The sequence below is a fragment of the Mauremys reevesii genome, linkage group 7 (assembly GCF_016161935.1).
Source record: "Mauremys reevesii isolate NIE-2019 linkage group 7, ASM1616193v1, whole genome shotgun sequence".
Taxonomy (NCBI): domain Eukaryota; kingdom Metazoa; phylum Chordata; order Testudines; family Geoemydidae; genus Mauremys; species Mauremys reevesii.
Genome location: NC_052629.1, coordinates 25,289,374 through 25,361,462, shown reverse-complemented (window position 1 = coordinate 25,361,462; position 72,089 = coordinate 25,289,374). Strand labels below are relative to the sequence as shown.

Below are 72,089 nucleotides of genomic sequence, written 5' to 3'. Positions count from 1 at the left end.
CACAAGTGACCATTCATTCGTTGTGCATGACGATGTGATCCCACCATTCAGTGCTTGTTTCCCGAGCCCAAAAGAGGCATTTTGCTGTGGTCAGCACCTCCATGAATGCCACAAGCAATCTTCTGTCCTAGTTAGTATACATGGCGAGATCAACGTTGCACTGCTCTTGCCTTTGTAGTTTAAGGAATAGCTCCACTGCTACTTGTGATCTGTTGGTCCAAGCGAGCAGCATACTGGTCAACAGTTCAGGATCCATTCCTGCAGTCCGAAGAGGCAGGGCGTGCAATATACAAACTGTTGAAAGATGGTGCCAAATGCAGACAGAATCATAGGGATTTCTAGGATGTGAAGCAATGCATCATGGGGCAGGACCCGGATGCCGTGCGACCCCCATCTGCCTTCCCACAAGTCTTAGCAGCAGAAGAGAAAGAGGTGCTCTGTGGGATAGCTTCCCAGAGGGCACTGGTCCGAATACTGCTGCTAGTGCCACAAGTGTGAACACGCTATTGTGCAGGCAGCTGACAGTGTGAACACACAACTGCGGTTTCCCTTCAGCGATCTCTGAGGGGTCCTGTAACTTTGCCAGTGTAGACGTGCCCTTAGTAACAGAAAGCAGCAGCAGGTTGTCTTCTCCATGTGGAGCAGCACTAGAGGGGAATGGGACACTTGACCAGTGGATTTCACAGAGATTTACTGACAGCAGAGGAATCCTGAGACTCAGGACTCTTGGGTTCCATTGCAGATTCTAGAGGAGAGTATTCTCTAGTGTCACAGAATCTTTAGCCCAATCCCCCCACAAGCTTGACTCCTTCTGCTCTGTCCCCTTCAACCTGTCTCTGTCCCAGTTAGGGTGACCAGATAGCAAGTGTGAAAAATCAGGAGAGGGGGTGAGGGGTAATAGGTGTCTACATAGGAAAAAGCCCCAAATATCAGGACTGTCCCAATAAAATCGGGACATCTGGACACCCTAGTCCTAGTCCAGTCTCTAACCAACCCCTGGCTCCTCCTCCCAGCCCCATTCTCCTTGCCTACTAACTTCCAGCCTCTCATTCTCATGCTTCTCATCTCAATCCCCATCTCCTTGTCCAGTCAGTCCTAGTCTTTCTCTCCAGACTTGCTGTATGAGTGTCAATCTTTCCCCTGACCCCCAGTCTCAACTCCTCACACACAGTCCCAGTTCCCACTTCTCAGCTCCTTGTGGGATCTGCCTCTTCCTCCCTCTCTACTGCCTCCCTAGCTGCTTGCCCCAGTGTCTTCTGGTCACCCACTCCCAGTTCTGACCCCACGCTCCAGCTTCTTGTCAGAGCTGTGTCTCCTCTCCCACTGCCTCCAACCCCAGCTTCTCTGTTACTAATTCCAGTCCCTTGCCAGCTCCTTGTCCAGTCTTAGTGTCCCACATCCAGCTAGTTGGCTCCCAGCCACACCTCCCACATACAGTCTCTGGCTCCCAAGTCCCAGTCTACCCATCCAACCAGCCCCAACTATAATACAATACATAACAAAATATATGTACTAGATAGCTGTAAAACTAAATAGAATAGAACATGCAGACAAGTAGTAGTCAAGGAAATTCTTAGTAGTAGTGTAAGAATGTGGAATCACATTCAGATACAGGAAAATGTGCCATCTCATTGTTAACAGAAAACTGATTAGATTCCAATCCAGGGATTTTTACACAGAGCATAAATCAGTACATAGTCTATTCATTTTAAATTAACTGACATTAATCATTTGGCTCTACACCTGTCAAATCTAATAATCAGAAATTCAAACAAGCCACAGTTGAGAGAAGAAAAGAGGGAGATCTAGCCACAAACTGAACAATGGTGCATAAGTCACTTGCAACCACTCTATCACCAAGCTATATTCAGTGAGAGTTTAATCTGCTGTTTTGTGTTATGCCTAGTTCTGTGTCCACCTACTGAGTCTGCTACAGAGAGCAGCATATACTAACTACAAGGACACACCACTCATTTTTAGATCAACAGCAAGATGGGCTGCTCTCCATCTAAGCCAGTCCACGCTGCATCAGCAAGGATAATTTTAGTGCTGTAGGCTGCGTGGCCATCCCTCCCTGTCTCTCTCTGATGGAGGTCACGCCTCCTCACTAACACAGACCTGCATAGGTGAGCTCAAAGGGGGAAATTAGCTGCACCTAGCCCCGGCCCTGTGGCCGGGCAGAACAGTACAACAGTCTATGAGCCCCAAGCCCTCAGTCAGGGCAGAGTAGTACACAGTAGGTTCTGACCTGCAATCAGGGCAGAGCAGTTACATGGTCTATGAGTTTCAGGCCCTCAATCAGGGCAGGCAGCAAACAACTAGTAGGCACTGGCCTGCAATCAGGGTAGAGCGGTTAAGCAGTCTTTAAGCCTCAGGTAATGGGGAGCACCAGCAATGTCTAGGGGTTCAGGTAATGGGGCGGGGGGGTGCTGCCACCCCAGGGGTGCGGTGGCAGGAGGTAGGAGGACATGAGCCTGGCCTTCTCCACCGTGTCCCATCCCCTAGTATCAGGCCAATGCTCAACCAGATGATTGTGTAGTTCCCCTGGGCTACTTCCTACTTCCTCGGGGTTTGGTACCTCTATTCTGTGGGGCTTACCTGTCATCTTGGGGAGCTGTAGCCAGTCCTCAGGTGGCAGTCTCAGCAGCTCCTCGGGGTCTCTGTCAGCTGGCTGCCCTGGGAATACTGGCCAATCCTTGGAAGGCAGCCCTGGCAGTTCCTCTGCAGGCTCTAGCAGCAGGCAGGATGTGTCTGTCTGCCATGGCAGCTCCAGCTCAATTGAGCTGCAAGGCTCACCTTTTGTATTTCCGCTTCCTGTTCCGTCCTTCCGCTTCCGGTGGGGCAGATGTGGCTCTCCTAGTTCTGCCCACCAGGGGGCAGGTTGTGATCCCTTCCTGTCGCTCTCTGAGGGAGGCCACTCCTCCTCGCTACAAGTGCCAAATATGCATATGTATTTGGCACAGTTCCTCTTTTACCTTGAGTGGCTTCCTAACATAACAGCATGTCTGCTCCCTCCCCTCCCCATGTTTCCTTAAAAAGCAATTAAGAGATTTGCATTCCTGATAGCAAAGTGTCATTCTTCATTAATAACAATCAAGACCACTAATGCAAAATACCTCTCATTTGATTAGTCTTACCAGTTTCCAGTGGAAGTTCAAAAAATGCATGCGGGAATGTAAAGATCTGTAAAGTGTATGGGTCTGCCCACAGCCAGCATATGTGCTATTAAATAGAGAAGCTAAATAGGAAGGAAAGGAAAGTCATGCACATATTTATGTTTTGGAAAGTTTTTTGTTCTCACATTTAACATGACAAGTGTTTATCAGTTTGCCATTCAAGCGTTATAGCTGAGTTTGTCAATTACTGAAATATTACATGTTCACCCTCATGAACAAACAAACACTTGATTTAAATCAACTTCTGATTTCTCCAGTCATTCTCCATAAGATGTCACCACAGTCAATTTGTAAATGTCGGTATAATTTACAATAAATTACTGTACAAGTATAATTTACAATAAACTAATACAGCAATAGCCAGGTTATTCCCAGTCGCAAAGGACCAATCATTTACCCCGGTCAATTATACTTTAGATCTTACACCAAAGACACTTGTGGCCAAACTTAGAATAAACTAACTAAAGATTTATTAACTATGAAAAAGAAATAAAAGTTGTTTATAAGGTTAAACCTGGTAAACATACACATGCAAATGAGTTATTGTCTTTGGTTCCAAACAGGGGCGGCTCTAGACCCCAGCGCGCCAAGCAGGCGCTTGGGGCGGACGTTTCCCGGGGGGGCGGCATTTGGCTCCGGTGGAGCTCCCGCCGGCATGCCTGCGGCAGGTCCACCAGAGCCCGGGACTAGCGGACCTGCCGCAGGCATGACTGCGGCGGGTCCCCTCTTCCCGCGGCTCCGGTTGAGCTCCCGCAGGCATGACTGCGGCAGGTCCGCTCGTCCCGGGCTCCGGTGGACCTGCCGCAGGCATGCCGGCAGGACCTCAACCGGAGCCGCGGGAAGAGGGGACCCGCCGCGGGACCCGGGAAGGGCGGCGCAGCGCTCCGCGCTGCTTGGGGCAGCCTACTTTCTAGAGCCGCCCCTGGTTCCAAAGGTGATAGAAGCTGCTGTAATATGCAACTTCTATATGTACTTTAGGGCTAAACCAGGCCTGGAAAAACCTCCCTGCCCCCCGAGTCCAAGCAGCATAGAGGAAATCAGTTCCTTTTTAGGGGTTTTATTCCACTCCTGCCATGTGCTCTGAGCTGCAAGCTCAGCTGATGGGAGGAGTCCACTTGCATGACTTATCTTCATAGGGAGGAGGGGAGAACAGCAAAGTCTTTTGTCCTTTTTTTGATGTTACACAGGGAAATTCCAGTTGCATCATCCCACAATAGTCCATCTAGTATTGATGGACCTTCCTTTCCTTTTGGGAAGGGCATAACAGTTTCCGTTGAAGATTAACCCCTCACAAATATTAGTGGCTCTGTCCTCTCTGGTGATTTACACAGTCACAGAGTCCCACAATACAACTGTTCAAATATTACCTTACAATATGAGATACAGATGTATAAGTGAGATTAATGCATGCAGCAACTCAAAGCTTTCAATAAAGTTTAAACACTAAACACATTCTTACATGGTAATACTTATTTTAACAATACCAATGCATAGGTGAGCCAGACGAATTCCAGCTATGCATTTGTCAGTGTTCAGTTGAGACACAGAGATCTTGTTATGAGCTGGCACCTGGTCTACCAGAGTCAATTTACTCAATGTTTCATTTTTGGATCTTGAAGTTGATGCTTCATAAGATCTAGATTTAAAGATCGTATTGGAAAGGGAAAAAAATGAATCATATGAAAAATAAAAACTTCTGTTGAGAGCAAAACACATCATCTGGGTTTCTACAGGCAGAGTGAGTTTCATAAACTGATGAAGGCTGTGATGAAATATCTGCCAAAAGGCCAGAGCCACCTTTTGTTTTTAAATGTTGTTACTTAGAAAAGAAACAAAAATAAACAGAAGCCATACATCCAATCTGAAATGGTGCTTAGGTGCATTTAACACCAATTTTATCTAGCAAAGAAACCGGTCACAGGTATTTATCAGATAATTTGTTCACTAGGTGAAGTTGATGTTTTGTTGATCATTGTTGATGTGACTTAATCACTATTCTAAAACATGGTGAGTAAGGCCGAGTACTGCACAGTCAGTTTTATGTATATTATCTTTTTATCTTATTTACAGATTGGGCTGGTCACAATTTTTCTTTAAAAAAATGGAAAATTGGGTTTTAACAAAAAAAACCTTAATATAAAGTATCTGCACTGCATATGAAACTTTAAAGAAAGTTGCAGCAGAAACCTTTAAATAAACAGTTTCCTGTGAAAGTTGGACAATACAATAGACTTGTAAAGGACCAAATTATGCCTGTGTATTTTTATCTATTGTGTAGTTCAGCATTTGCTTTGTATTATCTGTTCTAACAGCAAGAGAAAAAATAGGGAATCCTGGTAGCTGGGGAAAGATTGCCAGCTGGTTTTAGGCTAGGAATTGTGATATTAATATTTGTATGAGAATGCAATTATGTTAATTAAAATTTAAATGCAATTACTGGCACCTTGTGCTCTGTAAGTGTTCACACTCTACCTACTTAGTGTAATTTAGAAGATACTAAATACCAAATGCTGCAGCTACAAACTGCTTCTCAAATTCTTCATAAGTCTTCTACTGCTAAGTTCTGTCTGATTAATATCTCCAGCCCCACAACAACCCATACCCACTACCTCTTGTACCATATTTAGTGATCAGTGGAGGCTGAGGGAGCATTTCAGGGGTCTGGAGAATCCAGAAAAAAGTGGATTCATAACATTCCTACCAGAACCATTAGTTAGCCTGTTCTGTACGATCAGTCATGAAAATATTGCCTTCAGGTGCAATGTCTAGCTTTGTGGTGATATTCTTGCTAATCAGCAGGTAAATGAGTCCCAATAATGCCTGTATTCAGGAGCAATAACTTTCCAGCACATCTGTAAAAGAAACCACCCTCCAGTAACTTTTTTTGATGTATGGTCTCATACTTGAAGTAATTTCCATTCTCACAACTTTGACATTTAAGACTCAATGTAGCTTGGAATTTTCTTGCTTCACTAAGCAACATGACCTGATTGTCTGTAGCATAATACGATTCCATGAAGACTCATCACTACATTGACTTTAATCTCAACCTCTCTACTAAAGAAATTGTTCACTTTTGCATATAAAACAAGTCCAAAGGAGCATGCATAAATAACAATGTTTCCAATATAAAGGAAGAAAAAGTCAATCCTAAAATAAAGCAAGCAGGCATTACTCATTTAAAACACCTCACCATTGTAACTGAAAAGCAGGCATAATAATGTGAATACTGATAGTTTGTTAACCATCATTTTGATTCTCCTATATTGTTTTGTAGTCTTATCATCTGAATCTTTTTACTGGTTTTCTTTACTTTGCTTTTTAAAAAATCTATCCTGCAGCTATTCTATAACATGAATTATTGTCTATCACATACATATGCCATTAAAATTCCTGTTTAAAATGTTAATGTAAATCTAGCTATGTTATTTGCTCAATATATAGCATTGGACCTCCTTGGTATTACTGTACACATATGTATATAGTCAAATATTTTGATAAAAATAGTCTGTGCAATAGGCAATTTTCAAATATGTTTGACTACTTTTAATTTAAATAAATAAGAAATGTATTTGGAGTGAGATTTTGAATATCAAAATGTAGTCTAGAGTGATTTTTTTATATCCAAGATATAAACCCTCACAACTAATAGATGAGTATCTGCCGACACAAACTTCACCTGTAACGATTTGAATAGCGCAGATGTATAGTAATTTTCAGCAACGTGGTTTTATTTGGGATTACAAAAATGTCCCTTAGGTGGTATCAGAAACAGGATGGTCTTTAAAATAAGAATATATAGAAATGTTTATAGCCTGGTATATAAAATTATTAATTTCAGCTCCAGTTCACCATTTGCTTAAACATAAACATGTTTAAACACTCCTTATTCGGAAAAGTACTGTAACACATGCTTAAATTCAATTGACTTCAAAGGGATTTTAGCATGTGCGTCAGTGTTTTCCTGAATCAGCGCCATAAAGATAGAAAGATAGAAACTACACAACACTGGGGAAAGAAAAAAAAAGCAGAAAAAAATAAGTGTCCCTCAATACAAGCATATACTTTCCAAGGTTTGAGTAAAGAGAATGTCTTTTATATGTGTATTTAATACAGGGATTAATAGATAAATAATTTAGACATTTTGTTACATACATGCCATAATTCCAGAATCCATTCTCCTCCCCCTAGACTTTGGCAAGTGCTGACATGTCTCCATGTTATATTATTATTATTACATGGCAAATCCTTATAATCTGACATGTTGGAACTGTGATGGGACCGATGCTGTACACCATGGATAGTTCAGCAGATTATTGAATATACTTCACTCTTGAGAACTATAGCCATCTGCCAAGTGTATCTGAATGATATTTGAGCCAATGAGATATGGAAGTCACAGAGAAGATTATATATAAACCTTATAAAGATCTGATTTTGACAAAATATCTTTGTTTATTACGGACATATTGCAGAAATATGTGTCAGAGATGTAATTTGTGTGACATCTGTCTCTGTACTAACATTCAGGAAGAGTAAGAGTCGTTTTGACAAGTAGTTACCTATAAAAAGGTGATATTTCTCCAATATGGCAAGGTACAGAAGAAATTTCAGAAACAGGATAAAACAAAACATGGCTGCCACTAATTTTCATGCTTGTTCAGACTACTTTTTAAATCTAACACTTCTCACAAACAAACAAGAGTAGCTGGTGGATAGAGTTTACCGAAGATAATATTACAAAATAGCTCTGATGGCTAGACAGAATCTATCATCTATTTATATTTGACTATTAATCTATTTGTTTTAGTTCTTTAGGTGAGATCCTCACCCCTGTTCCAGCCCCTTTACACCAAGTAGAAGGGCTAGGGCAGCATGAAATGGCTCTAAAAGCCCTGCTCCAAGCTAGAGGAGGATTCCCCTGGCACAGGCACTGCAGAAAACAGCCTCAGATTTACATTCTAAGTCTCTGCAGCAAGCCCTAGTGTGCGGGAGGTGGTGCATTCAAGGCTGGGCAGGAGGGATATATCAGGGCAAGTCTACATCATATAGTTCTGAAAAGATTTCGAGTAGCACGTGGGGCCATTGGGCAGTCCAAAGAGGCTGCCATAACTTAAACCTATCATCGGGGCTGCCTAAATTATACCCAGAGCTTCTCCAGCCCCTGAAGCAACCCAAGATAGTCACCTTTTCATGCTCTTAAAGCCACCATAGCATCTTTCCATCTGGGCTGTGAGTTCTCCTCTGTCTCTTTGTACATCTGTCCTGTAATTACAGGGTCTGATTGCAGCTCATGTAGACATACCTGAGCTAGCTTTAATCTAGTTAGCTGAAGTACCAAGGCCGTGAGGCAGTGACAGCATGTGCTTCTGGGTGGGCTGTACAAGCCCACCTGAAACCCTGCATGGGCCAGCCTGCACTAAAGCACATGCTCCTGCAGATTCATTGCTCCAGTACCCCAGATAGCTACATTAAAACTAGCTTGGTACTGCAGCATGGTGCAAAGTTCCTGGAGTGGGGACTGAAGAGGTAACCTCTTTTTTTTTTATCCCAAATTAAAACTGGAGCACAATATAGTATTCTTCAGAAGAAATGTACAAACTGGATGAATCACAAGCCTCTGATTAGAAGTAACCCTTTATTAATTTCAAGGTTTAATGGAATTTTTTTTTCAAGTTTGCCATAGCTGGTGAGGAATAAATTGACCTCAAGACTGGAATTCAAGTTCAGGCAGGGTCCCCTTTCAGTTAAGACTTCTGATACTGCTATAGAAAGTATCAAGCTGGAATGGTAAATTGTATTATGAGTATTTCATGGGACAGAAGGAAAAAAAGTGCATATACTACACTGGAAGAGGAATGCTCAATCAAGAAGGAAGCAGATGGCTAAAGCAATTTCTGAGTAAGTCAGTTAGATCAAATGCCTTCCTGTGGATGTGAGATAAGATGGGATTCTTCTGCATACTGTACCAGTTCAATAAGTACTAGACTTTTGTATCCAACATGGCTGAAGAAATATTTGCTTTCTACAGGAAAACCTAACCTATTCCAACAGCCATCAAGTTTTAAACATAACACTTTATTTATAGCACATCCATTGACTTTATAAAGGGGGGTGTGGGTGTTTTTAAAACAATCAACTATATAAAATAAATACATTATTCCAATCCTGTCATTCATCCACTAGACACTAAAACGGACTCTCTGACCATGGGGATGTCACTTATCCTCTGGTTTTTTTCAGTTTCTGCAGTAAGGGAATGTCTACCACTGTGATCATACAATGTGATTGCATGTCATGAAGCCAAAACAGCACTGGCTCAAGCATGGGCTACCCACCCAAGCAATTACTCAGGGTTCCAGGCAGGCTTGCACAGCTCGCACTGAAGCCCATCAGTATCCCACAATTGTATTGTAGACATACCCCATGAAAAGGACAGCAAATACTGTACTTAGCTACACAGTATGAGTGCAGTGAAGAATGGATTAATTAGTTAAAGTTTGTACACTGCTTTGAAGATATGAAGTTCTATATCAGTGCAAAGCTTTCTTATTACTAGACATACATTTTGTTGACATTTTAATAGCTCCACAGTCTTATTAAAATTGTAGACAAATAATGCTGTAGATAACAACCCAGAACTAGTAAAGTTATTTTGGATGAGAGATTTTTATTATTTATCCTTCTCCTAGCTGCTCTCAAGCACCAGTGGATAATGTATTTTTTGACGATCTATAGCTTTACTGGAGTGGTAAATGCAGAAATACTACCTATTCTATATGTCTCTGTACGTTTTTATACCACGCTTATCACTGTAGTATCTGAGCACCTTCCAACAGTGCATTAAGTAACATGACTAACATCTGTCACATGTTTGTTCTCTCATCCTCTCCGCAGGGGAAGAAGTGTGTGTAGTAGAATGTTTTTGTTGCTATGTTTATGTTAAAGAAGCCAAGAAGTGGGATCTGGGTGACATTTGTGATAGTATTTAGTTCCTGTGGGAATTCATTCCACAGTCTTAGGCTGTCCCCCAAGAAAGCTGTCTCCTGTATAGCAATATGCATATTAATCTACAACAATACCTAGCAGATTTCAGGGTCAATTGACTAAAGAAAATTTCAGTATATAATCTCATCTTCCTCAGGAAGCACTAAATATTCAGAGTTCCAGGGAATTTAAAATAGATCAGTCTCAATGTGTTTATGAACAAAGGTTAGTTATTATTAATAAAAAAAGTCTGGTATATTTTTATCTAAACACCCATGTCAGAGCTCTTTGGCTACCCATAAAATGTATAACTTTGACTGTCCCTTGCTTATGAGGCAGGAAGGTTTGAGTGTCACATGCATGGCAAGATTTTTTCCTTACTGTTATCAGTCTGAGAAGCAGACTCCTAGCTCCACCAAAACCGTACTATTTTTAATAGAATAACAATTTATTTAAATGTTGCTTACAACTCCAAAATATTGTCATGACATAAAATGCATAATTATTGATGTCCAGGCTGAATCTCCATGCTGTCACTTTGAGTGCAGAAGGTGGCGGCCCACAAGGATTCTAAAAATTAATACTGGCCACTCCAGGCTCGTATTAAACTCCCAAGGTTCCAGCTTTTTTCTGACCTTGGCTTGGTAAATGCTGCCACCATCCAAATGCACCTTAGACCCAGGAAGGAGCACCTGGGAATTCCTCCCTATGGGGTACCCTCAAGCCCTTTAACCCCCCACCCCCTCCAGGGAAGAGCTGAGAAAGAAAACAAAGGAAATTAGCTGTTGCCACCAGCTAATCAAACAGCATGTACACAAACCTCTTAGGACACCAAAATCCAATCCTGTTCTTAAAAAATTAAATTGTATTAAAACAAAATGGAAGAAAATACATCTGGAACTTAGGCTTTTGTTAGATTAAAAAAGAGCAATTCAAAAAAATTAATCACCCAAAATAGCTTTCTTGTGGGCCAGCTTAAAGGTTACAGGCAAACAAAAGCATCTGGGGTTAGCACAGATGAGTCCACAAGACTTAAAAAATAAACAGAAATAAACCTAATAGTCTTCCTAAACATTCCTAATTTACTTACATATTTGTGTTGTTAAAAGTAGTTCTAGATAGGATTTTCATATCTGGTTCAAACTTTACACAGCATTCCTGCTGCCCCGTCTCTTCAGCCCAGAGAGAACAACAGACAAAGGGAAAGAATCAGAGGGATAGCCATGTTAGTCTGGATCTGTAAAAAGCGACAAAGAGTTTATAAGGCGCCACAGGACTCTTTGTTGCTTTAGAAAAAAGGAAAGTTTCTTTTCCAATTTTAAAAAGTTCTAGCCTTCCCACTGGCTCGTTTGGTCAAGTGCCCACTTTTTTTTTTCTTTACCTGGAGGACTTTTTAACCCTTTCCAGGTAAAGCAAGTAGAGAACAGCTACCAAGAGGGATTTCACAGATAACTGGCTGGCTGGGGGTCCATCAAAGGGACCTACCCCCCCCCCCACACACACACACACTTTATTTATCACAATTGAGATGACTAATTCTAATGGAATCTGAAAAGCATTCCTGTAGAGCTTTGTCAGGTCCAGAGCCAATCACCCAAGGTTCTGAGCACCTCCTATGAGGCAAGGAGCCGTCTCAGCTCCAAAACTTCCTATGATTCATCCTGATTTTTGTCAAATTTCCTTTAAAATGCCCTTCTTTTACTAAGGGCTAGTCTACACTTACGAGCCGGGTCGACGCGGTGAGTTCGACTTCTCGGAGTTCGAACTATCGCGTCTAATCTGGACGCGATAGTTCGAACTCCGGAAGCGCCACGGTCGACTCTGGTACTCCACCACTGCAAAAGGCGGTGGCGGAGTCGACCTTGGAGCCGCGGACTTCGATTCCGCGGCGTCTGGACGGGTGAGTAGTTCGAACTAGGGTACTTCGAATTCAGCTACGCTATTCACGTAGCTGAATTTGCGTACCCTAGTTCGACCCCGCTTCTTAGTGTGGACCAGCCCTAAGAGTGTGATAGCTTGTAACAAGAGCAAGGATCTGCAGTCCAATACAAGGCCTGCAAACAGCACCTTTTGATTATTAATCTCCCCTTACTGTCTGACAAACACAACTAGTGAAAATGAGCAAAACCAAACTAAAAAAAATATTATTTTTTTTTTTCCCTTTCACCACCCCACTCCGTGGCTGACTAGCACAGCAACAGTTTCACCCAGCAGAGATAATTAATTCCCAATGAATTGATGACATTCATTATCTCACAAGAAGTGCTCAGCACTTTCCCTGGTGCACTTACTACCATGTCTTCCCATATGATAGAGACAAGCTTTCTCATCAAATTATTGGTAGTACGTCTAGCAGAGGTGATCAGCTGGGCACCTCTTTGATGCCTATGAGATCTCAAAAAATATTAACATCTGAAAAATTGAGGGAAATCCAGACAATGTTCTGTACATTTTACAAACTTTTACTCTGGTGTTTTCTTATCCATATCTGTAATTATGCCTAAGCATAGCCTTAAATACTTGTCAAATACTCTGTATTCTTCAGCAAAGTCTCTGTATTCTGCAGTCATGGAGCATATAAATGATACCGAAGAAAGTAGAATAAATTATTTTTAAAAATACCTTTAAATACATAAAACTTGCTAAGAAAAAGTCTGATCACCTTTCATATTTGAGTATCTAAATTGATTACAAGCAGGCTAGAACTGCAAAATACTTTGAGACAATTTGTTGGAATTCTTAAATGAATTTGTTTCAGGCATTTCCTATTTGTTTTTCCTTTAAATGCATATTTAAATCCTCATGCAAGGAGAATTTTAAGAAAAAGAAAGTGTGTGAAAAATGCTTGTATATTCCTCCAATCAAAGTACAGAAATAACACCATCTGACTAATTTGCAGCTAACCAACCACAGCTAGCCAAGGCAGTTCAAAGAGTGAATTGGCATAGATAACTGTTTGAAATCACCCCAGATCCCTAAATGGTCCCCTCAAGGATTGAACTCACAACCCTGGGTTTAGCAGGCAAATGCTCAATCAGTTCATAGTTTTAAAAAAGTATTGAATAATTGCAAACAAAATAAACTTGAGGAAATTGCAAGACTGTTCACATTGCAAGCAGAAAGAACACTAAATTCATCAGTTACCTTATTCTGCAAATTATTAACTCAGCTCTAGTAGCAAGACTGCAAACATCGATGTATCTAACATTATTTATTTAAAGTATTAGTAGCTCTGTTTTGTGAACAATTTATTCATTAAGCATTTATATCTGTATAATTAAGTAGGTAGTTATGAGTAAGTACCATATTTTAAAAAATTAATTATATTAACTTTATAATAATTACAACATATTCCTTCCAGTAACAGAAAAAAAGCAGAAGATATACTCTTGAATAAGAGTTACTTAATTAAAAGTATATCTTGGTATTCTTCACACAGATACTATGTACAAAAGCAGTTAATAGTCAGTGCTACAGTATATGAAAGAGTAGTTTATTCTCATGATATATACATTGATGCAATAATTCATTACAGAAATAAGCCCATTAAAGTACAAACAGAGAAAGCCTACCTTAGACTTTCGTGTATAATACTTCATCTGTGGCACCTAACCATGGATAAAAACTATCTTGAACTATTTTCTTATTCTGGTTGTGAATTATTCTGTAATTTCCTATTAGCCAGTTATGATGGGATGTGTTACTTATTGATGTGTAGATTTTTATAAATGAACCCTTGAAATTTTCCCCAGGCACATGTACATGAGATAATAAGAAACACAGTTTTATGTTATACAATATCAACTAAACTAGAAAATTTTCAGTTTCAAAATCAGCAGTAAAATCCAAATAACTAATTCTTGTATTCTCCATGCCATTTTCTCAACCCTTGTATGTCATCCTTTGCTGTAAAGAGTCAAGATGGGTGAGGTAATATCTTTTATTGAACCAACTTCTGTTGGTGAGAGAAATAAGTTTTCTGCACGCATCCTCTGCTGTACTAAGTGTAATCTAGATTGTATGATCCATGGGGCAATACTCTGTGATTTTTAGTTGTTTCTAAATTGCAGTACACAGGTAATACGCTGTAATATGCTGTAAAATCTAAAATACTGTAAACATTTGAGTAGATACACAGGATTTAACTTCGGCCTTACAGACCAACAAAGTTGAACTATGTTGGTTTAACATATTCAATTTGGAAGAAGCTAATCCTAACATTGTAAGAGTTTCACTGAAAACTCACTGCCCCAGTATAGAGACTGGCAGATCTACACATTGTTAATGAAAGCTCGTCTGCTCAGCTCCAGTGCTATGAGTGGACATAGGGAGAAAGGTGGACTGTAAGATAGCTAGAATCCAATCATGTATCATCACCTTCAATGTCCTTAGGAACAAGAAATCATTGGAATATTTAGAGCATTCATATAATATGATCTTGAAGGTATGGTTAGTGCATTCTGTATCAACTGCAGCTTCTGAATAGTCTTCAAGTGTAGTCTCCTGTAGAGCCATTTGTAGTATTCTATTCTAGAGCTGACAAGGGTGTAGTTAACTGTTGCAGAAGTCACACTGGTGTGGAATAATCATAATGTTCACACTAAGCCAGAGGTCCCCAAACTGTGTGGTGTGCCCCCCTTGGGGGGGAGCAGAGGGATGTTCAGGGGGACATGGCTGGGGCCCATGCCAGCCTCCATAGGAGGGCAGGGAGGGAGCACCATCCAGTTCTCCTCCTATCCCTGGCCCCAGCTGCTTGCCATGGCTGTCAGCCGCATGCCCTGGGATCCACTCCCACCTCCACTTGTGGCCCCAGCCTCGGCCCCCTTGCCCCTGTCAACATCCCCTGTCCACATCCCCTGCTCCTGGACCCTGGGGCGGGGGGGTGAAGACAGGTGTAAGGCAGGGAGTGCAAGCTAAAAAGTTTGGGGACCACTGCACTAAGCACAGATTTTAAAGTCTTCTAGCCAGGACAAGTACCTGGGACAGCAGGAGCATCTGGGGATTCAGAAATACCTAAAGACCAGATTTGTCACTGAAAAAATGTAGGCAAACTACTGCAGTCATTGGGGAAAATGTCAGCCTAGCCATACTTTTAAATGCTTCCTCCAATTGATCAGATTCACCTTTATCTTTCCTGGATTAAGCTTTGTTCAATTTCTTCTCAACATAGTCCCTATCTTATTAGTCATTAGGGAAGTAAAGACACTACATTGTCTAGATTTGCTTTAAAAAGATACCACCTGCATGATGGCACTGCAGCCCAAAAATACCTCTTTAGCTCCCCTAGTAGCTTCACAATGTATACATGAACATTAGGGATAACTGAGTAAACCTTTACAGAACTCTGCACAAAAGTAACTTCATTCCAGATGTGCATTCAACCAAACATGGATCTCAAGGTAGAAGTAAATCTACCATTGTCAACAAACCCTCACTGCCAACCGAATCAAAAGACTGCCAATAGTTCCTAAGGAATCAGTATAGATCTTTGTTCAGCATTAGACTTGTTGGAGCATAGTTATGTCCCTATTTTATCCAGTTTGAAAATCCAACTGGAAGAGATTAAGAAAATCTGAGGCCTCCAGATGTCTGAGTTGTCACACTATCACTTTCTCGATATTCTCTCTCAAAACAAGGAAAATGAGAGACAGCATAATAGTTAGCAACTATGTCATTGTCAAGAGATAGTTTCTTGAGAAAGGGACTAATGACAACTTAAGAGTTAAACTGGCATCCTGCCACTTTAGGGATACCAAAAATGGACAAAAGACCACCCTAGTTTAGGCCTTCCACCCTGACAGGAACTAAGGTGAGCTCTGACTTCAAAATGAAGGAAAGCAGGAAAAGGCTGGACAGCGAATCATTTTGAAATACTTATGACTTTATTTTCAAATTGTTCATACATGTCAAAAATATTTGCCCTCTCTCTGTAAGAACCAAGACAAGATACCACATGGACAGTAGCAATTCTATTATTGAGGGACTACCCCACTCAAAGTGGAAAAAGAAATCAAAGGAAAATAAATGTACCTCCATCCCAGTGTTTCCACTTGTTCCGATGAAGAATGCATGCAGGAATATTTGAGTAATTTCCCCGAACCTATTCTAGTAGGAACCCAAAAGTAATACCAAGGCCTAATAAAGGGACCAGCACTTTTATGGAACAGTCCAGCAGCCACATTGGAGAAAATTTCAAAAATATTTAGATTTAATGAGTGCATGTCCCATTATAAAAAGCTATGTCTGACGTGATACAATCCCTGAAAATAAGGAAATGTGCCTGAACTCAGACAAGAAGACTTTTTTAAACCAACTGTAGATACTCATATAGCTGTCATTACCAATCTGAATATTAGAGTGAGGTTACAGTAGTCTCTCTAACAACGAAAACAGAAAACAGCTTGGTAGGTACTTTGGAGGCAAAGCTGAAATCTTTTAGCTTTGAATTGAATGCAGATTCAATCTCACAATCTTCTGCATATTATTGACAATGCCACAAAATTATAGGGAGAGGCAGTGCTAGCCCATTGAGGGCCCTAAGAAGGAATATATCCCCCACTCCAACACATACTAATAATTAATAAGGGGCTCCTGTGAGCTGCTTGGGGTCTAAGAAATTGCTTAGTCTGCTTACGTGTATCACCAGCTCTAATTATAGGAGCCATCTTGAATTTATCTGGAAAAATAGGTAGGTGCTTGTGTTCATGAACTTCCAATAAGCTTAATTGGTTGAATCCTAATTATCCTCAAACACTTCAGCTCATATCTAATTAAAATACTGTAGCAGCATGAGTAATTATCACATTATTGCCAGGATATCTTTCAAAAGCTCAAATTAACAATTAGCACATTAGGGTTGGGATACTGAAAAATAATTATTTCAAATTTGAAATATAGCTGTCAGAAAGACTCACTCACTTAATGCCAAATAGTTTTTTTCTCCAAAAAAATAAATAAATAAATAAAAAGGGACAACAAGTAACATTGTCACTACCTTTGACTTCTGTTCTCTGGATCCTAAGCGGAATATTCCTGCAAACAATGGGTCACTGTTCCTCAAGATCTTAATAAGAAATAGACTTGGGAGTCCGTTATCTAGCCAATATTCCTGTTTGTTGTAAACAATTGATAAGATTGTGTAAATCTAGACCCCAGGAAAATGGGGCTCAATTTATTTAAAGTGTTATTAACAGGCAGCCTACTTATACAATTCATTACCAAGTAAGCACAATTTTTAGAAGCCCTTCTGCAAAACATCTCCTTTCTCTAGAGCTGAGAAAGGAATCACAGCCACTAACAAATGTGTCTTGCTACAGACTTTTTGCAAGCAGAAATATTTATTTACATTAATTAGGAATCAAATAAAAATGAGGACTATCTTATTTTATGGAAAGAGGCTGTTGACATAGTATTTGATAGAACTATGCCAACTTATGCCAGCTCAGAATCTGGTTCAAAGATGTTACTGTACTATTCCATACATAGGGATAAAACCCAATACAGCATTATAAAACACTGCCTTAATGGTACCATTTCTATTGATTTGTATTGCTGTTCTGATGCATCCCAGTATAGTTTCTCTTGTTTACTATAGCTATGCTCTGTGCTAATGGTTTCAAAGAAATTTTGCACCATAGTCTCTAAATCCCTTTTCTTGTCAGTATACAACATGATGCTTCTATTTAATACTCCCCAATCTGGTTCATTGCTTCCATACTTTTTATTTTACTGTTCTCTGCATAAAACTGCATTTCCATTTACTAACAGCATCACTGCGTGATAGAACTAACTCTTTATCTTGACCAATAATCTTTGAAGTGGAATCTTAGCAAATGGTTTTTGCTTTAAAATAAATTCCTCGGTCCAGATAGTTCCATATTGGTTAAAAAGATCATCCTTTCACAAACTCACATTCCTTCTTTAATCCAGATAAGCTGCTTTCTGGGTACACAAAGCTGATTTTAAACTAACCCATGTATAAACATTTTACAATACTTTGTAGTTATTTGAATAGTGGCTTTATAGCTGCTACTTTCCCAATCTTCAAGAATCTGAGACCTGACTATCTTCAATTAAACTGGTAGCTGAGCATTCTTCTCATTTCCTTAAGGAAATATGTTATTCAGATTTTAAGTTTTGTTTTTAAAGGTTATAGTATTTTTCATAATCTTTTTATCTTCATATGCTTGTATAACACAAGTATACTATTAAACTCCCCGGTTTAGGCAATATCTATTACTGTTCATGGAAAGACAAAAGGAAATTACCTTAATACTTAGGCATATTTCTCTTTTTATATTTGAGAGTGTTCTTTAATTATCTTGAACTAATATATGGAAGAGATCACAGCTTTTTAGCAGGTTTATTTCGCTGGCCTGTTTCAAGCTTCGGTTGTATAAATCAGAATTTCTGCAATACCGTCAGGAAAGACCTATTTTACAAATATTGTTAGGTCTGTCATTGCATACTATAGATACTGTAAACTCACAATTATATTACAAGAAACTAGATTCAAACCTTCTATCCTCTAGAGAGAAAACTTTCCCTCAACGATCAAGAGAGACAATCTCATCTGAAGGTAAATAAGTACATTCCACAAAATGTAAACTGCAGCCAGAAATGCCTGAAATTTGAACACTAGTTCAACTTTTGACAGTTATTTTTAAAAAGTTAATGGTCAATAAAAGTGTATATTGAAATTAACAAATTATAACAAATGAGTTTGCTGAACCCTCAAGCATGGTCATGTATTCCACTCCAGCATGAACGTATCATACAGATCATGTAGGGAGGCTTGCAGATGAGTTAGTGATGTGCTCTGTGCAGTAGCATGTATATTGTATTTTTCATTTTTCATAATACTATTCAAACATTAATTTATGAAGTATTTAAAATTGCAGCTGAATTAGTACAGTATACAGTTCATTAGTAAAGTACATACAGCAATTACCATTAGAAACACAGCATTTGACAACAGTTACCGCACAGTGGTATCTGAGATTATCATAGTTTTGCCTCTTTAGACTAGATCAGGGGTCGGCAACCTTTCAGAAGTGGTGTGCCGAGTCTTCATTCATTCACTCTAATTTAAGGTTTTGCGTGCCAGTAATACATTTTAACATTCTTAGAAGGTCTCTTTCTCTAAGTCTATAATATATAACTAAACTATTGTTGTATGTAAAGTAAATAAGGTTTTTAAAATGTTTAAGAAGCCTCATTTAAAATTAAATAAAAAGCAGACCCCCCCCGGACTGGTGAAAATCAGCTCACGTGCCGCCTTCGGCACCCATGCCATAGGTTGCCTACCCCTGGACTAGATGATTGATGAATGATGATTTTTAGTGACTGTATCTTATTTAGGATTGCAAAAGAGATTACATATAGTGGAAATCTTCATCAAATACATAAAAATACCTTTGCAGATGATACCGTGACCAAATACTTGCTTCCCAGTGCGTATTCTTCCCCTCTTCCCATCCCCTTTATTTCACGAGTTTTCACATTGAAGTCAAACCCAGTATGGGCCAAAGTTGTCTGTTTCTGCAGTGGAGGTATACGAGGGATGCACTTGGTTCAGTATCACTAAGCACATTACTAACAAAGGAGTTACTTAATTCTATAAATTCAAAGAATCAAGCAAGGCTCTGGTACATCAAGATAATTGTGTTTATAATGAAACAACGGTGCTCAAATTCAGAAACTTTAAATTGCCATTGAAGGAGGAAATTCCACAGTATAACAAGTTGCATGTAACTCTGTCAGCAAAATCCACCAAAAAAGGAGTGAGGAAAATAATGTATTTCCGATAATCAAAACTGACTGAACATGTAAATTATGTAGTTGCCTTTGCTATCATCCTAAATGGCATTTTATACCATCTTAATGCCAAACTTCCCATTTTGTTGTCCGCCTATCGCTCTTTATTGTTACTGAGCTCCACTATCTGGTTACATTTGATGGAAGAAGATTAATTCAAATAATTGATCTTGTCATTCTACCAAATGCATATTCAGCTTTTGTCTTTGATATATAAACTGCTCTCCTCATCTGCTCAGCTTTCAGACACCTTCTTCATTACATTGAATATATCATGTAAAATAAGGTGACAAATGCATTTGCACCTAACATCTGTCTGGCATTTTCATCTTAACCTTTCATGTCCTCTCTTCTAAACCTCATTTCAGCCATCATTAGTCCTTACTGCTATCATGAATTGCTTTTGTACTGCTTCCAAACTATCTATTTCTGCTCAGTTGAGTCCACCTTCTTTTTACTGTACAAACCCTGATTCTTCCACTAAAGGAAAAGGAAGTTACCTCACAGTAGAATTATCCCAAAGTTTGGATTTTCTAACAAAATTATGGATCTGATTCATCCTTGGTGTCAATACTGAAGTCAATGGAGTTACATCACAAATGAATTTGGACTTTTACTTTTAGTCAATCCCTTGAAGATTAGTGAGGTTGAATAATAATATAGTGAATATTTTGCATTTCTATAACACTTTGCATTGCTTAAAACACACTGCAAAATTTGTCCTCACAATACTGAGGAGTACTAGGGAAATGTATCCATTTCAGTCTACAGCCATGAATCTTTGTACAGTGAACTCGTTTCACCTTTCACTAAGACAGCAGCAGGGTGGGCCAGCAATTAGACAGTGGGCTTATATGGAACCTCAAGGTCATGTAGGAAATGGTGGGGGTGATGGAATAGATTCCATCTTCTGGCTCAGTTCTCCCCCTGCCCCCAGCATGGTACTAGGAGTGTTATCAAAGGGAATAAAACTGTGATCGCAGATCCCTCAGTACAGTACTTTTCATAAAAGATTTATTAATCCCAGTATCCTGGACAAATTTCAGCCATGGTAACTACATTCTGCTTACCTAAATCCTCTTTGCAGATTACAATATCTGTGGTCATCTTCTTTAATATGACCTCACTCTAAACCCATTGTGTAAAAGGGAACCTCTGCATCTGCTAAACTATTGTGTATTTACCTTTGGTGTTTGCTCTTGAATAGCTATTATATTTTAGTTCAGTGGCAAGTCAAGCAACTCCTGAGTACCCTAGCAGTGCGATCAGATCCTTTGAGATGGAGGATGATATATTACATATAAAATCCTTATTTTACAAATCAGGGTAAGTGATATTTTTCTAGTCCTTTCACTGAGTCAGTGACAGAGTTGGGACTAGAATACAGGAGAGCTGACCACACCCCACTTCTATCCACTAGACTAGGCAAAACTTCCTCCCAGAAGTCACTTTGATTTCAGCCAATTGTATGATAGAAAAAGATATAACAATAAATGTATCAATTTGTTATCTGTCAGTGTGGTTTGTTATAAAGTCATAATAAACTTTTTTGCATTTTGAATCATTCAAGCTGTTCATTTAATGAAATAAGTTACCAAATGCTTCAGTTGCTTCAGAAAATTTCTGTCTAATAGTCTGAAGTTATATCTGTTCAAAAAGTAATTAAACAAGCTGAAGTGTCATGGAATTGAGAAACTGGAGCCCTAATTAATGGCATATTGAGTTTAAAATATATTATTTAATTTCCCACTTGGAAATATATATCAAAATAATTTCAATGTATAAAATATAATTTGCAGATATATTTGTCTATATTTCCTTTGTGTGCTGTATGTATATATTGTTTCTATGGTTCTTATAGAACAGTAGTCAGGCTACAGAAGTTGTCAGCTATCTAACTGTACATTATAAAGAATGAAAAATATACAAAAAATAAAATCCCCATGAATTTTGATGATAAATTATTCAACCTCCATGCTGTCCCAGATACATCCACAAAAGTATAGCTGGCCAATGCCATTTGCATGCAGTGTGGCCATCTCAAACCTGTGGTGATAAAACAACTGAACCAAAGCCCATTGAAGACAACACACTTGTGTTCACCATTTACAGTTTTGAATGGGGTGACTTGAAACCTTTGCTTCCTCAAAGCAATTTTCATCACACTGAAAATAAAAGTGGTGCATATTTCAGAACACTGTTTGATTAAACCTTTGTTGACACTATTATATATATCTGCCATATCTGTCTATGAGCAAAGATTCTGCAAGGTACAGCATAAAAGGGATGAGTCCAGCTTCACAGGAAAACTATGGGCCCCGGATTCTTTCTGCTCCAGAGCTCTGCTCAGTACAGGGGAGTGTAGGGTGAGCATCTGACTCCCACATTCTAAAGGCCAGTCCAATGCACTTTAGAGCTTCTGTTGTAAAGTTCTAATTTATGTCACTGGCATAGGGCCCTTAGTTCTTCTTCTCCACTCCCTCCTCTGGGAAGAGGGATTTGCCAGTGCAGGGCACCGTACAAGCCCACCTTTGCACCAGTAGAAAGTTCCACTAAGAGGGAAATTTACTGCTGACAATTTGCCTCTACTTTCCACCTCGTGACATACAATACATATGAATCACTCACTGCAGCTTTGCCTACTGGAGAAAGTTCCTACATTTAAACACATTTTGGTCCTGCATACTCATAACTCATTTACACTTTCAGAATGGAGTATGTTACAAATATACCATACTTTGGTTGAGAAACTGGAGGAGTGAGCCTGTGCAGAATACTCACATTATTTCAATGTATAATAATCTCAACTGTGGTTTTGTCATGTTAAATTTAGGAGAATGGCAAGGGTCAAATTGACCCGTACATGCAAAAAATACTTTGGGAAGAAGGCATTCCAGAAATTCCTGGCAGTAAGGTTTAGACAAGGATCTGTCCTCTGTGAGAAAAGGTTCATCCCTTAAATTTATGGATCTCCCAAGAGTGGCAAAAGTCAGAGCTCCCTGTGTGAAGACCCTCTTTCTACTGAATATTGCTCATCCCCTCTAGTTCTCCCCACCCTTCAAAGTATCATGGCTACTGCAGAAGCCATGATATCGCAAGCTCTCCAACCAGTAATCCAGATGCCCCCTGGAGGTGGTCAAGAGGACAAATAGTTCCTTCCCTGTCGGTTTCTATCTTCACAGAGACAGCATCACTTGGATTGACTCTTCCCCATATACTGATCCTGATCCTCATGCTGTTTCCATGGATGGGCTTCCAAACAGTCAGGGATGGATAGATGAATGAACATTGGGAGGAAATAGTTGTATTCCTCCTCCCCCCTGGATCTTCTAGACCTGAGTCTAGAGTCCACCAGTCATGGAATCAGAAGAAATTATCTAGCCCCATGCTAGAAAAGGAACAAGTCAAGAAATTCTGGCAAAAATCACGAACATTCACAGATGTGAATTCACAGCCTCCTTATCAGAATCAGGCCCCTAAATTTAACCTTTTTATATACTGTTGGGGGCGGGGGAGCTTCATGATATTTGGGGTATTTAACTACATCCCTATTCTCTCCATTTTTCCTTGTAGGATGAAACTTCTCATTTTATTTCTATAATTGTTTTAAAGATGCTAATACTTTACCTTCACCTTCTTGGTCCTGTATCATCCCAAATGGCAACAGTCATAGGCAGTTATCATTCTAATGGCATCATAACAATATATAGTTTGATATAAGAATGTACAATACATGTGAAAACAATTCATAATAGTGGAATCAGAACAGTCATAAGATTATAACAGTAAGAGGACAAGAGTCATAAAATGAAGTTTTCCCAATGATGGCTAGACAGACAATACCAGCCCTTAGCTGGTAATGACCTGTTTCTGATACAATATTTAACAGCATTAGAAGAACAGTTCCAAGAATAACACAGTGAATTGTTTTACCACAGCATAATTTTCATTGTAACACACCATGCAAAGGCAGGCTATTTTTAAAACAAGTTTGTAAGTTGCAAACATGAATATATTTGATGCTTGCTACAAAAGGAGATCCACATTATGTATCTGTAGAATAGGTTAGAAATACAGGCCATGATTAAAACATAATATCAGATTAGATTCATGAGAGTCTCTTTTAAATATACCATTCTTCATTGCAGCACAATACAGTTATAGCTTCCTTTTTTCAAATGAATCATACTGAACACCACTCAATGTATAGGAAAGCACATGTGAGCAAAACACTATAATGTTGAGTTAGTATAGAATAATATAAGCGCTTTAATTAAACAACAACAAGAATTCAGAGGAGAAACTACAAGGCAATAAACTTCTCTCATCCACGACCTCATTTTTTTATTGGTCTAGGGAAACCAACATTACTATATATTGTAGTGTACTCTATATTTATTGATATAATGGCAGAAATCACTCATTTTAATCTAATTTAAATAAGAAATGTACTAGTTTTTCCACTCTCTCCCCTGCACAATAGAAGTCAATGCTGTTCTGAGATACTGCAGATTGATGAGGTTCAGCCAGTACAGATCTTTCATCTTGATAGTGTCCACTTGTCAGTTGCAGGGGAAAGTTGCATGAACTCTTAACCAGACAGTTGCTAATATAGCATTCTGTTTATGGCTGAAGAGATTCACCTGTAGTACAAACAGGCATTATTATCCTTCTTTCTGCCAGGAGCTCATAAATTCAAGACAAGTATGAAGAATTGCAAAGTTGATGTTCTGCTTTCCGAACAGAATGGGGGCATTGCTATTGTCCTGTACAAGAATCACTAAAAGTTGGTATGGACATTCAGTTACATATTCAGTTACAAAGGTATTCTTTGTCCTCAACATTAATTCTGTCATTGATCTGTAACATTTAGACCTGTTACCACTGTATTCATACCATATAACATTCTGTTCTTTGAAAATTATCTTAACTAAATATAAAAGTCTGATACAACATTCTTTGCTGCACATGTGTAAGTCAATGAGGTTTCAGATGCATACCTACTATTTCTCTTAAGAGACTATTCCACAAACTAAGCTCACATTCAGAAAGTTTTCCCAGGTACTTTCCATAAATTTTCCCTTTCTTCATCCCATTACACACAGTTATACCACTTCCACTCTCAGTCATTTCCTCTCATTCACTGCCATCTTTACTCTATAAATATCTGTATACTTGTTGTAACCCCACCTTCCCATAAGCAAACTAGGGAAACCTAGCCTAAGCAAACCTACTATAAGGAACAATTTGGAAGATCATAATCAGAGAATAGTTATCAATGGAGAAAGATATAAAGTGGGGTCCTGCAGGGATCTGTCCTGTGTCCTGATCTAGTCAGTATCTTCATAAATGATTAATATAATGGCACAAAAAGTATATTTATAAATATATGCTTGCGACTCCTCCAAGCTGGGAGGAGTCGCAAGCATATTGGAGGACAGTATTAGATATGAAAATTATCTTGACAAACTGGAGAAGTGGTCTGAAATAAACTGGATGAAATTCAATAAGGACAAATGCAAAGTACTACAGTTAGGAAGCAATAATTAATTGCAGAAATACAAAATGGGAAATGACTGCATAGGAAAGAGTACTGCAGAAAAGTACCTGGGAGTTTTAGTGGATCACTAACTAGCTATGAGTCAATGTTGTAATATGGCCTCAATAAAAGCAAATATAATTCTGGGATTTATTAGCAGCAGTGTTGTAAGCAAGATACAAGAAGTAATTCTTCCACTCCACTCAGTACTGATAAGGTCTCAACTGTAGTACTGGCACCACAGCTTCGGAAAGGCCTCAACTGGAGAAAGTCTAGAGGAGAGCAACAACAATTATTAAAGATCTAGCAAACATGACCTATAAGGTGTTGAGCCAAAGAGGGGGTGGGGGGCCTTGGATACACTCAGTGAAGCTACAGCAGGTGCATAAGTATAACCAGTTTTGTTGCCAAAGTATAATAAGCTTCCCAGCCTTCACGCATTACTAAATATGTGCTTTCCAGCAAGCATCAATGTTTACGCCCCTTCTGCTACGGACAGTCCTGGACCCTCCAGCCATGTCCTTGAGGGCTCGTAGCAGGTGCTGTGCCAGTGTGGGGAATTCCTGGGCACCCACAAAGCCTAGGTCCGCAGGCGAGACTGTTCATCTAAATCAGAGGTGGGCAAACTACCACCCGTGGACCACATCCGGCCCACGGAACTGTCCTGCCCGGGCCCCAAGCTCCTGGCCCAGGAGGCTCACCCCCAGCACCTCCTCTGCTGTCCTCCCTCCCCCACAGCCCCAGCTTGCTCACTTCACCACCGGCGCGATGCTCTGGGTGGTGGGGCTGTGAGCTCCTGGGGCAGTGCAGCTGCAGAGCCTGGCCTGACCCGGTGCTCTGTGCTACATAGTAGTGGCAGGGTGGCCCTGCTGCAGCCGGGTGGTGCGACTGTAGCGCCGGAAGCCACCGGTACTCCAAGCAGTGCGGTAAAGGGGTATGGGGGGTTGGATAGAGGGAAGGGGAGTTCAGGGTGGTGGTCGGGGCGGAGGTGTGGATAGGGGTCAGGGTGGTCAGGGGGGAACAGGGGGTTGAATGGGGGCAGGGGTCCTGGGGGGGCAGTCAGGAAGGAGGCGGGGTTGGATGGGATGGCAGGGGGCAGTCAGGGGCAGGGGTTCCGGGAGCAGTCAGGGAGAAAGGGTGGTTGGATGGGGCAGGGGTCCTGGAGAGGCCATCAGGAATGAGAGAAGGGGTTGGATGGGGACAGGGAGCAGGGGTGTGTAGATGGGACACAGGTCCCAGAGGGACCGTCAGGGAACAGGGGGGGTTGGATGGGGCAGGTGTCCCGGGGGGGGGCAGATAGGAGGTGGGGGCTGGGCCATGACCCCCTCCTCTAACCAGCCCTCCATACAATTTATGAAACCCGATGTGGTCCTCGGGCCAAAAAGTTTGCCTGCCGCTGGTCTAAAGCAATCCTCATAGCTGTTTTTATTACCATCTCCTTCTAAGGGGGGGCTCTGGTAAGAGACACTGCTGCTCTCTATTGCCACACTCAACACTCTCCGGCCTTCCTTATTTCTACTTGTTTATTCAGTTGAGTGGCTGCAAGCCAGCTGGGCAGGTCAAAAGCCAGTTCACTATTAGCTCCCCCTGAACTATGCTGTAACAACAGCACAAGGTAACTTGCGGTCATCCCCAACATGAGGAAAGACTGAAAAAATGGGTTTGTTTAGTCTGGAAAAGAGAAGACTGAGGGGGAATGATTACAGTCTTCAGGTACGTAAAAAGTTGTTATAAAGTGGACGGTGATAAATTCTTTTCCTTATACACCAAAGACAGGACAAGATGTAATGGGCTTATATTGCAGCATGTGGGGGTTTAAGTTGGATATTAGGAAAAGCTGCCTAACTGTAAGAATAGTGAGCACTGGAACAAATTACCTAAGGAGATTGTGGAGATTTTTAAGAACATTTAGACAAATACCTGTCAGGAATGGTCTAGATCAGGGATCGGCAACCAGGTTGCCGATCCCTGGTCTAGATAATACATAGTCCTGACTCTGTGCAGAGAACCTGCTGAGGTCACTTTCAGTCCAACGATTCAGTGATTCCGTATATCCCTTTATGGTATCATTACTGATACTCCAGTTCCTATATAGCTGTACTCTAAAAGTACTGCTAAATTATCATGCCCTAAGCCCTTTTCAGTTGCTAGTTAGACATTCTTAATCTTTCCTCATAAATCACTCTCTCCGGTCCAGTGATCATTTTTGTTTCATTCCTCTGAACTTCCTCCAGTTTCTCAATATCTTTTTGATAATAGGGTGCCCAGCACTGAACTCAATATTCCAGGAGTAGTTTCATCCAAGCATGCCTACGCCATAATGGGACGTCTGTGCATATGCTTCCCAAAACTGCATTGACCTTTTCTGCAGCCATTTCACATTGCAAACTCATCGCTAATTTGCTGTCAATTATCATGTCTCCTATGTGTCTTTTTTGGCATATAGTTTTATATGTCCAAGTTTTATCTCTCCCATTAAGTATCTGTGTTCTCTATTATTTTTTCCCCAGATCTATTATCTTGATTTTTCCCAAGTTTATGATTATTCTCTTATTTTCTTGCCCATGTTTCTAAATGTTCTTTCCCTTTGTGTTATTTCTCTGTCCTCACTTGATTTAGTAACTACTTCTGATTTAGTATCATTTCATAATTTGCTAATTTAGTACTTGTGCTTTTTACTTGCTCTTCTGTATCATGAATAATAGAAGTTAAAAAAGGCCAGGCAATACAAAAAAGCTTCAATATTTTCCTCCCAGCTTGATACACACTGTAGTTTATCAATACCTGTTTACAGTCTCAGACAGTTTTCTATCTGACTGTTTTTATCCAAGCAAATTAGAATTAATTGTTCAAGAAGGACTTTGTGAGACAGTATCAAAATCCAAATACTGAGTATTACATCACCAGTGTTCCCTGTGTCATCTAATCCCTGTGTCAACAAAAGCAATTAAGTTTGCCTTGCAAGGGTAGGAGAAGTGAACAATTGGTACTCAACAGAAGAACACTGCTTTCCCAGATGTCATTCCATTTTATATAACAGTCACAGCTCTCTAAGGAGAAAACAAAGGGAGAATATGCTCCACCTGTTTGTGACATACTAAATCACTATATTATCAATTACTGTAGTTATCAACTACTGAAATGCAGATCACAAATTATGAAACCACATAACCTTGAAATGAAAATTCCTGAAGGGGGGTTGAGATGAGAGTTGTAGTTGAACTGTTGGTAATTCATAAAACAAGGTCAGGTTGCCTTTTTTTTTAAAACACACAAACAAGTATGCTGAACTGCAGCAAATAAACAAGCCATTCTGGATTATATTTATACACAAAAATCTTTGTTTGGGAAACAAAGTTGCAGTATATAGCTTCTAAGCCTCTACCCACCCATTCCTCACCAATATCACAACCACTGTACAGCACAGACCACTTTAAATGTGCTTCCATAGGACCATTCTGAATGCATCCCTTTACCAGCTTATTTTTTGCCTATCACTAATAGTTTTGGATGCAGGCACCTTCATGCCTTCTCCCATGTCGCCCCTCACGCTTGGGAGGAACTCCCCATAAAGATACAAAAAGCTACCTCCTTATCCTCCTTCACATCCCTCCGTAAAATTGTCCTTTGCCATGATGCTTACAAGAAACTTGACAACAGCCAAGCCAAGCCAGCCACTGGTGCACCAAACCTGTTGCCTGTCCTGATGACCAGTATTGTCCCATTGTGTTCCTGTCTGCATCCATTTCTTGTCCTTTTTTATTAATACTTAGATTGTTAACTCTCTGGAACAGGGACCATCTTTTTGTTCTGTGTTTATACATCACCTAGCACAACTGAGTCTTGGTGCATGACTAGGGCTGCTAGGCACTACAGTAACACAAATAAATAACAATAAAAATAATAAAGTAGTTGGTTTTATGGGGAGAAGATAGTTTGTTAAAGGGTTGTGTGCCAAAGGGCATTTAAAGACTGGCATCCTTTGAAGGGCAGAGTTAAGCAGTAAGTAAATTTAAGGACCTAGGAACTAGAACATGGGTCTTGAAAGCCTTGGCTGTTACTTCCACAGTGCCACTGATAGGCCATGAAGAGGCATAGCCAGGGAGCATTATGGAAAGTAGGAGCTGCCAGAAGTACCACCAAAGAGACGCCGGGTGATAGTATCCTGCAGCCCTCTGCTTAGCCAAGTGCCCCTACTTAACCCCAGCAGTGGCCCAAGAAGTGGTCTTGGCAGCCACACAGACTTTAACCTGTTACAATGCCAGACTTTGCCTCATCTTCTAGCCTCTGACTCCAGCCTGACTCTGACCCTGATTCCTCCCTCTTGATTCTAACCTGGTACTACCTCTGATCTCCAGTCTCCGATCCCAGCCTGACTCTGACTTTTGTTTACGGGACCTGACCTTGCAGTTCCTTCAACTCCTGCCTGACAACTCCTGTCCCTGGTGGGCAGACCTCAGCCCAGCTGCGACCATTAGGCCAGACCACCTACATCCTAGTCTCTTACAGTAAGGGCCTGATACACTGCCTCACTTCCCATTGACTTCAAGAGACTTTTGAATTATGCCCTCCTTGCGTTATGCTGATGGTTATTTTACTGCCTGGACAAATCAACATTAAAAATGTATGTTAAACTGTACAAAGAATGACTATATGAGTGTTATTCCTTTTCTGCACAGTACCAGGCATTGGACTATAAATCTAACACTTCCATTGCAAAAGCAGCTGAGAATGGAAGTTAATCGAACTCAAAACAAATCCTAATTGTCAAAGAAGTTTGGTGCAAATGAGTTTCAAGGAGCTACAAGAAAAGATTTACTGTCACATCTCCCACAAACCAAAGCTCTAACAAATCATTGATCACTTGCAGATGCATTTTGAACTCAAAACAATGATGATTTTAGGCATATTTAGGCCTAAATTTTAGTTTGAAATTAGTTTGTGTAGATAAAGCATATGAGGCAGTCATGTTATACTACTTGTACCCCTCACTGACTGAGCCTGCACAACATCAGCTGAGGTGAAGCCGTTTGCACCTCTATGAGGTGAGAGAAACTTCATTTAATGTGAGTGATAAAGCTGGAAAAATCAGAACCCTCCTCCACAATGAGAAAATTTACTCCTAGAGTCTGAGCTTGACTCTGCATCACCTCAATGCACACAGCTCCCCACATGGGATGAAATTCTTACCCTATGGAGATGGCCACCATAAATCTCACATGAAGCTTAGTTATACGTAGGCCATACGATGACTCTTTGTACAGGAGAGTATTTCACGTATGGAGTTCTTACAGGATCAGGTGCTTTCTGTGTGTTTGTGGCAGGCAATGACCTAGAATATCATGGCATTCTGTAATTCCCCCCATTACTATCAATTCCATGGGATTATATGTGTGTTTCTGAGAAAAGAATTGAACCTTTATTGTTTAGTACAAGTTTAACTGGGAACTTATTTCCTAAACTTTTGAAAGGTTGTTTTATGTCATCTTGCTAGAAGGATAGATGCTGCTCTAGGGCACGTGGGGTCATAAGTAAAGCTAAGTTTTCGTCTGGGGTGTTTTTAGTAAAAGTCATGGACAGGTCACAGGCAGTAAACAAAAATTCACGGCCAGTGACCTGTGCATGACTTGTACTATATACCCCTAAATCTTGGGTGCTTGGGGGAGTGGACTTGGGGGGGCCGCAGGTGGTCTGGGAGGAGCAGCCCAGGAACTGTGGTCAATTGAAGCTGCGGGTTTGGCGCCTATGGGCAGAGACAGTGTGTGGAGCTGCCTGGCTGTGCCTTCACCTAGGAGCTGAAGGAAGGACACATCGCCGCTTCCAGGGAGCGTCCCCCCCCCACGAGGTAAGCACTGCCCAGAGCCCTCACCCCCTCCCATGTCCCAACCCCCTGCCTTGATCCCTCTTCCACACCCAAATTTCTGCTGCTGTGGGGGTGGGAGCGGCACAGTGGCCCATGACTGTCCCAGCAGTGGCCCGGTGTGGCTGCTGCAGAAGTCTTGGAGGTCCTGGAAAGTCACAGAATCCGTGACCTCCGTGACAAATTTGCAGCCTTCCTCAAACCCTGAGCCCACCCTGAGTGATGGAAGATACAAGAAGCTTCTCTTGAAATGTGCAAGTATGTGTTTTTAGGGTTTTTTTTCCCCAATCCTCCCAGCTTTCAGTTCAACATAAGAACAGCCATACTGGATCGGACCAATGATCCAACTAGCCCAGTATCCTGTCTTCTGCCAGTGGCCAATGCCAGGTGATTCGGAGGGAATGAACAGAACAGATAATCATCAAGTGATGCATCCCCTGTTGCTTCCTGCTTCTGATGTACTCAAAAAAATATTTGCTGTTACATTTTGAATCTTTGGCTAGCTCTTCAAATTCTTTTTTGGCCTTCCTAATTATATTTTTACCCTTCACTTGCCAGAGTTTATGTTCCTTTCTATTTACATCAACAGGATTTAACTTCCACTTTTTAAAATATGCCTTTGTGCCTCTAACTGCCTCTTTTACTTTGTTGTTTAGCCATGGTGACACTTTTTTTGTCCTCTTACTATATTTTTTTTAATTTGGGGATATGTTTAAATTGAGCCTCTTGTGTCTTTAAAAAGTTTCCATGCAGCTTACAGGGATTTCAATTTTGGCGCAGTACCTTTTAATTTCTGTTTAACTAACTTCCTCATTTTTGTGTAGTTCCCCTTTCTGAAATTAAATGCTACCATTGTGGGCTGATTTGGTGTTTTTCTCTCCCCCAGGAATGTTCAATTTTATTATGTTATGGTCACTATTACCAAGCAGTTCAGCTATATTCACCTTTTGGACCAGATCCTGTGCTCTACTTAGGACTGAATCAAGTTGCCTTATTTATTAAGTGCCAAACAAATTCTGTGTAACTTCCATATAGTTACTTAAATAAGTGTGTATGAAATAAACACATCAAAAGGCATTACCAAATAGAGGGCACGGCAACGAGCTGGGAATCAGAACAATTTGGCTGTTTCTATTTCTGGCTCTGTTGTTAATCTATTGTGACACATTGGACAAATCACTTCAAAGGTCTTTGCTTTCACTTCCCCTATCACCTTTATCTCGTGTAGTTAGACTGTAAGCTCCCCAGGGCAGACTGTCTCTTAATTTTTACGAATACAGTGTGCGCAGTACAATGGGGCTCCAAGCTCTGTTGGGACCTCTAAGCTCCATGGAAACACACATATTTAATAATATATATAAGACAGTGGAAAAAGAGAGAGAGTATCTGGTTGGACGAGGCTTTGATTGTGTATATCTATAATGCTATGCAAGTCGGGATAATCTTTATATTTGCAACCTAAGAGACACGTTTCAAAGTTTTCATTTACTGTAAGTACAGCTCCTATATATAAAATTGGATTGGCTTAATTTGTTTAATGCTGTAGCTTTTTCATGGTTTATTTATTAAAATACAAAGTCCTGTCTTTAATAAACCCCAGAGTAGTATCAATGCCTGCGTAGTCTATTGAACGCCATAGAATTTTTTCCAGGCTAATAATGAGTAGCAGCAGTGCAATTTTTATTACATACTAAAGTTTATATTTTAAATTTTAAACAACTGAAGATTGAATTGAATTTTGCATTTAGTAGAGAAACAAATCCCATAACTGGCTAGTTTAAGCCTACTGAGTGTTGACTGTATTGCTTTAACGAACCAAAAGACAGTTATTAGTGAAAGTCATTTTATGTTCAGTGCTCCCTTGTTACAGAGGGCTGTCTTATAAAAGACTCCAATATTTTTATTATCTTTTCTCTTATCTAGATGTCAAGTCTATTGAAATTCTCTATAACCACATATTTTATGACATGTTATTTAATATGGCACACAGCTGCTAAATAATATAACTTAATGAGATGACAGGCTACAGCATCCTGTTTTTCCCTCACTTAGTCCAGTGGAGTCTGACTTTTAACATTTTCCATTTTAATTAGGATGGGGGAATCAGGGTTTTGGTCTCTTAGAAAATTCAGAATTATAATAAATTTAGTTCTTATGAAAAGTGTTGGATTGTCAGACAGTGATAGGACTGATTGGCCAAACCGGACAGTCTCTACGCAAAAGAATAAATGGACACAAATCTGACACATCAGGATCATATATTTCAAAAAAAAGTGTGGGAGAACACTTCTCTCTCCTCTCACTCAGTGACAGACTTGGTGGTGATTTTTTGCAAAAAAAAAAAAAAAAAACAGAAAAGAAGAGAGAGAACTTGAAAAAATATATGCAAAGAACTAGATAACTGTATTCTAAAAAGTCTAAACAAAGACTGGGAATGGTTGGGTCATTACACCAATTGAATCTATTTCCCCTATGTTTCTCTCTCCTCACACCTTCTATAATTATTAATATCACTTTCAAAGTTTTTTTTTCCCTTCTAACGATAGCTCATCTCAATTGATTAGACTCTGCCTGTTGGTATGCATACTTCCACCTTTTTCTCTGTCTGTATTGTATGTATATCTCCTGTGTGTGTGTGTCATCTCCTCTGCATCCGAAAGCTGAAGCTCTCAAAAAGCTCTCTGCTAAAAAAAAAATAAGTTAAGTAAACTTTAAGTACAACTGTTACTGTTCTTTTTACTTGACTAACACGGCTGCTACTCTGAAACCAGTGATAGGACTGATCATCCACAGAACGAAATACAGCTCACACTGCTGCAGTGCAATACTCCTTCCACTCTACGTCAATTTTGAGCAGGAGGAACCATGGACTAAGGCCAAGTCTAAGGGTATGTCTACACCACGAAATTAGGTCGATTTAATAGAAGTCAATTTCTTAGAAATCGATTTGATACAGTTGATTGTGTGTGCTGGCTGGTGAGTCTTGCCCACATGCTCAGGGTTTAACTGATCGCCATATTTGGGGTCGGGAAGGAATTTTCCTCCAGGGCAGATTGGCAGAGGCCCTGGAGGTTTTTCGCCTTCCTCTGCAGCATGGGGCAGGGGTCACTTGCTGGAGGATTCTCTGCAGCTTGAGGTCTTCAAACTACAATTTGAGGACTTCAATAACTCAGACATAGGTTAGGGGTTTGTTACAGGAGTGGGCGGGTGAGATTCTGTGGCTGCATTGTGCAGGAGGTGAGATTAGATGATCATAATGGTCCCTTTTGACCTTAAAGTCTATGAGTCTATGAGTGTCCCCACTACGTGCATTAAGTCGGTGGTGTGCGTCCACAGTACTGGGGCTAGTGTCGACTTTTGGAGCATTGCACTGTGGGTAGCTATCCCACAGTTCCCGCAGTCTCCGCCGCCCATTGGAATTCTGAGTTGAGCTCCCAATGCCTGATGCGGCAAAAACATTTTCGCAGGTGGTTCTAGGTACGTCATCAGGCCCCTCCCTCCCTCCATGAAAGCAATGGCAAAAAATCGTTTCTCACCTTTTTTCCTGGGTTACCCGTGCAGACGACATACCACGGCAAGCATGGAGCCCACTCAGCTCACTGTCACCGTATGTCTCCTGGGTGCTGCTGGCAGATGCGGTACTGCAGTGCTACACAGCAGCATCCCCTTGCCTTGAGGATGGCAGACGGTGCAATATGACTGCTAGCCCTCATTGTCATCCCCTGGGTGCTCCTCGCTGACCTCAGTTAGGTTGGTCGGGGGTGCCTGGGCAGACATAAGTGCACCTGGCCGGCCTTGGTGAGGTTGGTGAGGGGGGCGCCTGGACAAAAATGGGAATGATTTCAGGTCATTCTCTTCTTTAAGGTTCGTCTAATGGAGATTCAGGCCTGCCTGGAATATCATGCCAGCTGGAGGCTTCTGCCTCAGGCTACTCTCCCAGTCAACAGTACCAAGCGGTTGCATCTACCCCAGCCTACCCCTTGCTCCCATGGCTCGTGAAGCCTGGACAGTAGTAAGGAGAAGTTCACCTATAGGCTGAGCAAGTGCAGAATGGTGGTAGAATGTGCCTTTGGATGTTTAAAAGCTCACTGGTGCAGTTTACTGACTCGGTTAGACCTCAGTGAAACCAATATTCCCATCGTTACTACTGCTTGCTGTGTGCTCCACAATATCTGTGAGAGTAAGGGGGAGATGTTTATGGCGGGGTGGGAAGTTGAGGCAAATCGCCTGGCCACTGTTTACATGCAGCCAGACACCAGGGTGGTTAGAAGAGCACAGCATGGGGTGCTGTGCATTAGAGAAGCTTTGAAAACCAGTTTCATGACTAGCCAGGCTACAGTGTGAAAGTTCTGTTTGTTTCTCCTTGATGAAAACCTGCTCCCTTGGTTCACTCTACTTCCCTGTAAGCCAACTGCCCTCCCCTCCCACTTTGATCTCCGCTTGCAGAGGCAGTAAAGTCATTGTTGTTTCAAATTCATGCATTCTCTATTAATTCGTCACACAAATGGGGGGATAACTGCCAAGGTAGCCCGGGAGGAGAGAAGCACAGGGGTGGGGTAGTTGTAGGGGGACCCCCTAGAATGGCATGCAGCTCATCATAAAAGCAGCATGTCTGGGGCTCCGACCCGGAGCGACCGTTTGCCTCTCTGCTTCTTTGGTAGGCTTCATGCGGCACTGCTGTGGGTCCCTCTTATAACCTCTGTCCTTCATGCCCTTGGAGATTTTTTTCAAATATTTTGGCATTTTGTCTTTTGGAACGGAGTTCAGATAGCACAGATTCGTCTCCCCATACAGCAATCAGATGCAGTACCTCCCATTCGGTCCATGCTGGAGCTCTTTTGCGATTCTGGGACTCCATAGTCACTTGTGCTGATGATCTCTGCATGGTCACCTGTGATGATCAGCTCACTACTCTGGCCAAACAGGAAATGAAATTCAAAAGTTTGCGGGGCTTTTCCTGTCTACCTGGCCAGTGCACCTGAGTTGAGAGTGCTGTCCAGAGTGGTCACAATGGAGCACTCTGGGATAGCTCCCGGAGGCCAATACCGTCGAATTGCATCCACACTACCCCAAATTCGACCCAGCAGGGTCAATCTCAGTGCTAATCCCCTCGTCAGGGAGGAGTATAGAAATTGATTTTAAGAGCCCTTTAAATCAACAAAAAATGGCTTCGTCGTGTGGACGGGTGCAGGGTTAAATTGATCTAATGCTGCTAAATTCAACCTAAACTCGTAGTGTAGACTAGGGCTAAGGACTTGGTTACCCTGGATAAACTGGTCCCCTCAAGTATGCCTCAACATACCATGTGGCTTCACACTAATGTTTTCCATCTAGGGCTCAGTCTTTTGCACTCACCATTTGGATTGGACTTTCTCAACGTAAAGCTAACTATCAAGTAAACAGAGACACACTGGTTAGTTTGCATGGGGAAGCTTGTACTACTAATGCTCATGCTGTACCTGCTCTGTACTTTAGTCTTTAGGCTGTCAATCCTACACGTACCATTCCAAACAAGTACCACATTTACCCCCACAGAACTGCCTTGAATGAAAAACATTTCCTTCTAGCTGGAGTGAAGCTTTCAAAGTCATAATCTGTGGGCATGGTCCAAATGATCAGCTATTGTAAATCAGTGAACATCTGTGGAATTATGATGCTGATTTACACCAGCTGAGATTTGGTCCAACAATCTAATGTACTGTTTCCAAAACGGCAACAGGTTACACAATAATCCAAATGGCTTGTGCATCATCAGTGCCAGCATTAAAGATTTTGCAACTGGAGCAGTTATTAATGATCAGTTATAGAATCATAACAATGCAGGGTTGTAAGGGACCCCAGAGATCATCAAGTCCAACTCCCTGCACTAAGGCAGGACCAAGTAAACCTAGAACATCCCTGAGACGTGTTTGTTCAACCTGTTCCTAAAAACCTTCAATGATGGTGATTCCACAACCTTCCTTAGAAGTCTATTCCAGAGCTCAACTACCCTTATAGTTAGAAAGTTTTTCCAGTTTATGTAACCTAAATCTCTCTTGCTATAGGTTAAGCCCATTACTACTTCTCCTACCTTCAATGGACTTGGAGAACAATTTATCACAGTCCTCTTTATAACAGCCAGTCAAATATTTGAAGACTTATCAGGTGCCTCACACACACACACACACACACACACACTCCATTCTTCTTTTCTCTGAACTAAACTTGCCCCAATTATTTTTTTTAAACTTTTCCTCATAGGTCAGGTTCTCTAAACATTTTATCATTTATTTATCTCCTCTGGACTCTCTCCAATTTGTCCACATCTTTTCTAAAGTGTGGTGCCCAGAACTGTGCTCCAACTGAGGCCTCACCAGAGCCAAGTAGAGTGGGATAATTACCTCCAGAGTCTCACATATGACTTTCATGATAGTACACCCCAGAATATTAGCCTTTTTTACAACTGCATCACATTGTTGATTCATATTTAGTTTGTGATCCACTAAAACACCCCAGATCCTTTTCAGCAGGACTCTAATTTGTCAAAGTCATTTTGATGTTGATGTGTCAGCTAGAAAATAATCCAGATTACGCTATCATAGCTCTATCGGCACTCAAGAGCGAACAGGGTAAAATGTAGGGGGAAAAGTTGTTTTAGTCAATAAAGTAAACCCAAATGATGAAGAATGCACACAGGACTAAATAAGAAGATATCGTTTTTCATAGTCACTTTTATAACCATAGCCACACTTTAAAGGAACACATATCCTTTTCACATGTTCTGATCCAAGGAAGCAGAAAATAGTCACCTGAGTGCTGGAGAAATGGGAACACAACAGGTGATTACTGCATCAGTAAGTGCCTGTGAAACCCTGCTATATTGCTCTACAACAAAATCATCATTTTGCTAATTCTTGAAGGAGGGGGTTCTGTGTGTAATTATTTCCTAGCACCTGTTATCAGTGCACATTTGCCAGGTTTTAACCAGTTTCAGAAACAATGCTGGGCATGATTTGTCCTTGATTACCCTCTGCAGTTAAACAACATTCAGCACTAGCTCACCTGCGCTCATGGCTCATGCCTGTTGTCAGTAACAGATAGGGGGGATGTGGGTCAGTGTTCACATTGCACTCCCCATCAGAACCTGGCCAGGGAAGCTAATGGTCCAACCAGCAGACCAAATTTGGTGATGAATCCTGATCCCGTACCAGCTGAGGCATGTGGGCATATGCTAAAAAGAAGCAACAGATACTTTTCCAAGGGCTTGTCTACACTGAGAAATTACATTGTGTCAAGACAATTTTAACACTCAGTGTAGGCAAGGCACATTGTGTTTAATCTCACAGATGCTCCACCCTAGGGTGAACCACAGCCAGCTGACAAGGTGTTAAACATGACATGCTTTTGTCTACACACGTTTACCAACATATTTAGTTAAGGATGTAGAAAAGGCTCTAATGTGAATAAGGTCAGAGAGTCCTTTAGAAAGTGTTTGCATAGAGGGGGATATTCTGTCATGCGTCTCTAAGAGGTGTGGCAGAAAACTTGCATCCCAGATGGAGGGACAGCTAAGGTAGCTTTAAGTATAACTGAGACAAGTTAGACGAGCTGTCCAAATTATGGCAGTCTCCTCGGGCTGCCCTATGCAATCTCCACAGCCCTGCATGCCACAGTCCCAGCCCAGAAATGCCCCACGCAGCTCAGACCCACCCCCAGGACTCACCCCATAGTAGGGCTTGTGATGGGGTCTTTGGAAGTCAGCCTTACAACTGTGTCTGCAGTTCCTGCCCAGGAGAATCCTCCATCAGTTGGATACTGGGCTTTTCAACCCTCTCTCCTTCCCCCCATACCACCCTGGCCATTTTGCCTAGTGGCAAGGGGAATAGAGTAGAGGTGAGGCCATCACCTACACGATACATCTCCTAAGCCCACTTTTTCATTTTATTTTCAAATAAGCATCCTCCATTCCTTCTGTTCTTAGTGCTAGCCCAATACCATGCTTTTGCATGCACTGATTAGAAGCATCAATGAAACTCCACTTCATTGTCTGCCTTTGAAGAATAGGGCTTATATTTTCTAACAATTCCTTAATTTTATTCTGCTCTATATTGAGTATGAACTACCATGATAAAGTCAACTAGTCTCAATTCCCCACCACCATTCAAGCACTAAGTAACATCAGCCATCACTTATACTTGAAATAATAGAAGGCCTGTGTGATTTAGAAGTGTTCACAAAAAGTCACAATAGAGATACAACCGTATTAACACATCCAAATGACACCAAATTTTAGTGGATGTTTCCCCATTTTGTTGCTGATGTAAATCTATTTTTCCATCCAGTGTGTATGATTATTCTTTCAAACATTCTGAATAAACTGGAGATATGTTAGAATTCCATATTGCTTATATCAACTGCTTTGTTAGCAATAGACACATCAATACCCATGCCTTGATATTTGATGATTTAATTGATCTAATTCCTGCTCATTGCATTTTTTTGCCTATTTTTGAAAAAAAAATTAAAAAGCAAAGTACTTAATAAAATACATGATTCCTCCTCCCTGCTGTTCTTACAGACATTGATTTGACAAAACTATACACAAATGAAAAAATCTGTTCAACTATCTTTTTAAAAATAATAATAAAGATGCCTTCATACAACTGGCATGAGACAATTTTCAGTTGCTTGATAATGTATTTCAAAGTCAGACATTTATGCATGGAAATACAATGAGCTTGAGGCAAAATACTATTATAGTATTATATAAAATTATGGCATATATAAAATATGGTTAAGTTAATATCTTTTTATTCTGGAAAAAAGACCAAGCATGTTAGAAACACAGAGAATTCACTCCTGCCATCATCAAAATGCAGCCCATTCTGTGGAAAAATATGTCAATTGTTCACAGTGCACAGTAGTGAAAGAAGTAAAGAAAAATACATAAGAAACTGAAATTACAAAGGCAGATATATAAATGCAATTACACAAATTAAAGTTTGTTTCCAGAACTCCGAGGCTAACATTCTAATCTTGTGGGAAGTTCACTACAATATTTTATGAACACATTGGGCTTTATTTTTACCTTTTCATAAGCACCTAACACTGAACTGGGTTATTAGTTCATCACAGACTCTTGGGGAAGAGAAAGAAATGTACTGAATTACCAACACCACTTCCTGCAATACTCCAATTTTTCTTAATTGACCAGGCCTGTCTCTGTTTACCTTGTGAGGTCTGATGAAATAGATCACAGTCTGAAGAACTGTATGCCAGGCTTTTGATTCTCTTATACCTCAGTAGCACAATAAATCCACTAAAACTAGAAAGAAAAAAGTTATCACTTATTATTCATGATGCTCTGGTTACCAGTATGCTAACATGTTGATTAGGCTGCTATCATTATACTATAATTGAAGTTCTTTCAGTAAAGGTAGACAAAGCAATTTTTCTGAATCAAATAATATTAGACTGTCATCTCTGGCACACAATGTTACATGCTTGAAAAGGCAGTTTTATTTATTGCATGCACTTTGGCATACAAATTTATTTGTAAATATAGGTAAGACTTTTACTGGTCATTGAAACTGAAGTATTGAGATCTTTGCATTTTTAAGGAGTGTTTTGTTTTGTTTTTTAAAACAAGGATTTCCATGATGGCAGATAAAAACAGCAATATAGAAAACTAAATTTGCCTGTAAGACATGTCATCTTGTATTATATGATTGTGGTTCAGAGTAATATCGTTCCATATTGAGGTCTATTTAGAAAATCATAATTATCCCTCATATTCATATGCCAGAACTAGTAGAAACAGTATAGGAGTTATTTTAACTTACATTGCAAGGTGGTTGACGTCTAAGATTTGACTTGCTTCAAAATTATAAACTAGAAAGTGGCAAGAAATTCCCCCAGGATTCTAAATATGTTTTTTCCTGTGTATAGATCAGCCATCAAGAAATTAAAAAGATTGAGCTAGAGCCTCAACTGGTCTAAATTGAATACTTCCCATGATTTCAATGACACTAAGCTGATTTGCACCAGCTGAGAATCTGGCTCACTATTATTTAAGAAGAAAACAAAATTGAATATACTCCCTTCACTGGCCTGGCAATAATAGCACATAGAGTGAAGTCCTGGCCCCACTGAGGTCAAGCAGAGTTTTGCCATTGACTTCAATGAGGCAATTTGTGAGAAAACACAAAACTTGTTCATATTTTCCATAAATTTGGAGTGTTCTGAAGGTCAAACTATCAAGGTGTGTATGTGCATTTCTGGGGCAGGAGAAGGGAGAGAGCTGTGTGATCAGTATCAGCACAGCTTCACACCTGGGCTTCAGATAATTGTGAAAGATAATTGGACCCAAACATAATGTGATTTCAGGTGTGATGTGTGCTATACAAGAGTATTCCTGTAAGCCTTTGTTTCTATTGGGGAAAGAGGTCAGAGAATAGAGAGGGAGTTGTTGAAGGAGCAAGAATTGGTGGACAGAAGTTTGGGCTCAGGATTTGGAGTGATGTAGGAGTGAAACAGTAAAGCCTTTGATTTTCTGTGTAATGCACATCTACATTTCTAAGCACCCTCCATTTACGTAGATTTCAGCAGCCATTTTGTTCTCAGAGACAGTGCAGACTGTCAGAGAATACAGCCACTCTCTGGTGCTTGTACATAGAGACCTTTGTTCTTCCTGAATGTCTGCTTTCTTTCTGTGTCTGGAGAACATCACAAACATGAACTGGGGGACACAAAATGCCTGGAGGGCATTATCATTTGTTTAAATATGTAAAAGCATGCTAAGCAAAACCATCTATGAAGATTTCCAGTCCTCGTAGTGGAGCCATAAATAGAAAAAGCATCCTTGTATTTTGAGATACCAACTTATGAACTTGAAGGTCTATATCTGCAGGGTGCAGGGGCGGCTCTACAAATTTGGCCGCCCCAAGCAATCATGCCCAGGAGGCGCCCCCGAGCCGCGGGAGCAGCGGACCTGCCGCGGGCATGACTGCGGAGGGTCCGCTGGTCGCGCGGCTCAGCTGGACCTCCCGCAGCTGCGGACGGTTCGCTGGTCCGGCGGCTCCGGTTGAGCTGCCGCAGTCGTGCCTGCGGGAGGTCCAGCCGAGCCGCGGGACCAGCGAACCAGCGAACCGTCCGCAGTCATGCCTGCGGCAGGTCCGGTCGTCCCGGGGCTCCGGTGGACCTCCCGCAGGCATGACTGCGGCCGGTCCACCGGCCCAGCCTGCCGCCCCCCTGGGAAAGGGCCGCCCCATATTTTTAGAGAGAAGCCTAAACTGGAGTTGAGCTCTCCTGAAACTCTAGCCTCATCTCCTGTATCAGTGATTGTGGAAATGTTCCTTTGAAAGCTTTGATGTCTATTTTGAATTTACAGACAGATGTTCACAGAATGTTAGGCATAGCTAAACAAAAACTCCCTAGTGCTTCCTTTGACATTAAGAAATTAATATAACTACTTTATACAACTATATCTGTCCAAAGCTCCCTTTCTTCTTTATAAAGATTTGTTTTTACATTTAGGTATTTTAATATAGATTTTTAATTTCCTTAGTGTGTTCTATAGAGATATTTATAATGTTCACAGGCATTAAAATACCTCATATTTCAATGTAGAAATAAATCAATGTATTCTATTATGTCTGCTTCGCAGGAAATCAAAAATTTCTGACAAATACATGAATGAACTGTGTGACTTCCTCTCTTCTAATTGCCATTGTATATATGGTGTGACTTTACCACCATTAATATTGATGTATTAGAACTCACTAAGTCAAAATTTATTTTGAGTCAACTTGAAACATTTTCCCCCACCCCAATTTTTGGAACTACCAATGAACTGAAATAACAGTTATTCACACAGCTCTAATCATATTAACTTTTGAAAGTATTATTAAGCTCTTATATAATAGTTTCAAAGTGCAGTACAAAGGAGGTCAGTATCATTATCCCCATTGTACAGATGGGGAAATTGAGGCACAGAGGTGAAGTGACTTGACCCAGATCACCCACCAGCCAGGTGTAGAATTCAGGTGCCCTTGGCCCCCATCCAATGTTCTATCCATTAGGCAACACTGCCTCCCTTTAAAATAAACTAGTCAGATGAGCTATTAGCAGAATGGCAATAGAACACTGCCTGATGTCCTTCAGGTGTTCACATGAAATAGCATAGATAATTTGTTAACCATATTCCACCTTTTTCTCGTTAACCTAAAACTAATTATCTGAACTATTTATAGGTCCTTCTTAGTTCCATTAAGATACAGAGCCTTTGTGAAGTGCATTGATCTGTTTGTGCCCCAAACCATCAGTCTGGATAAGAAAAGCACAATGTTTTAAGTATGCATGAGTTTGGTGGACCATCACCATTTTTATTTATGTGACGGTTGTAGCATTACACTCAAAAATAAATGTATTCTTGGAATTTTTTTAAAAATTCATTGAAATCAAGCAAAGTGCTAATATTTTGTGTCATTATCTTTTATGGTGCCATCATAGTCCGACATAACATTAAATACATGTTGATGCAAAGCTTAAACAAAGCAAACCACCGTTTTTAAGTCCGTTAGAGTACTTTGCTTTCAATTTACATTGTGGCTTTTTGACCACAAACTGATTACTGCAGCAAATAAGACCATATAATTGGAATAAGTGTCTGTCTTGATGGCTTGGCAAACTATAGTGCACCAACTGTCCAAATTAAACGTAGGTATTTTGGCAAATCATTGTATAGCAGCTGTTCTGTCTGATGTTACAAAGCTTCAGTATTCATATCCATTAAAAACATTCCTACTTATTTCTGTTCTAATTAAGCCACTAACATTCATATTTGCATTTTACAAAAAACAGAATGTAAAACTCTGAGGAAAACGATAGACAGTTCACTAACAACCTCAAATCCCACTGATTCTCTTTGGAAAGAAGGGACCGTCCCCTGAATTTTTTAAGCTTACAGAACTCCAGTATACTAAACTTGCCCTAAAATGAACTCATAAAAACAAGCAAAAAGCCACTGTGCATATACACAGAGAATTTTTCAGCAACAATTGGTGGGTAATAAATATCTAATAACGCTGGCTCAGAAAGGGTAGTGTTTTGATCTATTGTGCATACAGAACATTTAAAAACTGCTTATATACTTACCTGAGATGCCCAAATTAGGGGGGCAGCCTTATCGTTTGGTTAAATAGCACATCTCCAACCTTTTTCTACAACCTATGAAAGATTTAAACAGCACGTGCATAAACAGAGAAATTCTGAATATTTACTAACCTTACCACGTGTATACTCATTTTCATCAGAGAGCTTTTTCATCTGAATATTCATAGTAACCTCATGACGGACCATATAATGGACTGAAATAATAAATCTGTAATTAGAGAGTGTTTTCATCAATAGAAATTTTCCCCAGAAATATGAAATTGTCTCTCAGGGAAAAAAAGTTGCAGCAAAAAGTAATCTGAAGCTTTCATAAAAGTTTTTGTGTGATGCTCTGCATTGACCTAACTGCTCCCATTGAAGTTAATGGTATAGTTTCTGTTGTTTTCAATAGGAACAGAGAGTTCGGCACTTGTGTGCCAACACACATATATATTGGTCAAAAACTAAAAGTATTATATAGGTATGGATATGGAAATTAAATACAAAATCTACGCTGAAATAATATTTGGGGATAGATCCTCACTAGCCCTACATGCCTCAGCAAGGGCTTAAGGCAGAAAAGATAAAGCTATCTTTACCATGGGTTGCAGCATGAAAGGATCTACAAAGCTGTTACTTCCCCCAACCATGCAGGTGGATGGCTTCACCACCCCAAGCCATTGCTGTGCTGGTGCACTGGTTGAGACATATGCTGCCCCTGATATAAGCCTGCTGCAAGGTACTGCAGTAGGGACACAAGGATTGAGACTCTACAAGTTTGCAGATTGCATCAGACTGCTGGATAATGGCCTGTAACTGTTGCCTCTACCATGATGCCAAATCATCTACCTTCTTCAGCTCCAGGAAATCGGAAGTCATTTCATTTTTGCAAAATGGAAGAAGGAAATGATCCGTATGTTGTCATATTGAGAGGGAGCTTGTTCTTGCTTTCTCGGGTGGCAATTTGCCATTTTGGGGGATTACACTGTGAATTGTTTTTAGCCATCTTATTTTAAAGCACTCAGAAGCCATCAGATATTAGAGAAGCAGCCGTGTTAGTCTGTATCCGCAAAAAGAACAGGAGTACTTGTGGCACCTTGGAGACTAACAAATTTATTTCAGCATAAGCTTTCGTGGGCTACAGCTCACTTTTTCGGATCTTCTATTCCACCACCCCCCCTCTTCTCAGGCTGCCTCCCTGCTCTAGAGGGAAAGAATAGCTCTCAATGGCTCCTGGTTCTTAATACCATCCCACCACTGCCTACCATGTCATAGGTTTATTCCCCACTTTGAACTTTAGCGTTCACAAGATGGGGACCTGCATGGACTCCTCTAAACTAAAATTCTAGTTTAGATCTGGTTCTCGCTGCCACCAGTCAGTTTTTAAGTGTCTGACACACTCCCTGTTCCCCCAAAACTTTCCCTGGGGAACACAGATTCAAACTTGAATCTCAACACAAAGGGAAACAAACCATTTCCCTCCTCCCCTCTCCTAGTGCTTAGGAGAGATACCTGATTCAAACTCCTTGAATCAACCAAAGAGGGATTCACTTTTCCCCCTCCCCTTCCCCTGAAAATCCAAACAAGGGAAGAAATCAATCAAGTTCTAAAAAGAAAAGATTTTATTAAAGAAAGAAAAAAAAGTACACTCTCTCTGTATTACCAGGATGCAAAAATACAGGGTCTAACTTATAAAAACTGGAGAGACTTCCCCTCCCTCCTCCTCAGCATAATCAAAGTAACAGCAAACAGAAATAAAGAATTCCTTCAGCAAACACACAATTGCAAATATAGAAAGCAACTCAAAAGACTAATCTGCCTTTTTAACTAATACTCACTATACTGGATAGTAGGAAATACTCCAGGAGAACTTGGAGACATGTCTGGCCTCTCTTAGATCCAAAGAGAGCACACAGAGCAAACAAGGAACACAGACAAAGCCTTCCCTCCACAGAGATTTGAAATTATCCTGTCCCTTGATTGGTCCTCTGGTCAGGTGTTCCTCAGGTTACTGAGCTTGTTAACCCTTTACAGATAAAAGAGACTTTAACCCTTAACTATCTGTTTATGACAGATGCATAGAGTGGAACACACAGACCACAAGATATTTATACATATAGAGAACATGAAAAGGTGGAAGTATGCATACCAACTGTAAGAGTCCAATCAATTGAGATGAGCTATCAGCAGCAGGAGAAAAAAAACCTTTGAAGTGATAATCGAGATGACCCATAGAAGGTGTGAGGAGCACTTAACATGGGGAAATAGATTCAGTTAGTGTAATGACCCAACCATTCCCAGTCTTTGTTTAAACCTAAATTAACTGTTTCTAATTTGCATATTAATTCAAGTTCAGCAGTCTCTCTTTAGAGTCTGTTTTTGAAGTGATATATGCCATCATGTGCCAGCAATGCCTCTCTGCCATGTACATTGGCCAAACCAGACAGTCTCTACGCAAAAGAATAAATGGACACAAATCTGACATCAGGAATCATAACATTCAAAAACCAGTGGGAAAACACTTCAACCTCTCTAACCACTCAGTGACAGACATGAAGGTGGGAATTTTGCAACAAAAAAACGTGTGTGTGTTCCACTCTATGCATCCGAAGAAGTGACCTGTAGCCCACAAAAGCTTATGCTGAAATAAATTTGTTAGTCTCTAAGGTGCCACAAGTACTCCTGTTCTTTTTTCATCAGATATTAGTGCATTAAAATGTACTATTGGTTGTATCATTTCCAACATGCAGAAATGAGTATTCAATTGGTCATGTAATTTTTCACTGCAGCCTCTGGCTACCAATGTTCATTACAAAAATAAGAAATCTGTATCATATTAGGAATATATTCATTTTAATAGGCCCTTGGTAATGCACTTGTAGATGACATTTGTAAATACATACGGTTTTCTTTAAACAACAACACAACAAGGTATGCCTAGGGGCCACGTGAGTGCATCCACCAAGGTAGCTCTAATAAAGCTTCTTCTGTTTTGCATGGGTAACACTTGTTTCCGGTATAACAGTAGCCAACTGTACAAGCTTGCAATCCAATAAGCTGTGCAGCCAATCATCAAGTCCTACAGAGAAAAAAGTGCTGGTACAGTTTGATGGCAATTTTCCTGTTAACTCCCAATTTCTCTGGAGAGTCAGACCTGTGTCTTTTCCAGTGCTAGCAAAATTCATTTTCTTTGATCTAATTATAAGACTTCTATAGCTTCTAATTTGTAGTCCCACTGATAGTAACCCAAACAGTCCACTTCCAATTTTCCACAGTATCTTATTACCCAAAGCTATCACATTTCCATCCATCTCAAATTCACCTTCTAAATTTGCTTTTTGATATTAATAAAAACACCATTTTGTCCTTTAAAGAGATAGAAAACCTGGACTATAATTAGTGTGATCATGTCTTTGCAAATACTTGTACCATTTCTGGATATAGCTACAGTAAGATTTGCAGATTTGGATACAGAGGTCCAGAAACTTGACTGAACAGAGCCTTCTCTGAGCACAACAGACAAGGGGGTGGGCAGGACAAACAAGTCAACTGCAACTCCTTGATTATCCAGCCAGCCTTCAACGTCAAGGACTCAAAAGTCTGGAAATGCCAAATCTCAAATTACCTTATTTCTTCCCCTTTGTGCAGTATGATAACATTGCCCTTGTGTGGCAGAGCCACGGATATAAAACCCAGTTCTCCTGTGTCCTAGCCCAGTGCCTAAGACACAAGATAATATTTTTTCAATTCTTGGAAGCCTCTACCTTGCCATTCATGATCTGTCCTGTGCATAGAGTGATGCTGCTGTAGATCAAGTAGTATGTGACCAAATAACTAGAGACTGTATTAATGTATGCACATAAATGGGCAAAATTAAGGCTGTCTGAGCAAAGTAATTTTGTATTTAAAAATAAACCAAAATAGATCCTGCTTTGTTTGTCCAATTTTACACAGACACAATGAGACTAGTCTATAAACCCAACATTGAATTCCTAGTTTTAGAAAGATTACAGGCAAGGGGCATAATCCAGCCCATTTAAGTTAATGAGAGTTTTGCCACTGATTTCAGTAGAAGCAAGAATGGGTCCATAATTATAATTACTCTACATTATGTCTTATTACATTAACCAGATGTCACCATGCCTCAGTGGGTCACAGCTGAGGATGTCAAATTCAGGACAGACTGTTGAGAAATAGGGCAGACTCACCCAAAACTGGTGGTTTTTCTATCATTAGATTATACCAAACCAGTAACAAAAGTATACTTCTGTATTACTACACTGGTTAACAAGAAGTCAAAAATGCAGTCTTATTAGGCATTCCAGTCCTGGTTTCACACTGGACTATATGATGAGTGGTTACTGAAAACCAATTTAATCAGATACAGGGTCCTCTCAATCCCAAAAGATCAGCCACTTCACCAGGTCAATATATAAATCAGATCTTGCCCAATAATCACACTAATGCCAATCCTTTAGTAACTAAAACTAAAGGTTTAATAATGGAAGAAAGAAAGGAGAATTAATAATTGTTAATAGATCATATAGATACAAATAACTGCAAGGTCTTTATCTCAGGTTTGTAACAGAGATGGAATAGACTGCTGGCTTGTACAAGTCTGTCTGGTAACTTACAAAAGACTTGACTGTCCTCACTCCATAGTTCAAAATGCTCCTTTTAGTTGTAAATTCACAGTCCAGAGAATCAGGGCAAGAAAGAGGCAAAATGGAGGTATCTTGGGGGTCTTTTATATCCTCTGCCATATGCCAGGAAATTTAATGTCTCAAACAGAACTCACAGCCCAGGTGCCTGGAAAATTACTGGCCCAAGATGGAATCCAGGGTCACATGAGCATATCACATGTCCTTACATGGTTTGATGACTCACAGGGACAACCATTGCCCATATTCTTGCTGAGGCATCCACAGGAAGGCATACTGGGCTGGATGAGTTTCTTCTATGGCCCATTGTTAGAGTGAAGTGTCTTTAATGGGCCATCAACACATAGCTGTTTAGCCCCAGGGCCGCCCAGAGGATTCAGGGGGCCTACAGTCTTCGGAGGGCTCACCGCTTCCGTGGTAATTTGGTGGCGGGGGGGTTGTTCCGCTCCGGGACCCGCCGCTGAAGTGCCGCCGAAGACCCGGCACTTCAGCTGTGGGTCCTGCTTCGGTGGTAATTCGGCAGCGGGGGTTCCTTCTGCCCCTGAGCAGAAGGACCCCCCACCGCCGAAGACTCAGAGCAGAAGAAGCTCCGGGGGACGGCAAGAATTTTCCGGGGCCCCTGGAGCAAGTGAAGGACCCCGCTCCAGGGCCCCGAAAAACTCTCGTGGGGGCCCCTGCAGGGCCCGGGGCAAATTGCCCCACTTGCCCCCCCCACCACCCTCTGGGCAGCCCTGGTTAGCCCTGATGTAAATCTTATCTGGTGGATGTTACCCAGCAATACAACACGTGTGTAAGATACAAGTCAATCGTCAATATTCATAACTTTAGATACAAACATGATATATGCATATAAACAGGAAAATCATACTTAGCAAATCATAGCTCTTCCATTGACACCTTTCATGACATACTTGGTACAAAATTGTGCAATTGTAGAACAGTGGTAATATCAATGATATAAATGGTCATATCTAATCATATAGCATCACACCAGAAAAATAGCATAAAGATAGAGATGGGCCTGACCCAAACCAAGCCCAGAGAATCCTGAACCTTGGGGATGTGGAGATCCTAAGAGACCTACTGGACACCCCACAGAGACTTAGATTTTCAAAACTGCTTGAGGGATTTGAATATGCAATCTCTGTTAACTTTAAATAGAACCAGTCAGCCATATCCTTAGGCAGCTATGAAAATCTCACCTTCAGGGTCCTTGTGCCTTTTATTGTGCTCCAATGCAAACTTGAATGTACTACAATATATTAAATTGCTATGCAGTTTACTGCGGCTCAGCCATTTCGTCTGGTACACAGCTTCGTACCAACTGAATAAATTACTTAATCACCCAGGTTATTAACAGAATAAATCAATTTCCTAATCTACATTTCCAAGTCTTAAAGCAGTTCTGTGTAGACTCAGAATAATGTAACAGACCTCCATCCATACCAGTTTCCCATCTGCCTTTTATAGAACTGATCCCACGTAAACAGTGCTAGGTACTAGTAGCCCGTGCAATCATAGCCTTTACATTGAGGGCAAGAACTACAGGCACTTCAACTCTCTGAACTTCTTAGGTATCTAACGTATGGTGGGTTCACACAAGAACAACTTGCACACAGTAGGATCATAACCAAAAAGGAATCATCACTCCTGGTTTGGGAGAGAGAAGGTAAAGGACATACAGCTTAACATGCAAAGCAGTTCAACAGAAGTTGCACTGAGCAGCATTAAAAGACATGATAGCTTGACCGTTACAAATGAAACTCCTATCTCACGAGTATGAGTATCAACCTCAGAGAAGACTGTTAAGAGGTGGGGCACAAATCCCAAACAGGTTGTGACTTCTATACTTAGATTTCACCAACCACATATCAAGTGTAAACTCCTCAAGCACTGTAACACCCTAACCATGGAGTCACTGACAATCCCCTTTGGTCTGTCTTGACACCTAGCCAAGCTTGCCTTTGTGATAGATGGTCCCTTACACCAAAAATCACAACAAGATTTGGGTTACTCCCAATCTGAAAGGACCAGTCACTTACCCCAAGTCAATTGCACTTTAGATCTTACACCAAAGATAATACTAGATGAAACTAATTAAAGATTTATTAGCTAAGAAAAGGAAATAAGAGTTATTTACAATGTTAAACCAGGTAAACATGCACACCCAAATGAGTTGCAGTCTTAGGTCCCAAGAGGTGACAGAAGCTGCAGTAATATGCAAGCTCTATATAGACTTTAGGGCTAACCAAGGCTAAGGACTGGGGATTCACTGATTATGCTTAGAAATCTTTGCCCTCAGAATCCAAGCAGTAGAAAGATCCAGTTTCTTCTTGTCAAGGATTGTTGTTCCCTTCCTCCCAGAGTTCAAGGTGAGGGGATGAGTTCTCATGCAGGGCTCTTCTTCATGGAGGGTGGGGAGGAATGCAATAAACAAAGTCTTTGTTCTTTGATGTTTCAAATGACTCATTTGGTTTCAATGGGCTTTTCTGGTGGGCAGGACCTAATACCTTCTGTAGGAAGCCAGCATTTTAATGCTGCTTTCCTGCTTGGGGAATAACAGTTACAGAGGATTACAATGCAAACACTCAATATAACCTTATAACATGGAGGTACAGGTTTTATAAGTGAGATTACTACATGCAGCATCCTATAATTCTAAACACTTAACATCTGTGGCAGGGCGATGACTCACCGGTGCAGCGCCTCCTGCTGGTCGTCCTGGGAATTAGCTCTTCCAGCCCAGAGTGCCCTCTGTCTCACCCGCCGCTGGCCCCTGTGTCCCTCCGTCTACATCAGGGTTCTTCCCCCATGCAGTAACCCGCAATCTGGGTCTTCCCACCCAGGGGAACCCCCCAACCCTCTATCCCCACCTTGCCTCAGTGGCTACTGCCAGTCACCATCTAGGCCCTGCTCCCTGAGGCAGACAGCAGTCTGTAAACCACTCATCACCGGCAAGGAGGGGTTGGACCAGCTACCTCTGCCTATTCCTGGGCTGCTTCTCTGCAGCCCTAGTACCCTTTTGTGGGTCCTTAACTCAGCCTGCAGCCTGGGGCTTAGCTAGACTGGAGCTCCCCAGCTCCCTCTGCCCTTCCCCAGCACTTCTCCACCCTAGGTACATGCAGCCAGGTCCTTCTCTCTTTAGTAAGCTAGAGAGTGTCTTCTAGTCTCTGGCCCTCAGCCCTCTTATAGGGCTAGACATGGCCTGATTGGGGTGTGGCCCCACCTGTGGCTGTTTCCCCCAATGGGCCTAGCTTTTCCCTGCTACAGCCCTCTCCCAAGGCTGTTTTATGTCCCTCAGAACAGGAGCGGGATGACCACCCTGCCACAACATCCTTATAAACTTAACATCTGTGTGTTAGCACTGTTAAAACAGGTGAGCCATGCTGGTTTCCAGCTATATATTGGTCAGTGCTCAGTTGAGGCCTAGGTCTGCCAGCGTCACAATAGCCCCTTAGGGCATGGATGACCCCTTTTAGTCTAAATCTGTTTGAATATCTGTGGCCCCATGCAGTCTCCAGAGGAAACACATTTTAATAATAAAAACCCTTCCCAGTAGGGATTCTCCAGTCTCAAGGACCTATCTGTCTGGATAGGCAATCCCCCCCACACACTCCCCATAGCCATCACCCTCCTGCTTCTCTAGATGGAAACTGCTGCTATGTCAACCTGATCTCCTTCCTAAAGGCTGGAACACCAAGCCACTGCCCACCAGTGGTAAAACATCAGGCCCACTCACTCCCACTGATGACTAGAACTCAAGTCTAATCTGAGTCTCTCAGTGACATTTTGATAGCTTGAGCCTTGGGGCTGCAAGCCTCAGTTCTCTCCACACAGGTTCAGGCAGGTTACAGTACCTTAACTGCTTATTAAAATGAGATACCTCCTTTTTAAATCCAGGCTCTCACCACTGAATGCCATATAGGGCAAGCACCAAATGTCATGTGAGGGGGGATCCCTTTCTCTCTGGGGGCATCTGATTCCAAGGCTCTCCTCCTCCACTGATAAGAGCTGTGGGAGAAACAGAACTCCTAGCACCTGCAAGGCTAGATATAAAATAGCTGTATCTCTTTAAGCAAACAAGATAGCTACTACAGCAAGTCAGCCTTTTCCCTGCTCACAGGGCTCAAAGCACGCTCCTTTTCCACATTAATCAATCTCTTTAACAAACAGATGCAGCTTGTCTACTCTACACACAGTGTTTATAGGACAGAGCTGTCCACTAAATGTTTCATGAGTACACAAGGTAAGCAAAGAAAAGTATAGAGGTGTGTGCTTATTTATTTCAATTATCATTTCCATTTTAACAGCATTATGGAATTATTTTTGAGGAGATAGTTCTCTCCCCATGGGGACAAAACAATATAGTCTTCCTCAGCATGCTTTGCAAGTGACCTCTTTCCAAATTATTTAGGGTATGTCTAAGCTGCAATCAGAGGTGTGACTGTAGCTGGTGTAGATATAGCCCAGCTCACTTTGATACAGGTACTAGAATAACAGTAGCAGTGAAACTGCAGTAGCACAGGTGGCAGCACAACCAAAGTACCCAGGCTCCCAGACAGGGTTGTACATCCTGTTTTCCTGCAGCTTCACTGCTATTGTTACCGGAGCTAACTAGATCAAATATGGCAGTCATACCTCTTACTGCAGGGTACGCATACTCTTAGAAAGAGATGGTCTATTGGGACAGTCTCTACTGCACATCCTGGCCCTGTTATGCCACTCAGAAAGCAACTGGAGCTGCTCAGCTTAGAATTCTCCTGGGAAGGAGGAGCTCTCAGTGAGTGCAGAAGCAGTGTACATGACTCCTATCCCAGTTGCTCCCTTCTCCCGCGTAAGGGGTGGTGAGAGGCAGATAAGGGAAAGGCTGGATCCCCACTGCACTGGAGCAATCCCAAGGTGGTGTATGATCATAGCCAGCAGGTGTAAGCTAGAGCCTGCCAGGGATCAGAGCCAGCACAGATCTGCCATGAGAACTGGGAGCCATAAATGGCTCCCCAAAAGCTCCTCCCTCGCTACAAGAGAGAATCATGACCAGTATGTTTTATCTTCTGTGAGAATATTAGTTAATGTTGTACAGTACTTGGAGCACATAGATCAAAGCACTATATGCATTTTATGTAATGTTATGTTCATGTCACATTCAATTTTAGATTGCCACAATCTGATGTAAATAATTTAAATCATGCTACTGGAAATGAGATACTATAATCTAATGGTTCATTCCCCACTCCTCCCATAGAATAAATTAGGCCCTGAATATTTTCTCTTTCAATATGCTTATAAACTGAAAATGTGCAATTACCGTAATCAAGCCAAATTTATGTTTGTTAATTATACTCTCTCAGCAAAGTATAAGTGTTGGACATTCCCCCTCAGAATTCTTTAATGTTAATTCCTTTCAAGGCATTTCACCCACATGTAACAATACCACTGCTCAAAGTATTCATGCTCCCACTGCAATAAAATCTCCAGATTTTATATAGAATGACTGCTGAAATTATCCCTTGCTCTTGATAATTATGCCTCATGAACTGATAATTATGCCTTGTGGTGTTACGTTCTGCATTCATTAAAAATATATATAAATTTGGGAGCAATCATTCTCTCACAGTACTAAAACATACGTTCCAACCAATGTTTTCAGAAGCGGCCACTTCTGGGGGTGCCTCAGTTTTTGAGTAGTCTATACCTTAAACATTTCAAATTGAGCATTTAATATCAGTGAAATGCGTCAGAATGGGTTTTATACTGTATGTTATGCTATGGTATTCCTACTGACGGCCTCCCCAACCCTCTATTGCTGCCTGAGTTGCATCTCATGGAGTTCTCCACTTATTTTTTCACTGAGGATTAATTTGCCCCATCTCCATAAGAAGTTCCACCTCCTCAGCCTGTGAAACTACTGAGATCTACACAAATCTCAGGGTGCCCAATAGAGCAAGGGACATCCACATGCATGGCTTTTAGCTCCCCTCTGCCACCCATCTCAGCAGCCCTCACTTGCCTCTGGATGGAAAGACTGCTGAAGAACTTGTGCTTGCAGATCTCCCTGTCCTGATCATAAATGACCTTACAGACTCCCCAACTTCAGGAAGTGAAACTTTCCCCAGTGTGCAGAAGAACACAGTGTATGTTGATAGAGCATCAGCCAGTATCTACTTCCAGAACTTTTACCCATGGAGCTGAAGCAGTAAAGAGTATGAAGGGACCAGCCAAGTCCAACACAACCTCACAGCTACAGCTGTCAGGGCTTTCTCTGGCTCCACCAGAAGGGCTGCTGTTGAGGGAAAAGGAAAAGATGAAGATGTTGCAGATGTAAAACTGCCTTCTCATATAGATACTGGTTCCCTCCATGTGTAGAAGTAGAAGGGAGCATGGGCTCATTCTCAGCTCTTGAGGACAGGAACTGTGTCCTGCAATATGTCTGTAGAGCAGCTAACACAAAAGAGCCCTGATCCTGACTGAGATCACTAGATCCTACTGCTATAATAGAAACAATTTTAGTTTTCATACATTTGGTTGTGAATTAATATTTGGCAATTCTCCTTGTCAGAGGCAGATTACAAATGGTTAACAAAAAATAATTAACAGGGAAAGGTCAGGTGGAGTACAGCTATCACATACCCAAGACCTATATTGTTAGGCTACAGATCAGTTTAAATTTATGGTACCACACTCCCATTTATCTTTAGCTAATATGAAAGTGCATAGCACTGGTTATGATGTTAGTCCAGAATACAAAGATTAAAAGCTATAAGAAGATGTTGGTGATGTCTTGGATTGGACTAACAACAAATAAAATAGACTAGTTTTCAATATTACACTCTCTCTGGGCCATGGAAAACAGATTGGAATTTATTTTAATTACATAATCTCCATTTAATCTAATGGACCTTAAATTTAAATATGAGGCATGAATTAACAACTCCCCACTATGGATCTATCAGGGTTCCCTCCCCACTCTGAACTCTGGGGTACAGATGTGGGGACCCATATGAAAGACCCCTTATTTCTATCAGCTTAGGTTAAAAACTTCCCAAGGCACAAATTCTTCCTTGTCCTTGGATGAGTACTGCTGCCACCACCAAGTGAGTTAGACAAAGATTCAGGAAAAGGACCACTTGGACTTCCTGTTTCCCCAAAATATCCCCCCACACCCCTTCACTCCTTTTCCTGGGAAGGCTTGAGAAGAATATACCAACCAAATAGGTAAACAAGGTGAACACAGACCACACCCTTGAGGTTTTAGGACACTACAAACCAATCAGGTTCTTAAAAGCAGAACTTTATTATAAAGAAAAAAGTAAAAGAAGTACCTCTGTAAAATCAGGATGGAAGGTAATTTACAGGGTAATAAGATTTAAAACACAGAGGATTCCCCTCTAGGCAAAACTTTACAGTTACAAAACACAGGAATAAACCTCCCTCTTAGCATAGGGAAAATTCACAAGCTAAAACAAAAGATAATCTAATGCATTTCCTTGCTTTACTTACAATTTTTGTAATCTTAGATGCTTATTTCAGGTAGGGTTTTAGGAGAGGGTTTTTTTTCCTGCCTTGTCCCTCTCTCTGTTCCGAGAGAGCACAACAAAGAGAGCAAACAAAACCTCCCCCACGCCTCCAGATTTGAAAGTATCTTCCTTCCCCATTGGTCCTTCTGGTCAGGTGCCAACTAGGTTAATTTAACTGATTAACCCCTTACAGGTAAATGATTCTGTACCTCTGGCCAAGAGGGATTTTATATTACTGAATACATAGAGGTTGTTACCCTTCCCTTTATATTTATGACAGGCTCTAATCCTGCCATTGGATTGCTGCAAGGAATCCTTATACCCACTCAGAGCCCACCCAAATCCAGCTGCAGACTGGGGCCTCTCTCTATCTCTCCCCATCTGAATTTACTCTGCTCTATTTTCTGTATTCTGGTGACCAGGATTCTATTTGTGTTCATTCTTTATTTCATATGAAACACTTTTCTATTTGTTTAATAGAATATGTTTTTATTTCAATTATCTTCCCCTTCCTCCAAGTGTGTGGAAAACATGACAAGAACAAAAGATTAATTGAATGGTGATCATACAGAGCTGGACTGTAACTTTACCATCTGCACTAAGTAAGGGGCAATACCAGGGGATTAACTGTGACTCTCAAAGTAATAAAAATTATCTCCTTTGTTTCCTCCTTGTTCCAGGGTTCTCTGTAAGTAGCAGATCATTTCCCATTCTGGGCTAACACAGCTCTGCTAACCAGGGCATTGGGATAGATACCGAAGGCTCCACTCATTTACTATATCTATCCAACCACCCACTCTTTGCCCACCTACAGTGGTTATCTGCACCTGCAGTGTCTTAAGGGCAGAACACAATCCTGCCCACAGCAGTTACATGACTTTTTACATTTCCAAACTCTGAGTAAGCCTTTTATGGCCAGGAGCTCTCTTTCCTGTGTTTGTACATGCCCCAGTCTAGACTGGGCCTTTGAGTGTTATAAATATTTAATAATAATAAGGCAATTAAAACTGTTTGGATTGCAAATGTTAGCGACTTACAGTAATATGTACACCTTTATAGGGTAAAAATATTACTTTCTATACAAACTGTAGCACTTGAAAGGGCCAATTTTAAAAATGCTGTCTCCAAAGGACCTCAATTAAAGCTGCTTATTTCTTTTTCTTGGTGCTTTAATAAAATTCCAAAGAAACGGAATAAAACTGGCATAATTTTCTATTCTTCAGATTGCCTATATTTATATCACTAATGCAATCACAATAACTCTGATATAAAAACACCCATTTTTCCAATAACCATAATATAAATTCTCAAATTACTCTATGGATCAACTCATGTTGGACCTCATTCATACCACTAAGCTCCACTTGTACCAATGACTTCATTGTTTCCATAGTAACAAATATACTTTGAAAGGGAAAAATGCACAAAGCAATGTAAAAACAGGACAAAACCTGATCAGAACAAGAGGCACATACAAAACATGATTATGATGAATACTTGATTATTGTCATTTGGCTTGAAAAGACCTGCATATCTCATGCATAAGAATGTGTTCATCCTCAAAACAGCAGTAAAATGCTTATAGCATCACTCCCGCATGCCTTTTCCCCACTTTTCCTCCCTCTAATATCTATCTATGGTGTTTCTAATGCACTCAGCACTACAGCATCTAGGCATCAATGTTAGGATAAGGTGATAACATTCATATGAACTCACTTCCTGCTATTAATGAGATCTAAAATAAATCATTTTATTCACAGTGATGACAGATTTTGAAATGTTCATCAGATAAATTACACAATTAAACAATCAGTAGGGCCAACAGATGATCATTGTGCTAAAGGAGAACTCATAAGAATGTCCATACTGGGTTAGACCACATCAGTCATGATTTTATAGGCTCCCTCTTTCCCAAAAGTTTCCCCAGTTCCTAATAAATCTAAACCTCTCCTCTGAACACCATCGTCTCATCCACACATTGAGAATCTTCAGTTCTGCTTATCTGACTGGCCCTGCATGTGGAACTGGAAACTTTTCATAGAAAACTACCCTGAAAGTCCTGGACTTCGATCTCTTACCTAGCATCCTAAATTTGGCCTCCAGGACCTCTCTCCTATCCTTCCCTATATCATTGCTACCTACATGTACCACAACCTCTGACTCCTCCCCAGCACTACACATAAGTCTATCTAGATGTCTCGTGAGATCCGCAACCTTCTCACCAGGCAGGCAAGTCACCATGCAGTTCTCCTGATCATCGCAAACCCAGCTATCTATATTTCTAATGATCGAATCCCCCATAACTATTACCTGTCTCTTCCTAATGTCTTCTTTGAGTTATTCTCTCCAGTTAAGGCCCTGCGGAGAAGTTATATGAATCCTTTGCATTGGAATCCTTTGCACTGCAAAGGATGTATGGGTGATCCCCACACCCAAGCCATAATTTTTAGGTGACAAATCTGAGGAAATGTCCCTGACTGAGGGGTCAATAGGGGAGGTTTTGGAATCAACTGATAAATTAAACAGTGCGAAGTCTCCAGGTCCAAATGACATTCACCCAAGATTTCTGAAGGAACTCAAATATGAAATTGCAAAACTAACAACTTTGGTATGTAATCTATCACTTAAATCAGCCTCTGTACCAGATAACTGGAGGATAGCTAATGTAATGCCATTTTTTTTTAAAAAGGTTCCAGAGGCAATCCTGTCAATGACAGGCTGGTAAATCTAACTTTAATACCAGGCAAACTGGTTGAAACCATAGTAAAGGCAGGGGCGACTGATTCTTCCTTCCCCTTCTCTCCCCTGTAAGGCCTCACCCCCCGGCCAAGTCAGAAGCCAGAACCAGGCCAGGAAGCCCAGGCCCCCCCACTTGCTTGCGGGTGGGGAGGCGAGAGCAGCCCTTGACCCATTTCTCCGCCTGCTGGGTCCCCCGTCCAGGCCAGGTTGAAGGGTTCACAGCTTCCCACAACTGCCCACTGGCTCTTACCTCAACCTGGCTCTAGCGCCTGGCCTGGGGGCCGAAGAGCCGCAGCCGGGCCATGTTGTAATCGCCTCACATTAGGAGACTGTTGTAGGTTGCACAAGGAAGTTTAAGTTAAGATACTTCATGTGAATTTATGTAATAGATATAATTTATGAAAAAAGCACTATTCACATGCTTCAAATTAAACACATGAATAGGTACTTTCAGGATTGGGGCTTAAATATAGTGGATCTTATTGTATTTCAATTCCATTTATTACTTATAAAATACCTATGCACATAATATTAGGTAGTTTATTTACCATTTATGAACACTGGAAAAAAAACGATATTGTGAATTTAATTCTCACCCTTAAAAGTGAGATATAACATTCTTGACGCTGCCTTACTTCTGTTCCCATTTCTTATTGGGATAACAGTCAGAGGAGATGAAATCCACACCTTTGAATCTCCAACACTACCTGGAAAAAGCAGCAAGAGGAAGTTTGTAGGATAGTGATTCATTTAACAAAAGTTGTTTTAAATCGTGTCTCAAAGCTTGAGGTGTCCCTGTGTCATCATTAACACTGTCTTCTTAATGAGATGCTAGTTTGTTCTTTTTACCTGCAGCTTTATCCTTTAGCTGCAATATCATGTCCTCCATGATCACAGTGCACTCTTAATGGCATCTATTAAGAGGTGTAATTATAATTTACAGCTGTTTGTTATCAGCAACAATGAGTAAACTGCCAGAATAAAGCAAGATAGTAACCTAAATGAATTCAGACTAAAACCAGCCTCAGAAAAGAAAAATAATCACCTGCATTTTCAGTTAACAAAAATATTAATGTGTTATAAGGAGCCAAGCAAATGAGGTTTGAACTTTTTCTTCATATGAAGATCCGCAGATAAATCTGAGACTTGTGCATTCATTTGAGAAAATTAAAGTAGGCAAGAATAATATCCATCACAACTTAAGAATGTTGGTAGAAAATTATTCCTGCCTTAAAATTCCCCTCTACTCCCAAGAAAATCAAAGAAAGGCAGAAATTTTCTTCCTTCTGTTTCATTCTATGAGGAGAGAGAGCTCAGCTGCATAGATGCATTTTATCTGGACTCACCTTCCAAAGGCACATTTATACAAGGAGATATAGCTGAACACAATACCACATCTGCTGTGCCTCTGCCCTAGTTAATACTGCCAATAAGAGCAGAAAGCATTCTTCTTAGATCTTGGTATGGTGACTACTGTTAATAATCCCCACATAGTTGCATTATTCATTAGAAAATTAGTAAGAGAACCAAAATAGACTGTTGGTTACATTGGTAATTATCAGAATTCTTTATGCTACACCCCACAGAGTATTGTATAGCTAATCTAAAATGCAGCTAAACTCAAACCAGTCTTTTGGCTGAATAATATCAGGGACTACCAAATAAATTTATTATTTGGGAGATAGATTGTAATATTGCCTGTCTCTTTGAAAAGATTCTTTTCCTTTCTTGACTAAATTAATCTCTAAGTACCAGCTCAAAGCTTAAAAAACAAACAAACAAAAACATTTTTATATGTTTTGAACTCATTAACTCAGCTTTTATTGTTTCATGGTTTCCTTATGCTCCACCTGTCTGTTGTATGCACCTGTTAGCTGTTGTTTTATACTTAGATTGTAATCCCCTCAGCATATCTTTTTCCTGTGTGTTTGTAAAGCACCTAGTATTTTGGTCAATGATTATGGCCCCTACACATTACTACAATACAAATAATAATAGTTGTTACACATTTCTATTTGTGTTACACTGTTAAGTTTGTCATTTATTTTTGCTCCTACATGTTATAATCTAGTGTGCAACCTTAGAGCTGTGGTTGGATGAAAACGAGGTGCTGAGTAGACATTGCCAGTTCCCACTAGAGTTAAACCAGTAGGTAAGATTATAAAATATATAGGACAATAGCTTTGAAAACACGGCTTTTCATCTTAAAATAGAACCATGCAGTGAATTTAAAGAAGAGCTGACACGGAAAACTTCCACAGGCATTCCCTGAACTATATTAAATAAATCCAATTAACATATATGGAAGTTTGGACATGTGATTAATTGCAATTTTCGTAAGAGCTGATTTTCACCAGAATGAATTAGACACACATTTAAGGATTATTTTGCATTTTTATTTCATGACTGGCCTATTTTCTTGATAGTTCAAGAGGCATAGAGACTAGAACAAAATCTTTGCTGCTTTCTCCAAAGCTTCTGAAAAGATGACATTATGGGACAGCTCTTCAGCTGCTGTTAAAACAGCCTAGCTCCACTAAAGCCAATACCAGCTGAAGATCTGGCTTTTTATATTTTGGAGGTTTTATCACTATTATTGGTATTAGTTTTCAGATATTGACTGCAGTTCTGAATGAGCTGGTGCTCCAAGATGCTGAGTTCCTCAGACTTTCATCATTGTTCAGTGAAGACAAATCCTTACACAAATTGGCATTTGATTACGATAGGAGTTGAAGGTTCAACAGCTCTTCCACATAGAAGTAAGGGAAGTAATTCCCTTATTCCTACATGTGCCTGTTCAACACTGATCCGATTAGTCCTGAGGAAGTAAAAGCAATACAGAATCCCTCCCCACCTGGATTGGAATCTACAGAACATCTCTGGAGAACAGGGAGCTCCTGAAAATGCCACTTTCTGTCCTTCAAGCACCCTTCACAGATTCTTCCTGTTCATGCTCCATAGAGATATTTTCACATACCAGCTGTATGATAGAATGAACCAGAGTCAGAGCAAAAACTAAAACATAGTTTGTGAGTTAGTTTGAAGGGTCATACAAAGAGCAATGTGCTCTCCACTTACACCCTGACAGCACTGAGCATCATGCAGACATCCTTCCTCGCTAGATCTAGGCCTTATCATCCATAAAGTATTCTGGCTGTCAGACAGCTGAGGAGAACACTGCCTCTTCCCCCATCCCTCCTTTGCCACTCCTTTCCCCTCCCCGCCCCCCCACCACCAGCTCAGACATTAGAGAGGGAACTGCCTCCCCGCTTTTTCTGCCAGCAGATATCACTGCTAAATAGTAATATAACCACCCAGATGGGTTCCACCTCCTCTGTCCAAGGCAGCTCTGAACAGCTGTACAGAAGCTATGTAGCTGCTCATGGGAGGATCAGGGTTCCATTTCTCTTCTAATGCCATATGGCCAAGGTAAATTGAGGTTCTGAAGGCAACATGGTTCAGGCATTTGTCCCAGAGAAAAGAAAAACCATAAAGATTCAGCTAACTTTGTCTCTAAATTTGTTCTGATGTATATTAAAGTTAGTCTCCTAACTTTAGTAGTTCTAATTCCTACTTTAGCAGTATCTTTATTCATAAGAGTATCTGAATTTATTTTATGTCATAAACAGTGCCGTCATAATTTCATAACAGAAAGACCAAATTCATTCCTTGTTTTAAGCTCATGCATGACTGTGGGAACTGTTTTTGAATATGTTGTCTCAAAGGCAAATTGTTCATGGATCCAGCTGGAAAGGCTTTAGCAAAACTTTACTTTCTGCTAGGGTTAACACATAGCAATGCTGTATTCATGGATTTAAAAAAAAAAAAAGATTCTGCATGACTCATGTCCAAAAGGCAGGCACAGATAGGGTGACCAGACAGCAAATGTGAAAAATTGGGATGGGGGTGAGGGATAATAGGAGCCTATATAAGAAAAAGACCCAAAAATCGGGACTGTCCCTATAAAATTGGGACATCTGGTCACCCTAGACACAGAATCCATTTTAATTGAGACCCAATATTCAGGAGGTTTTAAGGGAGGCTAGAGGGTGATTTCCTTTCCCCCAAAACATATTTATGCTTTTTAATTGCCAAATAAATTATATACATGTTCTATATACACACAAATACAGAGAGATATATAAATGCTATATGTTACACAGCGGGTAGAAGCTCCTCCATGGATTTTAAAAGTTGCTACAACTACACACTAAGCCCTGATCATTCTATAATATTCCTTGCACTTCTACATCAAAATAATCTAGGAATAAGGAACATTGTCATCCTATAACAAACAGTCAAATTAATTACTATTAGCACACTTCATTAACTAGACTGTAGCACTCTGAACCATTCTGCATGGAGGTCCCACTGAAGACAGAATTCTGATTTCCAACACGTTAGGTGAAAAATGTGTATTATGTTGTAAAGTCTAACTGATTCTCTCTAGTTGGCTAGACAAAATATCTTCCATTATCTGAATCACCTTGCAGATTTCCAAAGCACCGTTTAAAATAGTATGCACTGGCATTTATTTCACCATTCTGCAGAGGAAATAAGATGAACTTAGTGATGGGCAAACTTAAAGAAGGTTCAGACAGAGGGCAAATACAAAAAAAACCATTCCTATTCACTCAAATTAAAAGAAACAGAGAAAAAATTTGCTTCACCTGTCCTTATGTTTCTTTTATATTTTGCATTCTCTGAATATTGTAGTAAGAATTTGCTGAGAGGACTGTTAATGGAATCAGCAAATTTTATAAGCACATTTCAGAATATTCATGGAAAGTGAATTTTGAACTTTGAAACACACTGGAAAACTGACCAGGGAATAAACATTCCAATTTCTTTCTAAATCAAATCATGTCCATTAGTTAAGCATGTCCAGCTTTCTATTAAAATCAGACTTAACACTTACACAGCATTTGTCTTCCATAGATCTCAAAGCACTGTACAAAGGAAGGTATCATCCCCATTTTACAGGTGCAGAAACCGCGAGGTTAAGTCACTTACCCGAGGTCACGCAGCACATCAATGGCAGTGCCTAGCCTAGTGCTCTATTTACTGGATCACGCTGTTCTTCCCATGGGCTTGTCTATATGAACAATTAGTGTATTGCAAGCTGGGGTGTAAATCTACCTCAGAGTAGCCTGCTACACAGTAAGTGTCTATGTGGTCCCTGCTGCCATGCACTAAAAGTTCTGTAGTACACTTTGATTTACCCCGTTTTGAAACAGGGGTAGATCAATGCACACAAACAAACTTTTACTGTATGGCAGCAGGGTCCACATGGCCACTAAGTGTGGAGCAGGCTAGTGTTTGGTAGATTCACACCCCAGCTTGCCACACTTACTATTCATACAACAAGCCCTGTGATGCAATTTGTTATATCCAACCCAAATTCTGTCATGTTCCCCATCCTGTCCTTCCACTAGCACAATCAGCTCTCTCTATCTGATCCTCTCTATCTGATTTCCTTCACACTTTAGCCCCTCTATTTTCACCTCTCTAGCTCACAACCAGCTCCATTCTTCTCCCAGAGCCACAGTAAACTGCCTTTTACTTTGCAGATATTTTCTGACAGTCTCTGATGGACATTGGCTGCCTAATATCTTAAAATCTTTTCCTCTCTAAGGATCAACCAGTGATGCATAACATTTGAAGAAAGTAACCAGCACAGGAAATCATAACAGCAAAAACCCCTTTGTATACAATGCATGCAGATTATCAGCAAAGATAAAGGCTGTGTTTGGGACAAAGTCTTAAATCAGGTAGGAGGTTTACCTAACCAAAATTAACCCACACCTTCAAAAATGTCTGGCTTTGATCAGGACTGTTCATAATTTTTCCATAGCAGTTTGACCATCCCAAATTCCTATAGGCTGTAGTTTTAAGGCTGTTGCATTGTATCAAGTTTCAGGACACATGGCAAGTGAGTAGGACTTGACCAGGCCTTGGAAAAAATGAAGCCACAAATATTTGCACCAACTTTCTCCCCTCTGCAACAATCTTCCACGCATATCAGAGATTTTTGTTTAGCAGTCCTTCCTCCCTACGTAAACTTTCCCAATGGCATAACTGGGAAATGAGCTTCTCACAATACTTTTTGGATGAAATTCCTGCTTGTGGATGAAGCACGACTGAACTTCTATTTGATCATATTTATGTCTGATGTTATAACCTAAAGTAAAATTCTCCAAATGGGACACACTGTCTCAGTCATTTCTTCCTATCTTTTTCTGTCTGACCCCCATTCTGTTGAACACTCCTTAAAGCTCTAAAGCTGGCACAGTAGGGCTCCAATTTTTTTGTGTTTCACTGATTCGTTACCAGATTTTCTCAGGTTTCAAGTTTTAAAAATAGTCAGTTCTAAATGCCAGATCTGGTAGACTCAGCCTTAGATCATAAAGCCTATTTGGGTTCTTTATTTTCCTTGTATCACCACGAGTAAAAGGCTATATTATACCTTCAGTTACACCTCTGCAATCCCACTGAAGGACAAGGTGGCTACTTACCCATGTTTCAGAAAGCAGAATTTGGCCCAGGCTTTCTTTATTAATAGTGATGATGTATGAGAAGGAAAGAACCCCAGCTGGACACTCAGACTTGACACAGGGAAGTAGATTACAGCTCCCTTATCTAAGCCTGTGCTAGCCCAGCCATGAATTAAAGAGCCTAGCTGCTATTCTTTATGCTACTGGCTTAGGGTCTCAAAGGGAACATACAGCTTTGGAGGATCAGTGTACAAGAGCTACAGTCTATCACACCTTTCTCACCCAGCACAACTCTTATTATTTGTACTGCAGTAGCACCTAGGAGCCCCAGTCATCATGGATCAGGACCCCGTTGTGCCAGATGCAATACACAGAACAAAAAGATTTAAGTGGTCTTACACTGGTATGGATGTGTCTGGTAGTAGGGGACAGCTCTATCAGGAGAACTATCCATTGGCCATTTGTAGGCAGACTCTAGCCTCTTTGTGCTTGCTAAGCAATACATTATGAGGCCAGATCATAACTGAGAATCTGACACTGAGTTCGCAATACTGGCATTTGGTAGAGGAAAAAAAATCCATGAGGTTCTTAACTGAAAATCAATCACATTTGATATGGAGTCCTCAGGACACAAACATGGAACCTAAACTCTGATTTTTAGAGAGCACAACAGCACTTTAAGATGTACTTGAAAGCTGTGAGAGCTCCAGCCATTCAATTCTCTTTCATGATGTAAGTGAGTCTCATTCTGGTAGCAATGCTTGTCAATTTACAGTAGCTGCAAATATTTTTTAAATCTGCTTGTGTTCCAGAAGCTATATATTTGAACTTCTAATCCCCTAGCATACACTAACTGCTTGTTCTATTTAACAGAAACTGAGACAATATAATAAAAAAACTATTACAATTTATCATAAATCTTTCATTTTTTACTCTATATGTATAATTACTTCTACTAATAATCTCAGACTCATTAGTTCCACATATCTTATTTAGCTAGAGAAAAGAAAAAATAAATAACCAAATGGCTTTACATGCAAAATAGTTAAAAATAATCATTTCCCCCCATGTGAAAAAAAATCCCATTGAAATAAGAAATTTGCTGTAGCCTGGGTGCCATGGCTGGGTGCATTACCAATGTAAATGAAAAATTACAATCTCTGATATTCTACAAGGCAGTTGCTAAACTAAATTAAGTGTAGTGGGAATTCTGGGATCGTACCAGGTATGGGAGGGGGCACAGCCAGAGCACACTGTGCTCCAGAGATCCTGGATCAATGGAACGGAAGTTAGAACAACCCAAAACCAGCCCCCAGAATTAGGGAGTGTGGGGATCAGCAAGGTAGCAGAGAGCTATCTATATCCCCTCCTCTCTCCTTCTCTGCAGTGTCTACCAGAACTCAGGAGCATCTGAGGATCTAAATCCTGGATTCTTGAGCATGGAGGGGGAACACATTCAACTCTACACCTTCTCCTATAGATCTCTATGATGTTCATTCATTTCATAGCAAAGCTTTGCTAGAGTTAATGGTACTTGTTGCCAGGCTTCCAATAAATTGCTATTATAATCAATAGTAAGATTAGCTAATGTCTGTCAATAATTCCCTTCATCAAGAAGGCAGTGTTTAGAGGTGCACTTTCCAACTATTATACAGGGATTTAGCATTAAGACACTGAGATGATTTGTACAGCAAAATCCCCATTCACTAAAGTGAAACTTTTCCCCTTTGTTTTTAGTATTAGCCCAACTCATTTCAGCTTGCTTATAGTCTTAGAAGTACAGGCAAATACACAACAGCACACCTCATGATTTATGTGCGCTGAATAGCCTCCATTGTTGTTGGTACCATGAGTAATGTCTCTGAGTCTGCAATTAAGACTGCTTTGTTTCTGTTGAGACCTGGAATTTAACTCACTTTTGAATCATGTGCTTCATGCTTTTTGGAATGTTAGTGAAGTTGAGAGTGTCGGTGAATGTGTACTGACACATTTTTAACTCTCCTCTAAAACTATTTAATGTTGCATGTGGAACTTTTTAATTAATTCTTGTGACTGGACTGTCTAATTGCTATATTCTCTTTAACAACTTTTTGCCCACAGACCATTTCAATAAGGTTAGTTATTGACCTCCTCCCTGATTTATTTGCTTTGAATTGAATAGACATGATGCATTTTTTATCTTGGCAAATGTAAGCAATTAAATCAAATTAATTCAATGTGATTTACTGAAGAAGTGGCTTGTTTCATGTACTGACATCGACAGTGACAACACGTGTACACTGCAGCAAGTCATGCTGGAAATAGCCCTCATCTGAGACCACAATCCAAGAATCACTCTACACAGCAGAAAGCTGAGTTTCAAACTTCAGAGTGTTTTAGAAAATCCCTTTTAATGCTCCGATTCCGTTTCAACCTGCATAACCATGACACAGCCTCTCTCCCATGCAGCACTGATGGGCAAAGTGAGAGTGACATACTATCCTTTGGAATTTCCAGGCTAAGGTTCTTGTGGATGATGTCAAAATTAGACACCATGGGTAGAGTATTTTATTTTATTGGGATTTTGGGGGGTGGATGGGAGGGAAGGGATTGTTCTCAATTCATTGCTTCATTCTCCTTGTATTAAAGGAAGCTGGTGGTATTAAACAGTAGCAATGTCATCCATACTCCTAGACTTAAAGGGGGCCTGCACCCCATTCTCCTTCCCCCAAAATCTTTACCTTTTTTACAAATAGCACCTTAGGATACTAAAACTGAAACTACCGGTATTTCATTTACTTTTCACTATTTATATTTCTTGATTCTGGCTAAAATTTACCTTGGAGTGAAGTACCAACACAAGGTTCTTCATGTCACCTCATTTCTGCTGTGGGGATGAGCAGGGAGACCTGTAAGCAGAGCAGTCATGTAAGGGGACCTCTATCTTCTGAACTGGCATAGAGGGCTGCAGCTTCTACTCCAACTCTCTGAACCTATTCCCACAGAGAAGAGAGACTGTAATGTCATCCTGCCTCTGCATTTCACCCCTGCCCCCCAAACAACTGCATAATTTACCTGCATAAATCCCAGTTACTCAAGCCTAATGCAGGTGAAGATAATTTCACTCTACAAACATTTTTTCTCAGCTTGGAAAGTCTGTTTCATTCATATATGCAGTGACTCCCATTCATTTATAGTCACTTTCTATTCAGTTTCACCTTCAGGCTCTCAAGCACTAGTTCAGTTCTGAAAGTTCTTAGATTCTAAGTCCAGAAGGGACCATTGTGATCATCTAGTCTGACCTGTGCATAGCACAGGCACAGAACTTCCCCAAACAATTCCTCAAGCAGAGCTTTTAGAAAAACATCCAATCTTGATTTTAAAATGGTCAGTAATGGAGCATGACCGTTTGTAAGTTGTTCCAATGGTTAATTACTCTGACTGTTAAAAAGCTACACCTTATTTCCAGTCTGAATATGTCTAGCTTCAACTTCCAGTCATTTGATCATGTTATACCTTTCTCTGCTAGATTGAAGAGCCCATTATTAAATATTTCGCCATGTAGGAACTTATAGACTGTAATCAAGTGATTCCTTATCCTTCTTTCTGGTAAGCTAAATAGTTTGTGCTCTTTGAGTCTAGCATTATAAGACATGTTTTCTAATACTCTAATCATTTTTGTGGCTCTTCTCTGATCCCGCTCCAATTTATCAACAACCTTCTTAAACTGTGATCACCAGAACTGGACAAAGTATTCCAGAAGCGATCTCATCAGTGCCAAATACAGAGGGAAAATAACCTCCCTACTCATACTTGAGATTCCCACTGATATAGCTAAGGATTGCATTATCCCGCTTAGCCACAGTGTTGCACTACGCCCTCAAGTTCAGCTGATTATCCACCATTACTCCCCAAATCTTCTTCAGGATAGAATCCCCCTTGCTGTAATACAGCCTACATTCTTTGTTCCTAGATGTATGAATTTACATTTAGCCATAGTAAAACACAAATTGTTTGCTTGTACCTAGCTTACCAAAAGATCCAGATCACTCTATGAGTGACCTGTCCTCTTTATCATTTACGACTCCAATTTTTGTGTCATCTGCAAACTTTATCAGTGATTATTATGTTTTCCTTCAGTTCGTTAATAAAAATGCTAATGTTTGGATTTCAAACACTGATGGGGAATATTTAAATAAAAACCCATGTGCAATTTCTGTTTTAAAACTCATATTTCTAGAGGTGTTAAGCCCTGTAAAAGCTTATTTTTACACAGAGAATAAAACAAACCACTTTAGGATAAATTCAATTGAACAGTGTCTATTTATGGTTGTACCAGCATTCTCATTATTGATCCCAATTTTATTTTTTGTAGAGCAATAATCTAAGACTGTAATAAAAAATGTCTTCAAGATTAAAACTTGGCAGTCTGATGCTTTTTCTAGGAACAATTTTATTTTTAATAAAGTTTAAAAGATCCTGCATTCCTTGCACATCCCAAACTTCTACTGAAATGTGTTGTTTTTTTCTTGTTACTGTTTGTTTGGGTTCTTATGAGTTGCAGGAATAACTGAAATCCCTCAACAAAAACCACCACCCCCCATGAAAAGTTAGTTAATGGTATAAGGCACTTTAAGATCTTTCGCTTTAAAAAAAATGCAAATTGACAGGTGGTGAGTCTGTGATATGGTCTAATAAACTGCTCCACCTATTCAGCAGCAACTTTTCACAAAATTTGCCTGATTATTTTAATGATGATAAATTACTGAGCCTGCACCAACCAAAATCACCATTATACAATATTAGATCATTATACAGTCACTACATATTTTATCATATAATTACATTTTAAAACTGTATTTTCTACTTTTGAATAATTCACAGATGGAGGAAATTTACTTAAAGAAAACAGATTCCACACAATAACATTGTGACAGAAAGAAATGAAAATAAGGAAACACACATTCAAGACTGACCTGCAATACTTAAGGCATCTCCTTAATGTACTCTGTTGTGCCCATGCATGGCCATACCCAAGAATCCTTGGGCTTTTATTACTTTGTGTAACAATTCACTGTATTTTATGCTTAGTGAAATTACTATTGTGCAACAGACTTGTGCTGTTTTTATGCCAGAGAAATAATAATAAAATCCCCATTTATTTTCAGCTTGTATATCACTGTGTTTGCTAGCTGTGAACCAGTAGCTAAGCTGGCAGCCAAATTGGCAATCAAGTTAGCTATGAGCCTTGCTTTTATGTTAATCAATCCCCTTTTCTTTCTTGAGGCAGATTGTTTGATACATGAGACTCTCAAACTCATTTCAAATACATTTTTCATCAGACAAAAGCAGTTCATTCAGCCAAGAGTCTACCATGCCCACATCCCAACTTATGTTGGCTCTCTACAATGGCTCCAGCTACTGTATTTTGAGTTCACCAGTCCAGAAAGAGGGAACTGGGTCAGAAAGTACTTAGTTCCTAAAGGGAGGAAAGAGGAAATGATTCAGAGAATGGGCTCTTCAAGCAGAAGACACTATCCTGCCTCAGTTTCTCAGTTGAATTTTAAGGGGCAACAGCATAAGCAAATTATGCTTGATGGGTCTGTAAAACAAGCAGGGGTATTTGCATAAAATGTACTAGTCCTCGTAAAAATGACAATTTTCTACATTCTAGTTGAAAGGACTCCTAACACCGTTAAGAAGATTATGCTTCCCTATTGTATTCCTTTGAGGATTTTTTTTTAAACTATAGTTACAGTACCTGAGAGTGCTACATTTTCTGAAGAAAACGTTACATATTGCTGATCTAGGAATACTAGAAGGATGAAATTAATTTTCTGTTCTCTCATTGTGCTGTGATATCTGTGCAGCACACTGGGAAATCCACAGGAGGCACCCACTGTGCTCTGCAAAATGAAAAAGAAAATAATTTTATAGTGCAAGTGAACTACTATCATAAACAAATTGTAACAATTTAATATGTTTATTGAAAGCTAAATTTTCAGCATTTTCAGCAGTCTCTTGTGCCCTTTGGGATCTATTGTATAGTTCAAACTAGCTAGCTGTCCCCTCCAGCAATAAAATGTTAATAGACTGAAGCTTTTGGATTGCATTACTATGTGAGTGATGCAATTTAATTTTATAAGATGCCATCAATAATACATAAAAGGTATTGTATTACACAATGTGATGA

At 40.4% G+C, this 72,089-nt stretch overlaps 1 long non-coding RNA gene across 3 annotated transcripts; it reads right to left on the bottom strand.

Annotated features, from left to right (window-relative positions):
• Nucleotides 1–40,386: 40,386 nt before the first annotated feature.
• LOC120408886 lies at nt 40,387–69,109 on the bottom strand. Of its 3 annotated transcripts, XR_005600993.1 has the most exons (4): nt 68,972–69,109; nt 68,736–68,889; nt 44,642–44,724; nt 40,387–40,682 (listed from the first exon to the last, which is right to left on the bottom strand). It is a non-coding gene; the product is annotated as an uncharacterized LOC120408886 (long non-coding RNA). The 3 variants fall into 3 exon arrangements; XR_005600992.1 differs by lacking the exons at nt 40,387–40,682; nt 44,642–44,724 and adding an exon at nt 60,003–60,130; XR_005600994.1 differs by lacking the exons at nt 40,387–40,682; nt 44,642–44,724 and adding an exon at nt 62,137–62,403.
• Nucleotides 69,110–72,089: the final 2,980 nt, after the last annotated feature.